Source organism: Nyctereutes procyonoides, unplaced genomic scaffold (genome assembly GCF_905146905.1).
Source record: "Nyctereutes procyonoides isolate TBG_1078 unplaced genomic scaffold, NYPRO_anot_genome, whole genome shotgun sequence".
NCBI lineage: Eukaryota > Metazoa > Chordata > Mammalia > Carnivora > Canidae > Nyctereutes > Nyctereutes procyonoides.
Window position 1 is genome coordinate 73219129 of NW_026575125.1, and position 61390 is coordinate 73280518.

At 42.0% G+C, this 61390-nt stretch overlaps 2 protein-coding genes and 1 pseudogene across 5 annotated transcripts; all 3 read left to right on the forward strand.

Moving 5' to 3' along the window:
* The first annotated feature begins 22639 nt into the window (after positions 1–22639).
* ARMCX4 (armadillo repeat containing X-linked 4) lies at positions 22640–34556 on the forward strand. The gene is given in 7 exon segments (XM_055338949.1): positions 22640–22728; positions 23232–23302; positions 24875–24992; positions 25313–25396; positions 25683–25774; positions 26122–30968; positions 30971–34556. Coding segments are annotated over 2 exon segments (8001 nt in total). The 5' UTR covers positions 22640–22728; positions 23232–23302; positions 24875–24992; positions 25313–25396; positions 25683–25774; positions 26122–26263; the 3' UTR covers positions 34267–34556.
* On the forward strand, positions 26438–55507 carry ARMCX1 (armadillo repeat containing X-linked 1). 4 transcript variants are annotated; one of them, XM_055338956.1, is made up of 4 exons: positions 26438–26516; positions 36637–36817; positions 53176–53289; positions 53538–55506. In XM_055338956.1, the coding sequence occupies exon 4, from the start codon at positions 53678–53680 to the stop codon at positions 55055–55057; it is 1380 nt and encodes a 459-aa protein (XP_055194931.1). In that variant the 5' UTR covers positions 26438–26516; positions 36637–36817; positions 53176–53289; positions 53538–53677; the 3' UTR covers positions 55058–55506. The 4 variants fall into 4 exon arrangements, with proteins under 4 accessions (XP_055194931.1, XP_055194932.1, XP_055194929.1 ...); XM_055338957.1 differs by lacking the exons at positions 26438–26516; positions 36637–36817 and adding exons at positions 51309–51451; positions 52236–52391 and having other exon boundaries at positions 53556–55507; XM_055338954.1 differs by lacking the exons at positions 26438–26516; positions 36637–36817 and adding exons at positions 51309–51451; positions 52236–52391.
* Positions 55508–58095: 2588 nt separating this feature from the next.
* Positions 58096–58254, forward strand: LOC129519015 (U4 spliceosomal RNA; annotated as a pseudogene).
* The last annotated feature ends 3136 nt before the right edge of the window (positions 58255–61390 follow it).

The window sequence follows — 61390 nt, forward strand, 5'->3', positions numbered from 1 at the left end:
TGCTGACATCTAGTGGTGTAGTCCAGAATATCAAATCTCACCTATGAATGAAGGTGGGTCAAGATAGGATAAAAACATTTCCAGGTTACATCCAGCCTGGGTTCTTGCCCTGGCTTCAATACGCATAACTTCCCAATTTTATCACATTGCTTCCCCTTTTGGATGATGTATTTCTAGGGATCAGGATTTGGCTGTTGCTACTGCTGGAATGGTGCACATATATCAATAAATGATGCATATATAGGAGTACCAGTTCATCAATTTTTCTTGATGAGATAGACGAAATAAAAAAGGGATATAAAAGCCCTTTCCATGTGATAAAAGGCCGAGGTATAGAATCAATATCACTTGGCTTCCAAAGCAGTGATGTATAGAGTGAAAAGCACAGGCTTTGGATTCACAGTTGGGAGTGAGGGATACAGCCAAGGGATCTAAAATTTATTTAGGAGTGCTCTGTACCATTAGGAGGAAAATGGAATTCTAAAAAAAAATCAAGCAATCCAAAAAAGAGCAAGAGAAAAAAGTAATATAGTGTAGGCAGAACAAATCGAAAGCAAATAGTAAATGGTAGATTTATGCCCAAATATGCCAGTAATTGCATCATGGGTAAACAGCCTAAACATTTCAATTAAAAGACAAAACTTGTCAGACTGGATTAATCAAATAAATACATGGTGCTTAAAAAAGATACATTTTCGGTATAAAGCCACTATCTATTTCTCTCCCTCTACACAAATACCGAGACTTATAATTCTGGTGAGAAAATAGAATATTTCACTGTTATTTGAACTTGCAGATTATTGATCAAAAGAAAGATTAATTTTTTAAAGATTTTACTTATTTATTCATTCAAAAGAGAGAGAGAAAGAGAGAGAATGAGTGGTGAGGAGAGGCAGAGGGAGAGAGAGAGAGAAAGAGAGAGAAGCAGACTTCCCACTGGGCAGGAAGCCCAACGTGGGGCTCTATCCTAGGAGCCAGAGATCATGACCCAAGTTGATAGCAGACACTTAACCAACTGAGCCACCCATGCGCCGCAAGGTTAACTTTTTTTGAAAAGAGCCTTTGGAAGTATAATAGAAAAGTGCACAAACCATAAGTGTACACCTTGATAAAATGGGCATATCCATGTGATCAGAACCCAAATCAGGAAAGAGAAAATTAGCAGCACCCCAAAAGCCCCACTGGTGTCACCCTCCAGTCACAAAACTCTCTCCTCCTACCAAGAGTGAACCATTGTTCAGACTTCTAAAAACAGATTATTCCTCTTGTTTTTAAATTTTATCTAAATGGAGTTATCCATTACATGCTATTTTGTGTCTGCCTTCTCTCATTCAATCTGACATTTGTGAGATTCATCCATGGGGTTGCATGCAGTTGCAGTTTGTTCATATTATTGTTGTATAATATTTCATGGTAAAAATGTAGTGAGAGATTTTTAGCAGATCCCTCTCAGGATTGGTAAAATTATATATATGTATATATATAATTATAATAAAGACAAATGTCAGTAAGAATATTGAGTAGCACAATTAAAAACATGATCAACAAATGTAGAATCCTGCACTCTAAAATTGCAGAATACACCTTCTTTTTAGGTACAAATGGGACATCTACAAAATTTGACTATTTGAAGGGCATAAAGCAAGCCTTGACAAATGGTGAAGCTCAAAATCAGACAGAATATATTCTCTGGCCATTGTGAATTTAAAGTAGAAATTCATAAAACATAAATTGGGAATTGCTATGTATTTTGAAATTAAGAAGTACATTTTAAAAAAAGATTTTATTTATTTATTCATTAGAGGCACAGAAAGAGAGAGAGGCAGAGACACAGGCAGAGGGAGAAGCAGGCTCCATGCAGGGAACCTGACATGGGACTTGATCCCGGGTCTCCAGAATCAGGCCCTGGGCTGAAGGTGGTGCTAAACCGCTGAGCCACCCAGGCTGCCCAAGAAGTACATTTTTAAATAACCTATAGGTCAAAGAAGAAATAAAACGGAGATTAGAAAATATTTTGAGGTGTACCTGGATGGCTCAGAGGTTGAGCCTTTGGCTCAGTGGGTGATCCTGGGGTTCTGGAATCGAGTCCTGCATCAGTCTTCCCGTGGGGAGCCTGCTTCTCCCTCTGCATAGGTCTCTGCCTCTCTCTGTGTGTCTCTCGTGAATAAATACATTTACAATTTTTAAAAAAAATAAAAAGAAAATATTTTGAACTAAGCGGTAATGAAATGATAACATATTAGAATTTGTGTGGTGCAAAATCCCAGCAGGCCTTTTCTTGGATTAGAAGTTGACAAGCTGATTTTAAAATTTATATGGAGGGGCATCTGGGTGGCTCAGTCAGTTAAACACCTGCCTTCAGCTCAGGTCATGATCTTGGAGTCCTGCGATCGAGCCCTGAGTCTCCCTGCTTAGTGGAGAGTCTGCTTCTCCCTCTCCCTCTGCCTCTCCCCTCTGCACATGTACTCTTCTGTCTCTCTAATAAATAAATAAAATCTTTAAGAAATTTTGTATGGAAAGCAAAGGACCTTGAATAATCAAAACAACATTGGAAAAGTACAAGAGTGGGGGGCTCACACTACCGGATTCTGAGACTATATAGAATGTAGTCACCACAAGAGTATGGTTTTGGTGAAAGGATAGACAGTGAGGTAGAATAAAGAGTCCAAAACCATAATGACACAAATGGCCAATTGGTTTTCTGTGAAGGTGCCAAGGTAATTTTGTGGAAAAAGAATAGTTCTTCCAACAAAGAATGTTGGAACTACTGGGCACCCACAGGAAAAAAAATAAGTCTCACACCTTACACAAAAATGAGCCCAAAGTGTATCATCTACCTAAATGTAAGGGCTAAATCTATAAACTGTCTAGAAGAAAATGTAATAGAAAATCTCTGTAATCTTGTGTCAAGCAATTTTTTTTACCTTTAAAATACTTTTTATCAAAGCATAATAAATGCAGAGAAGTGTGAACCTCTTGAGCACACAGCTCAATTGACTTTCTCAATTTGCAAATACTCATATAAGTACATAGATCAAGACACAAGAATAGCAGGATCCCAGAGGATCTCCTGTGCCCTTCTTTTTTTTTTTTAAAGATAGACCTTTTTTTAATTTTTATTTATTTATGATAGTCACACACACACACACACACAGAGAGAGAGAGAGAGAGAGAGAGAGAGAGAGGCAGAGACACAGGCAAGGCTCCATGCACCGGCAGCCCGACGTGGGTTTTGATCCTGGGTCTCCAGGATCGCGCCCTGGGCCAAAGGCAGGCGCCAAACGCCTGCGCCACCCAGGGATCCCTCCTGTGCCCTTCTTAATCTCATCCTGTATCTCCTTCCCAAAGACAATCACTGCCTAACACCAAAGATGAATTTTCTACTCCTTAAAAATTAAGACTTTATATACAAATTTTATATGAATGGAATTATATGATGTGTATCCTTTTGGGTCTAGCTTTGATCTACTTGTGAAGTATGAGATTCATCCATGTTATTGCATATGGATGCAATTTGTTTTCACTGCTTTATGGTAGTCTCTTGTATGAAGAGACCACAGTTTATTTATCCTTTCTACTGTTGATGGACAGGTGGGTTGCTCCCAGGCTGAGGTTTTCATGGATATTCTTGTACATGGTTTTTAGTACACAGATATACCCCTTGTTGGGTCATAAGGTATGTGTATGTTCGAATTTAGCAGATATTACCAAAACATTTCCAAAGTGGGCATTTAGTATTTTGTGTCTTTTTCTTTGAAATCATGGTATTATCATGTCATTGTGGTTCTCTAAAATTATTGAAGTATAATTGACATACAGTGATATAGTAGTTTGAAGTGTACAATACATTGATTCAACAATTCTATATATTACTCAATGCTTACCATGGTAAGTGTAGTCACCATCTGTCACTGTACAATGTTATTACAAAATTATAGACAATATTTCATATGCTGTACTGTTGATTCCTGAGACTTATTTTATAGCTGGAAATTTATAGTTTTTGATGCCCCTCATCTACTTCACTCATTCCTCACCTCCCTCATTTTCCCTCTGGCAACCACCAGTTATTCTCTGTCTTTAAGAGTCTGTTTTGTTTGATTGTTTGCTTGCTTTGCTTTTTAGATTCCACATGTTAGTGAAATCATATGGTATTTATCTGTATCTGTCTGACTTATTTCATATAGCATAATACCCTCTAGATCCATCCAGGTTGCAAATGGCAAGATTTCATGCTTTTTATGGTTGAGTAATATTCCATTGTGTTTTTGTGTGTGTGCATGTGTGTGCATACATTTTCTTTACTCATTCATCTATCAATGGACACTTGGGTTTTTTCCATATCTTGGCTATTGTAAATAATACCGTCATAAACATAGGGGTGCATATATGTTTTCTAATTAGTGTTTTCATTTTCTTTGGGTAAATATCCAGTAGTGGAATTACTGGATAATACGGTATTTTTAAAAAAGATTTTATTTATTTATTTGACACAAAGAGAGCACAAGCAGGGGGAGCAGCAGGCAGTGGGAGAGGGAGAAGTAGACTCCCCGCTGAGCAGGGAGCCCGGCATGGGCCTCTATCCCAGGACTCTGGGATCACAGCCTGAGCTGAAGGCAGGCTCTTAACCATCTGAGCCACCTAGGTGTCCCTCATATGGTATTTTTATTTTTAATTCTTTGAGGAACCTCCATACCATTTTCCACAGTGATTGCACCAATTTACATTCCCACCAAAAGTGCACAGGGTAACCTTTTTTTCTACATCCTTGTCAACACTTGTTATTTTTGTTTTTGATTCTAGCCATTCTGATTGGTATGAGGTAATATCTCATTGTGGGTTTGATTTGCGTATCAGGGGCACCTGGGTGGCTCAGGCGATTAAGTACCTGCCTTTGGCTCAGGTCATAATCCCAGGTCCTGGGATTGAGCCCCACGTTGGGCTCCCTGCTTAGTGGGGAGTCAGCTTCTGTCTCTACTCCTCCCTTCCACTTGTGCTCCTTTTCTGACTCTCTCTCTCTCTCAAATAGATTTTATTTATTCATGAGAGACACACAGAGAGGCAGAGACATAGGCAGAGGGAGAAGCAGGCTTCCTGCCAGGAGCCCAATGCCACACTCAATCCTGGAGCCCAGGGATCACACCCTGAGCCAAAGGTAAACACTCAACCATTGAGCCATCCAGGTGTCCCGTGATTTGCATTTCTGTGGTGATTAGTAACGTTGAGCATTTTTCCATGTGTTTGTTGGCCATCTGTATGTCTTCTTTGGAAAATATTCAGATTGTCTGTTCATTTTTAAATTGCATTTTTTGGGGGATCCCTGGGTGGCTCAGCGGTTTGGCACTTGCCTTTGGCCCAGGGCGTGATCCTGGAGTCCCAGGATCGAGTCCCAGGATCGAGTCCCAGGATCGAGTTCCAGGATCGAGTCCCACGTCGGGCTCCTTGCATGGAGCCTGCTTCTCCCTCTTCCTGTGTCTCTGCCTCTCTCTCTCTCATGAATAAATAAATAAAAACTTTAAAAAAATAAATTGCATTTTTTTTAGTGTTAGCCTGTGTAAGTTTTTTTTTTGTTTGTTTTTGTTTTTTGTTTTTTTGAAGTAGGCTCCATGACCAAAGTGGGGCTTGAACTCATGACCTTGAGATTGAGAGTTGCATGCTTTGCAACTGAGCCAGCCAGTCACCCTGAGTTGTATAAGTTCTGTATATATTTTTGGTTATTAACTCTGAATATATCATTTGCAAATACCTTTTCCCTTTCACTAGGTTACGTTTTATTTTGATGGTGGTTTCCTTTGTTGTGTAAAAGGAACACACCTTTTTTTTATTGGTGTAGTCCAAAATGAAATAGTTTAATTTTGCTTTTGTTTTTCTTGCCTCAGGAGACATATCCATAAATATGTTAAGAGCGTGATGTCCAAGAGATTACTACTTATATTTTCTTTTTGGAATTTTATGGTATTTCTTTTTGGAATTTTATGGCATTAGGTCTTACATTTAGGTCTTTATTCCATTTTGAGGTGTTTTTTTTTTTTTTTTTGGTGTATGGTATATGAAAGTGGTCCACTTTCATTCTTTGGCAAGTAGATGTCCAGTTTTCCCAACACCATTTATTGAAGCAAAAATTTTTGATAGGACATAAAAAGCACAAACCATAACCAATAAATAGGTATATTGGATTTATCAAAATTAAAACTACTGTTTATAAGATGCTGGCAATTAAACAAAAAGCCAAACATCAGGTTGGGATAAAATATTTGTAAATCAGCGTAGCTAATATAATTCTGGACTTGTATTCAGAATATATCAAAAAAACCTCTTACACTTCAATAATAAGATAACAAACAACTCAACCGAAAAATCTAGGCAAAAGGTTAGAGTAGCCATACCTATTAAGGTGGTTTTTAAAAAAATGACAAAACCAAGTGCAGGTGAGGATTGAAGCTACTGGAAATTTCATATAATTCTGGTGGGAATGTAAAATAGTGCAATTATTTTGGAAAATAGTTTTTATAGAGTTAAACGTATCCTTACCATATGACCCAACAATCCCACTCCTAAGTATTTACCCAAGAAGTAAAAACATAACTTCACATAAAGACTTGTATGAAAATATTTATAGCAGCTTCATTGGTTAATGGCTCAACCTGGAAACAACCCAAATGTCCATAAACTGGCAAATGGATAAACAAATCATGCTACATACATACGGTGGAATACTGTTCAGTAGCAGAAAGGATCAAGTTATTAATACAAGTAATAACATGGACAAGCTCAAAAGCACTATGTTAAATGAAACTCAGAAACTAAAAGTCTGATTCCATTTATATGGCATTCTGAAAAAAGCAAAACTAGAGGAATAGAAATCAAAGAAGTAGTTTCTAGAGGCTGACGTTGAGGCTAGAGGATTGATTATGAAGGGCACAAAGAAACATTTTTGGGATGATGAAAATATTCTATATCTTGAGTGTGGTGGTAGTTACATGAATGCACACATTTGTCAAAACTCACAAAACTTTACATATAAAAAACTGAATTTTCCTGCAATCAACCTGACCAAAATAAACCCATGAAACTAAGAAAGGTTGGAAATAAACCATCAAAGCATCTACTTAAAAAAGCTAAGGAAAAAACCCAATCAAACAAATTAAACTGGGTTAAGCTGGTGATGACATAATTCCTCTTTTGTAAAGTTATACTTTTCCCCTCATGACTAGCATCTGATGATTTAAACATCTATAGATGATCCTTGCCTGAATCAATTATTTCATTGGGAATCACAAAATGATAATTCTTGAATTCTAACATTCTTCTCTGCTTATTAGCTAACATTCTTCTAATCTATAAGGAAGTGGGCTGTTTTGTTACTTGAAATATGGTTCCTACTAGAGAGATAGGCAAATGCTCAATTCTTTTCCTTTAATGAAACAGATTGCTCCTAAAGCTTTTCTGCCTTAGTTTTGCTCAGTCTTAGTTCTGTTCAATCTAATAATTTTAGAAAATATGAAAAATTTCCTTCCAGTTCAAACTGTTGCTTTGAGTGTCGTTTAAAAAAAGAATTAGTTTTGGGATGCCTGGGTGGCTCAGTGGTTGAGCGTCTGCCCTTGACTCCGGGCATGATCCCGGGGTCCTGGGATTGAGTCTCCGCACTGGGCTCCTTGCAAGGAGCCTGCTTCTCCCTCTGCCTGTGTCTCTGCCTCTCTCTCTGGGTCTCTCATGAATGAATAAATAAAATCTTTTTTAAAAACTCTCAAAATTCTTTAAAAAAAGAATTAGTTTGATTGCATAGTGCTAAATTTATAAATTAATTCTAAGAAAAACATAGTACAGAAAAGTATGTATAAGATGACTTTTGTGTTTAACCTACATATATTTTCATAGAGACCCAAATATTTGTGGGGATTAAGTATACAGTAAAGGTTATACTTCAAGTCACTGGAAGTTGACAAATATATGATTTCACTTATATGTAGAATCTAAAAAACAAAACAAATGAATAAACAAACAAAGGCAAAGCAGAAACAGACCCATAAATGTAGAGAACAAACTGATGGTTGCCAGATGGGAGGCGGTGGGGAGATGGGCAAAGTGGGTGAAGGGTGTAGAATATACAGGCTTCCTGTATGTTTTGGAATGAATAAGTCACAGGGATGAAAGGTACAGCATAGGGAATATAGCCACTGATATTGTAATAGTGTTGTATGGCAATAGATGGTAGCTACACGTGTATTGAGCATAGCATAAAATACAGACTTGTTGAATCACTATGTTGTACATCTGAAACTAATGTAACACTGTATGTAGACTATATTTTGCTAAAAATATCAGTGGGAGAAAGGATAAACTCTTCAATACATACTTTTGGGAAGCTGGATATCTATTTGGAAAAAAATGACATGAGAGACTATCTCATGTCACTTGTTAAATTCCTAATTGATATTTAAAATTTATTATAGTATCATAACAATAGATAAGAGTATTCTTCATGGGCTTCAGTTGGGGAAGAAAACAAATCTATCAACGAAAAGATGCTTTTGGCGACACCTGGGTGGTTCACTGGTTGAGCGTCTGCCTTTGGCTCAGGTCGTGATCCTGGGGTCCTGGGATCCAGTCCTGCATCAGGCTCCCCCGCAGGAAGCCTGCTTCTCCCTCTGCCTATGTCTCTCTCTCTCTGTATGTCTCTCATGAATAATTAAATGGAATCTTTAAAAAAAGAAAAGATGCATTTGATTACATCAATATTGAGAAATTTCAGTATATGGAAAAACAACATAATATCAAGACAAGATACAGGCTGGAAGAAAATATTTGCAACATACAAAACAGAGAAATAAGCGCTATCCACACTAAATGCAGCTCTTCTGAAAAAAGAATAAGATAAAGATAAAAAGGGAAATATGAAAAAGATGTGAGCAGGCAATTTCTGAAACTACAAATGACCAATAAACATGTGAATTGATGTGGAATCTCACAGCTTAATAGAAAAATGTAGTCTAGGGACACCTGGGTGGCTTAGCAGTTGAGTGTCTGCCTTTGGCTCAGGGTGTGATCCTGGGGTCCTGGGATCGAGTCCTGCATTAGGCTCCCCACAAGGAGCCTGCTTCTCCCTTTGCCTGTGTCTCTGCCTCTCTCTCTGGGTCTCTCATGAATAAATAAATGAAATCTTAAAAAAAGAAAAATGTAGTCTACAACATTGGCATATCACTTCTCAGTTTTCTGATCGGCAAGATTTTCAAAGATAATTTCTGTAATGTTTGTTATCGTTAAAAATCAAAGAAAATCTAAATGTCTATCAGTAAAGGAATGGCTAGATAAACCATATTATAGCCACACTATGGGATACAATCTAAGAGTTAAAAAAATCTACATTTACTGACATGGGAAGCACTCCAAGATATGTTGAGTGAAAACCATTGAGTTGTGAACCATAAGTACAGTATGAAGCCCTGTAACAATATTTCTATAGGTATGTGCATGTGTATGAAATTCATAGAAAAACATTTGGTGTGTTATACCCAAACTAATAAAACAACTCTGGGGAGGAAATTGGGATATATTGAAATATAATATACATGTAGTATATTACACATCTTAAATGTTCATTTTGAAGAGTTTTAACAATTTCATATAACCATGTAAACACCACACAATATAAGATATAGAACATGTCCATCATTCCAGAAAGGTAACTTATACATCTTTCCAGTTAATTCTCCTCTATTTTCCAGACAACCACTTTCTGATCTTTATCATCACAGATTATTTTTGTTCTTAGGTTTCATTTTAAATAGAATGGTATAATACTCATTTGTGTCTTCTTTCATTCAGCATACCACTTTTGAGATTTATCCATGTTGTTGCACATATTACTATTTTATTACTTGTTATTGCTGAGTAGTATTTTAGTGTATGCATGTCTAACAATTTTTTATCCTTTCTCCTGTTGTTTTCCTGTTTAGGGTGATTATGAATTAAGCTGATATAAATATTTATGTATAAGTTTTTGAGTAGGCATATATTTTCATTTTTATTTTTTTAAAGATTTTATTTTTTTATTTATTCATGAGAGACACAGAGAAAGAGAGACATAAGCAGAGGGGGAAGCAGGCTCCCTGCGGGGAGCCTGATGCGGAACCACTGGGCCACCCAGGTGCCCTTGGTTTCATTTTCTTGATGAAATACCCAGAAATGAAGGCGCATGGGTGGCTTAGTTGGTTAGGCGTCTGCCTTTGGCTCAGGTCGTGATCCCAGGGTCCTGGGATCGAACCCCAATTCAGCTCACTGCTGGGGTAGAGAAACTGCTTCTCCCTCTTCCTCTGCCCCTCTCCACAGCTCATGCTTGCTCGTGCATGCTCTCAGTCTCAAATAAATAAATAAAATCTTAATGAAAAAGAAAACCCAGAAATGAAACTGGGTATTTCACTGGGTCATATGGTAAGTTAATGTTAAACTTTATAAGAAGCTGTGAAAAAGTTCTCCAGAGTGGTTGTACCATTTTATGTCCCTAATGGCAATATGCTAGAGTTCTGGTTTCTCCATCCTCACCAACACTTGGTGTTGTTAGACTTTGGTTTTAGCCGTTCTAGTGAGTGTGTGGTGGTCTCACATTGAGATTTCAATTTGCATTTCTCTGATTACTAAAGATGTTCAGGATTGGATATCTTCCTTTGTGAAGTGTCCATTCAAATTTGTGCCTCATTTTACATTGGATTTTCTTTTGTTTTGATTTTCTTTTGATTGTTGATTTGTATGCCTTTAAATATGCAGGATACAAGTCCTTTGTCAGATATATGTACTGCATATATATTTTTTCTAAGTCTATGTATGGCATGCCTATTCAATTTGTTAATAATGTCTATAAATGAACAGAAAATTTAAATTTTGATAAAGTCTGATTTTCTCTTTTATTTTATTTTTTTAAAACTTTATTTATTTATTCATGAGAGACACGCACACACAGAGAGGCAGAGACACAGGCAGAGGGAGAAGCAGGCCCCATGCAGGAAGCTGGACTTGGGACCTGATCCCAGGTCTCCAGGATCACGCCCTGGGCTGAAGGAGGCGCTAAACCCCTGAGCCACTCAGGCTGCCCTGATTTTCTCTTTTATGATTAATATTTTTGTATCCTGTCCAGGATACCTACCTGGATCACCTACCTCAAGGTCATGAAGATATTCCCCTATGTTTTATTCTAGAAACCTTATGAGTTTGGCCATGTCTCTAGACATTGCCAAATGTCCCCTGGTGTGTAAAATTGTCCTTGGTTAAGAAACATTGATCTAAAAACTGATATGTGCTGGATTTCCTACTACTAAGGAAATAAACAAAAATAAATTAAAAAAAGAAAACTCTGAGAGGCTAATACAAAGATGCTAACAATGATGGCCTCAAGAGTGATTTTTATTCTTTTCTTTTGTGTATCTATATGTTTTAAATTTCCACAATAAACACATTACTTTTCCAAAAAAATGAAGCTAATTTTATACAGCAACAAAAAAAGAAACCCTGATCTAAAACTGATATGTGCTAGATTTTCTATTAGTATAAAATTGAAAATTATAAATAAAATAAATAAAAAATTTAAAATAAAAGATTAAAAGTATCTCTAATAAAATAATCTGCAAAAGAAAAAATTTTCATGGCTGACAAAAAGGGTGAATAAAAATAGAATGTGATAACCTCCAGATCACTATAGATAAAATAAATGGACTCAACAAAAAGTGGTATGGGGAAGAGCAACAAATGTGATGAATAGAGAATGTAAAAATAGGCAACAGAAGTGAATTCAAATACATCATCATAAATCAATTAAACTCACTTAAAAATAGAGCCTCTCAGATTGTGTTGAACAGGAAAATAAAAATCCATTTCTATATTGTATTAAATAAAAAGATAAATGTGGCAAAAACAAATAAAAAGAAAGCAAATGTAACATAATCTAAGGTAGAGCAAAACCTCAGAGAGAAAGGACTAAAAAGATCAAAGTGGGATATTTAATACTAACAAGTATGTTTATATTACCTAGAAAACATAGCAGTTATAATCTTTTGTGTAAATAGCCATATAGCTTCAAAATATGTAATGCAAAATATTATTTAAATAGAAGGAAAAATTGTTACATCTACAGCTATAATGAAATGCTTACCATACCTCTTTCAGTAATCCAAAGATTAGCAAGAATATAAAGGGTTTGGATTACACAATCAATAAGCTTTAACTAATCTTTCAGATATAAACAACTTTGCACATATTAGAAAATAACATTCTTCTCAAGTGCACATAATTCACAAAATTTGTCCATGTGTTAGAACATGCTCAATGAACAGTTAAAACCCACCAATTTCTTTTAAAAAATTAGAAATAATAACCATAGGGTTCATATTTATTGACCATAACTTATTTATTCAGCATATACTTACTGAGTGTCTATTGCATTCTAGGCCCCATTTTAGGTACTGAAAATGTGGTGGTGAATAAAAGACAATGTTCTTGTTTCCAAAGAGTTTATATCTTAACGAAAGGAATAAAATAATACCTAAACATAGGAAAAGGTGATAAATCCTTCACTGGAAATCCAACTGGATGATGTTATTATAGAAGCATAATTAGGGAAAGCTTGGAAGAGAAGATGGCATGATGTGATGAATAAAATTGAACATGAATAAAAAAATTCTCACCCAACACAAAATGAAAAATGACTTTTCTAAGTGGCTCTTGGGTTCAAGAGGAAATAAAAAATTAACACTTCATATTATGTAGAGCAGAATGAAAATGAGAACACCAGTTGCAATACCTGTGGGATGTGGATAGAGCAATATTAAGAGGGTAATTTATAGATTCAAATACATATTTGAAAACAAGAAAGATTTAAGATAAATGAACAAAGTGCTCAAGAATATAGAAAAGGGAGGGATGCCTGGGTGGCTCAGTGATTGAACGTCTTTGGCGCAGGGCCTGATACTGGATTCCTGGGATCGAGTCCCACAACAGGATCCTTGCATGGAGCCTGCTTCTCCTCCCTCTGCCTGTGTCTCTGCCTCTCTTTCCGTGTCTCTCATGAATAAATAAATAAAACATTTAAAAAAAGAATATAGAAAAGGGACAATAAGCTGAATCCAAAAAACAAAAAAATAGAAGGAGGAAAAATAAACATTGAAAACAAGATAAGAAACAAAACAAAAAGCACAGTACAATTGGTAATAAAATCTGATCTTGTTCTTAGAGAAACTAATCTGGCAAATCTGATTAAGAAGGGAAAAGAAGGGATCCCTGGGTGGCGCAGCGGTTTAGCGCCTGCCTTTGGCCCAGGGCGCGATCCTGGAGACCTGGGATCGAGTCCCACGTCAGGCTCTTGGTGCATGGAGCCTGCTTCTCCCTCTGCCTGTGTCTCTGCCTCTCTCTCTCTGTGACTATCATAAGTAAATAAAAATAAAAAAGACACTGTTTTAAAAAAATAAAAAAGAAGGGAAAAGAAATATTAGGAATCATAGTTGCAAATATAGGAGATATTTGGAAAAAATATAAGAAAATGTCATAATTTTTACCATTGAATTTAAAATTTCAGACAAAATGGATATTTTAAGAAAACATAAATTATCAACATTGGTTCAAGAAATAAAAAAAGTTAATAGACCAACAACCAATTAAAATGTTAAAAAAATAATTAAAGGGGCACCTGGGTGGCTCAGTGGTTGAGCATCTGCCTTTGGCTCAGGTGGTGATCCTGGGGTCCTGGGATCGACTCCTGCATTGGGCTCCCCTCAGAGAGTCTGCTTTTCTCTCTGCCTACATCTCTGCCTCTCTTTGTGTGTCTCTCATGAATGAATAAATAAAATCTTTAAAAAATAATAATTAAAGATCTACTACCTTAAAAACAAACAAAAAGAAAAAAATAGAATTATCATCCTCAGACTGCTTTCTAGCAAAATTCTTCCAACCTTCAAGGAGTAGAAAATTTTCTGGTTATATAAACTACTTCCAGAACATGGACAACTTTCCAATCCGTTTTACAAGGCTAGTATAATCTTAGTAGCAAAAACTGGAAAAGGATGGTGCACAAAAAAGAAAACTGTAAACTGATCTCATCAAAAACATGTACCAAAAATAGAAAATCAAATATTTGTAAATTGAAATCCAGCAGTGTGTTAAAAAATAGTTGCTACCATGTGAGATTTACCCCAAAAATTGAAGTGCAATTTATTATTTGAACAGTTTTATTACAGTCTACTGTAGTAATTTTAAAATCATGTAAAAATACCAAATAGTAAAGTGATATTAAAATAGTAAAATATGATTATCCCAATGGGTACCATAAGATCATTTATTGAAATTAAACATCGATTGATGATAACAACTCTTAATATTTTAGGAACAGATGATGTTTGCTTAATTTGGGAAAGGGTTTGTGCCAGAGATGTACAGAAACATTGTATTTAATGGTAAAAGACTAAGCATTCTCATTATAGTTAGGAGCTTGACTGACTATAAGGATGTCTGTTATCATGTTTACTTTAAAAATTATTTTTTAAAGATTTTATTTAGTTTTTCATGAGAGATACAGAGAGAGAGGCAGAGACATAGGCAGAGGGAGAAGCAGGCTTTCTGTGGGGAGCCTGAAGTGGACTTGATCCTAGGATCCTGGGATCACCACCTGAGGTGAAGGCAGATGCTCAAACACTGAGCCACCCAGGTGCCCCTGTTATCATGTTTACTATTCAGTATTGTTCTTAAGTTCTTGTTCTGTGCATAAACTAAAAAAAGGAAATGAGTGATATAAAGTATTGGAAAGGAAAAATACTAAATTGTCATTTACAGACAATACAATTGGCTCTTTAAAAAATCAGAGAGAAGCAGGAATCCCTGGGTGGCTCAGCGGTTTAGCACCTGCCTTTGGCCCAGGGTGTGATCCTGGAGTCCAGGGATCGAGTCCCTTTTTAGAGCCTGCTTCTCCCTCTGCCTGTGTCTCTGCCTCTCTCTCTGTGTCTTTCATGAATAAATAAATAAAATCCTTTAAAAAATAATAGCAGAAAAGAAGGGAGAAATGTAAAATTTTAAAAAATCAGAGAGAAGCAACTGACAAACTTTTAGAACTAATAATAGAGATTCATTAGGGTGGCTTGGTATAAGAGCGACATACAAAAATTGTAGCTTCATCTTGCATCAGTGATGAACAGCTAGACTATGAGGAGAAACTTTTGTATTAGAATAGAGGAAAGACATTGCCTCACAGAATCTTACACAATACTTGAAAAAAATGCAAAACAAAAAAGGTAAAAAATCAATAGGGGATGGAATGGGAGTCATCAACAGCAACCAAAGAAAGAAAGGGTCACATCCTAATTACAGAAACTTCAGAAAGTCACAGGCAAGTAAAGAAAAAGGAGGAAAATATACCCTAAAGTACAGAAGGAAATTTCCAACAAGTACTTTAAGCTATAGAACAACTTAAGAATATAGACAATAAAAAAACTCCAAACCTCAAAGATGAGAAGACAGCAGAATTAGATAAAAAGGGAGATTGCAAACTAAGGAACCAATTAGGCTGAAAAAACATTATCATAGAAGTAATAAATTATAAACAGCTGAACTGGAAAAATGTGGCTACAAATTGAATTATAGACAGAAGAAGAGCTTGAAATAATTACCTTGACTAGAGATGAGAAAGAATAAATTAATGGAAATAAGGAGATATAAAATATGTACACAGATATTTAGAATATATTCTTTTTTAAGATTTACTTATTTTATTTGAGAGAGTGCAAGTGGGAGGAGGGGCAGAAGGAGAGGGATAGAATTGCAAGCCGACTGTGCTGAGTTCAGAGTCCAAGGCTCCATCCCAGGACCCTGAGATCATGACTTGAGCTGAAATCAGGAGTTGGACCCTTAATTGACTGAACCATCCAGGTGCCTCAAGAATATATTCTTAAAAATGAAATGTTCAGACCTAAGGAACATATAATCTTCCAGGAAGTTTGATTGTTCTTTATAAGTTTAATGGTTATTTCATGGTGTTGGAATCTGCGTGATAGTTCACCTTTCTTTGTATTTTACTGCACCGAGTCACTTAGTTATAATTAGGATGGGTGATCTTCATAAAAACTGAAATTTTGGGACACCTGGGTGGCTCAGTGGTTGAGCGTGTGCCTTTGGCTTGGGGTGTGATCCCAGAGTCCCGGGATTGAGTCCCACAACAGGGTCCCTGTATGGAGCCTGCTTCTCCTTCTGCCTATGTCTCTGCCTCTCTCTCAGTGTCTCTCATGGATAAATAAATAAAATCTTTTAAAAAATGGAATTTTTTTTCCTTAAGAACAAAAAAGAATATCATATGCAAAAATCCACCATTCACAATGCTAACAAAAACTATGAAATATTTGAGAATACAGCAAATAAGAAATATGTAAAATCTACATGAAGCAAACTGTACAATTTTACTGAAGTGCACAAAATATATAAATAAAATTAAAAAATATGGGGTGCCTGGGTGGCTTAGTCAGTTAAGTGTCCAACTCTTGATTTGGGCTCAGGTCATGATTCTCAGAGTCTTGAGATTAAGCCCCATGTGGGACTCCTTCCTGAGTGTGGAGCCTGTTTGGGATTCTCTCTTTCCTGCTCTTTCTGCACACCCACCCTACTCATATGCAATTTCTTTCTCTAAAAAAAGAAAAAATAATATAAATAAATAAATAAAAATACTACATGACCCTGGATAAAAATAATAATTTATTACTATGATTTTAATTATTCCCCAAGTTAATCTATAAATTCAATGTAATTATAGTAGAATCCCAACAGGATTTTTTGACAATGAAACTTGGAACTTTACTTGAAATGCCCAAGCATTTCCAAAAACAGTTTGAAAAAGCAGAGCAATGAAGGATTTATACTCCCAGACATCTAAACTTGCTACAAAGCTATACCAATTCAAAGTGTGCTATTAAGGTAGTTATACAAATGTGTGTGTGTATGTGTGTGTATGTGTGTAACAGAACAGAAAAGTCAATCCATGAAACATGTCTGAGTATAAATGAGAATTAAGCATTAGTCATTTTTTATTTTTAAAGATTTATTTATTTATTTTAGAGACAGAGAGAGAGAGAGTGGGGGGAGGGGCAGAGGGAGAGAATCCTCAAGCAGACTCCCCCGATCCCCCACCTAACTAAGTGTGGAGCCTGAAGTAGGGTGTGAGCCCAGGACCCTGAGATCATGACCTGATCTGAAATCAAGAGTTGGGCCATAAACCGACTGAGCCATCCAGGCACCCCTTAGCATAAGTCATTTTAAATTAGTTGAGAAGTAATGGACTGTTACATGAATCGTATTAGAATTTGGCTATATATTTGAATATATATATATGTATATATATATATATACACACACACACATATATCACATATATACGTATAAACACATGTATATGATATACATATATGTATATGTGTGTATATATTTAAATGTACATGGCTTACATTACCCAGAAGCCATGCAGAAAAAAGTCAATGTATTTGACATTAAAATATGAAAATTCTGATGCCAAAAAATACCATAAATTTAAGATGTCAGTGGCAGGTTGGTAGAACATATGTGTAACTTTTTTTTAAAGATTTAATTAATTAATTTTTTAAAGAGATTATTTATTTATTTATTCATGAGAGACACAGAGCACAAGAGAGAGAGAGGCAGAGACACAGGGAGAGGGAGAAGCAGGCTTCATGCAGGGAGCCCGATGTGGGACTCGATCCCGTGTCTCCAGGATCACAACCCAGGCTGAAGGCAGCGCTAAACCGCTGAGCCACCAGGCTTCCCTAAAGATTTAATTTATTTTTTCATTAGAGACACAGTGAGAGAGAGGGGCAAAAACACAGGCAGAGGGAGAAGCAGGCTCCATGCAGGGAGCCTAACATGGGACTTGATCCCGGGCTTCCAGGTTCACACCTTGGGCTGAAGGCGGCGCTAAACCACTGAGCCACCCGGGCTGCCCAATGTGTAACTTATATAACAAAAATAACTACTATATAGGTATGCACAAGGAACTAAAAATCAGTGAGAAAAATACTGCTGAATGGAAAAAAATTCAGAGGATATTAAGAATCCATTCTCAGTGAGGAAATGCAAATGACAAATATGCATATACAATGATGCTAAAGCTTATAGATATATAGGAAAATGTGAATTAAAAAGACAACCTCAGGGGCGCCTGGGTGGCTCAGTTGGTTAAGCATCTGCCTTTGGCTCACGTCATGATCCCAGGGTTGTGAGATTGAGCCCTGCATCAGGCTCCCTGACTGCTTTTCCCTCTCCCTCTGCCCCTCACTCAGTTTCTGTTCTCACTCTCTCTCTCAAATAAATGAAAATCTTTACTTTTAAAAGATTTTATTTATTTATTCATGAGAGATACAGAGAGAACGCGGAGACAGAGGCAGAGGGAGAATCAGGCTCCTTGCAGGGAGCCCGATGTGGGACTTGATCCTGGAACCCTGGGATTACGCCTTGAGCTGAAGGCAAATGCTCAACCACTGAGCCATCCACGAGTCCCAATAAAAATCTTAAAAAAGAGAGGACAACCTCATATCTTTTTTTTTGCCTCTTATATTGGCACTAATTAGTAATTTACAATGTGCATGAGAGCCTGAGAAAAGGGGTCCTGACATGTGCTTGACAGGAATATAAATGACCTGGTGTCTTTGGAGGGCAGTTTGGTGGTATACCTGTTAAATATATAACATTTCATATCCTTCCTTGGGCAGTATAGAGTCATAATATCTCATACCCTTAACTGAACAACTTTATTAATATCAGAATATCCTAAAAGATATCCTTTCACCTGTGGGTAACAGATTTTTCATTATAGCCTTGTTTTTATTAGACCCAGACCCAGAATAATTTTATGTTCATCAGTGAGGTGTGGTGAAATGAAATTAGACAAGTAATAGTGTCACCAAGCTATGGAATAGTATGTAGCAGTTAAAATTAATAAAACATATTTAAATGTAATTGTTTGTGGGTGTGCCTGGGTGGTGCAGTCAGTTAAAGGTCCGACTCTTGGTTTTGGCTCAGGTCCTGATCTCAGGGTTGTGAGATTGAGGCCCCGTGTCAGGCTCTGCACTAAGGGCAGAGTCTGCTTAAGACTCTTGCTTCCTCTCCTTTGCCCCTTTGCCTTATGCATACTCATGCTCTCTCTCTCAAATAAGTAAATAAAAATCTTTAAAAAATAAAGGTACTGGCATGTAGAGCTCTCTGATATATAATTTTAAATGGAAAAAAGTGAGTTGCAAAACAGTATATTTTTTAAAAGATTTTATTCATTTATTTGAGAGAGAGAGAGAGAGCACAAGCAGAGGGAGAACAGAAGCAGACTCCCCCCTGAACAGGGAGCCTGATGAGGAGCCGATCCCAGGATCCTGGGATCATGATCTGAGCCAAAGGTAGACACGTAACTGACTGAGCCACCCAGGTGCCACGCAAAACATTATGTTAACTATAGTCCCATTTGTATATTTTAGTAAGGTATGCATGTATATATGATGTATAGAAAAGCATTTAACACAGCAAATTTATAACAATGGGGAGGTAGAACTGTGCTTTGGATGAGAGTAGTGGAGTTAAAGTGATACTAGTGTTTTTCTGGGTTTGACTTATACTAGAATTATTCTTGTAGAATTTCCATGTAATTACAAAAAATAAACAGCAAATAATAAAATACCCTAAGTGTATTTCCATCAGGATACATAGAATTAAAATTTTCTTTTTATGAACCATACTATAAATCTAAGATAATGTATTTAATCTTTTCTTTTATGTTTCTTCAGTTTTTTTTTTAACCTTTACAGGTACTGCAATAGATAGCCAATAGATATCCTTTGTGAAATATACACATATCTTTGAGAAACTGTGTAGGTATATACACTGGTTAAATTCCTACTAATAGCATTGCTGGGTCACAGAATATGTGTAATATTATATTTACCATTTAATAGATTTTTGCAAACCAAAAAAGGTTGCATCAGAGTGTCGGCCTCCAGCAGAGTACGGGAGTGCCCATTTCCCTGCAAGCCAATCAAAATATTATCAAAATTATATATATATATATTTTTTAATTTATTTATTTTAGAGAGACAGTGTGTGGGAGGGCAGAAGGAGAAGGAAAGGGAGAGAATCTCAAGCAGACACCCCGCTATCATGACCTGAGCCTAAACCAAGAGACAGATGCTCAAGCAACTGAGCCACCCAGGCATCCCTCAAATTTCTATAATTGACAAACTCTTAGCTGAAACAAGGTAAGACATAGTTATTTGGATTTGCATTTCTTTGAAGTTGGTTATCTTTTCATATGTTTATCAGTCATTTGTATTTCATTTCCATGAACAAATCCATTCATGTCTTTGGCACAGTTTTCTTTCTTTTTTTATATATAAATTTATTTTTTATTGGTGTTCAATTTGCCAACATATAGAATAACACCCAGTGCTCATGCCATCAAGTTTGGCACAGTTTTCTATTGGGTTATCACTTTACTGATGATTTGTAAGTTTTTAGATTATTACAAATTAACCACTCTTTATCCTTTGCTTATAGGTTTTGTATTTTACTTTACTAAAGTTTTTAATGTTTATGCAATCAATTTCGGAATCTTTCCCTTTGATGGAGAATATAAATTGGTTATGGGTGATTGAGTTCTGAAAAGTCATTAGTAAGGTTCTTTGGCACTCTGGGCTCCCTGGCTCACTTCCTAGAGGGGCCTCCCCCACACAGGGGCCCCTCACGTGGAGAGCTTCCTGCTAGAGTGTCAGATTTCAGCATTCAAAGGCAGAGGCTGCCTGAAAGATCTATATTTAAATTATGATTCCCTAGCAGGGACAACTGAGTATCTGGGAACTGATTTCTGCATACTTTGTCCCTGAGTTCTGGGATTATTCTGAGGGGCTTGTATGGGTGGTGTAGTGAAATTGTAACAAGGCAGGGAGTGAAAATGAAAAGGCCTCTTTTTCCTGGTGACTGGGAGCCTGTAAACCATGCTTTTTGTGAAGGACATATGACATAAATCTCAGGGGTGTTGCAGTGACTCACAGTCACCCATAGACCCTCACCACTATCTCCACTGGAAGATGCCAAGTGCTAGCTGCTGCTACGGTGACATGTAGTACATGCACAACAGATCCCAGAGATATCTTACCAGTGCGATGATTAAATGAAAATTCCACCTGCTATTCCTCATTTCCACCAGTGGGATAGCAGATGGTCTGTTAAAATTGTGATGAGACCGATTTGATCACATGCCTTTGTAAAATAAATATAAATCCCCTTGAATGGAAAGGAGGCTAGTCTGGGAAGTCACCAATTTTCAGGCCCTGGATTCATCAGCTATTGGGTTTTCATTCAGTCATCCAGGAGTCTTCTGTGAGGAAGTTCTCAGACACCTGACACAAGATCATAGTAATGTTTAGCCAGAACTTCAAAAGGTTGTAAATCACTTGTGAGAAATTGCCAATTTTAGAAAACTGAATGTCTTTCCACAGATTTAGAGATCATATCGAAAAGGTGCTGGTTTTGTTTAGGAAAATTTTGTATATAAATGTCAATAATTACTAGTATGTTTTGAAAACCGAAATAATTTATAGCACCTAATGTGGCACAAAATACTGTGAGCAAATGAGTCTTCTGTTATTTTTATGACCTAGTTTTTAAATGTCGACTGAAAATGACTTCTCTCCATTTTCCGATTACAAAAGCAATGAATGTGGGAACTTGGGGGGCTCAGTAATTGAGCGTCTGCCTTTGGCTCAGGTCTTGATCATGGGGTCCTCGGATTGAGTCCCGCATCAGGGTCCCCACAGGGAGTCTGCTTCTCTCTCTCTCTCTGCCTATGTCTCTGCCTCGCTCTCTCTGTGTCTCTCATGAAGAAATAAATAAAATCTTACAAAACCCCCCACAAAAACAATGAATGGGATGTTAAAAGGGAAAAAAAGAACATTAAGAAAAGAAAGTTAAGCATCTACTTGCCCTTTCTGCTTCCTTTCCTAACAACCCTTCCCTAGCCCATTTTGGTGCAGCAATGTACTTCATGGGGAGTCTTATCACCTAAGAGAGAAAGAGAGGATTCTTCTAAGAAACAGCAGGTAAGGGCAGGTGGCTCGGCAGTTTAGCGCCTGCCTTCAGCCCAGGGCGTAATCCTGGAGACCCGAGATCGAGTCCCACATCGGGCTCCCTGCATGGAGCCTGCTTCTCCCCCTGCCTGTGTCTCTGCCTCTCTCTCTCTCTCTCTCTCTCTCTGAAAAATAAATAAATAAAATATAAAAAAAAGAAAAGAAAAAAGAAAAGAAACAGGAGATAAGACCAGAGCCAAGGCTTGGAGGAGGGTGATATGCAGACCCTCCCTGGGTAACCAGAGAAGGGCAAACCCCAACTGCAAAGCGGTGAGGCCAACTAGTGGGTCCTCAGATTGGAGAGGACGGGAGCTGAGCGACAGGGCGGTGCGCGGAGGGCTCCGGCTCGCAGACCAGAGGGTTGGCGGGGTAGTTGGTGCGTGCGCACGTGGGGGGCAGGGTCCTGTAGAACTCCCCGCAGGCCAGGGTGGGGTGGGAGGGGAGCGAGCGCGTTGGTGACGCGGGGCGCTCACGTGACGTGGAGCTGCAGAGCGACGCAGCCTTCGGTGCAGTCGTCACTCCCGTCTGGGTACCTGCTCCCCGGTGTCCTGCGCCCGGCGGGCTGGCGTCAGGCCCGAGGAAAGCGGAGCAGGTAAGGGCTCCGGGGCCGGTGCGCGAGGCCAGGGCGGCAGCGGTCGGCCAACCCTGGTAGCTGGTTCGGGGATATGGGACGAAGCGGGCTTAAGTTACAGAAGCCTTTGCTGTGATTTTCCTGAGCCTCCTCCCCTTGCCTACGTCTGTGGTGGGGAACCTTGGGCTCCGACGGGGCGGATGGTGGGGGAGGGGGTAGTGTCTCAAGAGAGAAAGGCCGAGATTGAGATGTCCCATCCTCTCTGACTCTAATCGCGCTGACCGCACACGTCCGCCCAGTTTCCTGTTCGTTTCAGTAGAAGGGACCCGCCACCGTGGCGTTTACAGAGAAAATGGTGGGCTTTGGCGACTGGACCATGGAGTTGATGGGGGTGGCGTCTTGGAAGGCAGGGAGGGACGTTTGATAACCGGGATCCTTGGTCCAGAAACGTGAGTATTGGGATCTGTGTCATGGGTGCTGGTCCAAGCACTCAGTGCCTTTCCTCTCTCCTGTCTAATGGACAGTAGTTCCGTGTGGCACTGTTTGGCAAGGCAAGGGAAGAAGGAGAGAAGAAAACTGCACGGGATCTGTGGAGGTTAGTGTGAGCCCAGCTCGGCCTAAGAACAGTTGAAGTTCTGGATGAATTCTCTAGGACAGGAACTTAGGCGCAGCTGTCTGGTTGGGATACGGGATGGGGCTTTAACTAGGGGACTTTCCTTAAACTGCATTTCCTTGCTAAGCTTAGGACTTTTTTCCCACATTTTATTTTATTTTATTTTATTTATTTATTCATGAGAGACACAGAGAGGCAGAGACATAGGCAGAGGGAGAAGCAGGCTCCCTGCAGGGACCAAATGCAGGACTCAATCCCTAGACCCCAGGATCACACCAGGATCACGACCTGAGCCAAAGGCAGAAGCTCAACCACTGAGCCACCCAAGCATCCCTAAGCTTAGGATTTTTTTCTTTTTCTTTTTTTTTTTAATAGTCACACACACAGAGAGAGAGAGAGGCAGAGACATAGGCAGAGGGAGAAGCAAGCTCCATGCACCGGGAGCCCGACGTGGGACTCAATCCCGGGTCTCCAGGATCGCGCCCTGGGCCAAAGGCAGGTGCCAAACCGCTGCGCCACCCAGGGATCCCCTAAGCTTAGGATTTTTAACATAAATTGTAGGTTGAAGACCAATAAAGACAGCACACTTTCCTTTGGATGATTTCCTTTCTCCCTTCAGATACTATTAAGAAAAATACAAATTGTTGTATTCAAGATTATTATTATTATTATTATTATTAATTAGAGATAGCCTTTGCCAGAGGGATAGCGATTTTGCAGAAGAAAAAGCCTTCCCTCACTCCTTGTCTCTTCTTCCAGAGACTCCTAGAGATGGGTTTGAGGGGAAGTAGATGGCAGTAGGCTATGTATGATTCTAGAGTAGGGGATGGAGGCCTCCATCTCTCTCTCCATTTTCCAGTTTTCCAGATTCTCTCACCTGTCTGAGTACCTTGGTGAAGGAATGATGGACTTTTGGGAGAAACCTTAGAATCCTACAGGTGGCTTTAAAATAATTTGCCCCTGTCCCTTCCCTTTTATTTCTCTTGCCTTCCTTTTGCACGCTGCCCATTTCAGTGCTGGGGAAGCCCCAGATTCTGCTTGCCAGAGAATGGGTTTCTAGATCTTGTAAGGCAGGCACTGGGTCCCCGGTTTTATTTTATTTTTAAGAATTTTTAAAAAGATTTTATTTATTTATTCATGAGAGAGAGAGAGAGAGAGGCAGAGACACAGGCAGAGAGAGAAGCAGGCTCCATGCAGGGAGCCTGATGTGGGACTCGACGCCGGAACCCCAAGATCATGCCCTGGGACAAAGGCAGACAGTCACTGAGCCACCCAGGCATTCCTATTTTTTTTTTTAATTTTTAAGGAGATTTTATGTATTTATTCATAAGAGATACAGAGAAAGAGGCAGAGACATAAGCAAAGGGAGAAGAAGTAGGTTCCTCGCAAGGAGCCTGATGCGGACTCCATCCCAGGACTCCAGGATCATGTCCTGAGCCAAAGGCAGACACTAAACCACTGAGCCACCCAGGCGTCCTGGGACCCCGGTTTTAAATGCTGGGATGCCACAAGCACTCAACAGTTATCTTCCCACTTGTCTCTGTTTATTCCTAGGTCTTCTCGTAGGCCTACAGTAGGGCTGTTTACCACTGGAAGCCAGGGAAAGGGGAAGACTGGCTTGGAACCATGAAGGTTGGTTTGAAGGTGGGCAGCACTTGAGGATAACAAGAGGGTGAGCACAGAAGGTGGCTGAGACTTGAGAGGGTCTCAGTGGAGGGTATTTCTGCCCCTCCTGCACTCTACCAGATTTCCACTGTGTTGTTACATCTCCTGCTGATTTCAGGGCAGGAAACAGGAGGAATATTGGGGTACGGGTGGGCCAGAGTGTGAGTGAGAGAAGACTTGAGAGGAGACATCTCAAGATGGGACACATTAGCAAACTGGACATGGGCTCTGGCAAGGCAGGTTTTGGGATCAAGGATCAGGGTGCTTGTCTGTTCTTGGTCTTTAGACTTGGTCTCTGTTACTTCCTGTTTGTTTGCTTGTCCTTAGATCTGCCTGCAGGTCTGCTCTAGGGCTTGAGATTACTGGAAGCAAAGAAACAAGGACGAAATTGCCCCTGATCAGTATAGACTGGTAAGAGGATGGGAACTGCCTGGGTAGAGCCGTAGGGTGGGTTGGTCGTGATCAGTGTGCATCCAGTAGGGTCAGTGTCCAGTCTGGAGTATCCTCAACCTCTCCCTTTCCCGGCCACCTTTCCCACCATCCCTGTCACTTACCCCACACTCTCACTTATATTTTGGTACAGAGAATAGGGTGAACTGAGAGAGATAGAAAGGTAGTTTGATAATATGCCTGTTACATCAAGAACAAAATCTCCACTCCCATCTGTCCCTCTGTCTGTCTGTCTCTCTGTCTCTAGGTCCACAGATCTCATGAGTTAATAAGATCTACTTTAGGGTATATCACCAATCAAGAGAAAGAAAGAGGAGGGAACTGCCTTGATCATTACAGGTTGGTATGAGGCTGGGGACCTTTGGGAGTGGTGACAAGAGTAGGTCCAGTAAAAATCAAGGTCTGAGGGCTTCTCTGTCTTTCCCATTCATAATCAGTCCCCCCACTCATGTTTTCCATTATTCATTTGGTGTAAGGAAATGTGTATGAATGCACCCTAGGGGATAGTTGCTGGGCACTGGGGGAAAATGGGAGGGGAGAAGATAAAAGGGAAGGAGAGAGAGAGAGAGTTTGTTCATCATCCTCTTCTCCCACCATGCACATCATTTCTAAACTTTCCTGTCCTATCTGTATGAGGCACAAAATTAGAAGAGAAATTTTAGTCCATTTCCTTCCTCCACTTCTAGGTCCACCTCCAGTGGCAGCTGTAGTGGCCTTTAAGTGGCTGAAGACCAGCGCCCTCACAGGCCTACACCCAGACCTACACCCTCTTTCCCCATCCTGACTGAGCCCTCATACCTTGTTTGTGCCTTCAGTAGGGGTGATTACATGGGTCGCATTCAGGAAGTGGGCTGGGTGACTGCAGGACTGGTTTTCTGGGCTGGCACCTGCTACTACATTTACAGATTAACCAAAGGAAGAGCCCAGAGCGTGAGGAGACTTGGCAGAAATGGGTCCAGAGTCAAGATGGAGGCTGTGGCTGGGGTGCAGAACCAGACCTTGGCCACGAGTGAAGCCATGGTTGGGATGAAGACTGAGACTAGCCCCAAGGCCAAGACTGGAACAAAAACTGAAGCAGGAGGTAGGGCTGGGGCTGAAGTAGAGATTACCACCACTGTTAAAGCCAGACCCAAAGCCATCTCTCAGGCCAAGACAATGGCTGAGGCAGAGGCAGAGGCAGAGACCCAATCTGAGGCCAAAGCAGTGGTCAGAACAGTGGACATGACAGAGGCAATGGCTCTGGCTGAGGACCAGGTCAAAGCCGGGGAAGTGGCTATGAAAGAGGCCGTAACCCAAACTGACTCTGAGGCTGGGAGAGTAGTCAAAAAAGAGGCTGTGACTCAGACCAAGGATAAAGCTTGGGCACCAGTTGCCAGGGCAGAGACCAAGAAAGAAGTAACGACCCAGACCAAAGTGGAGGCTCGTATACTGGCTGAAAAAGAGACGAACAGAGTAATGGTGACACAGAGTGAGGCCTTAGGATTGATCAGGGAAGTGGCCAAGATGGGTGCCATAAATAAGACTGGAATTGTGGCTGAGACCAAGGAAAGAGCCCTGGAAGGGACTGTGAGTGTGGTCAAGTCTCAGTCTGAAGCCAGGCCTGGTAACATAGTTGATGCTAAGGGAAATCCTAATACCGTGTCCAGGGCAGAAGTTGGAGTGGACATGAGGTCCTGTGCACCATCTCAGGCTGTGACCAAGATCCAGGTCACCAACATGCTTGGTTCTGGGGTTGAGGTCAAGGGGAATCACAAAACCGGGTCTTGGGCAGAGTCTAGGGCAGACACAAGGGTTTCAGTCCAGCCTCAGATTATAGCTAAGACTGAGGCTGAGGCTATGCTTGGGGCAAAGGTTGATTCTGGGGGTAATACCAATGCCATGTGTAAGGCAGGGGCAGGAGCAGATATGAGAATTTCTACACAACCTCAGACTGTGGCCAAGAAACAGGCTGAGGTAGTGTTTGGTGCCAGGGTTGATGACAAGGGAAATACCAATGTCACATCTAAGGCAATGACTGGGGCTAACATGAGGGCTACTGCTCAGACTCAAGCTATAGCCAGTGCTCAGGCTAAGGCTATGCCTGATGCCAGGGTTAAAGGTAGAGGCAATTGCAATGCTATGTCGATAACAGGGGCCAGGGCAAACTTGAAGGCCAATTCCCAGGCTGAGGCCTTGCCTGATGCCAGGATTAAGACCAGAGACAATGCCAATGCCATGTCTAAGATCGGGGCTGGGACAGATGTTGAGCTCTGCACACAGCCTCAGACTCTGGCCGCCATCCAGGTTGATGCATTACCTGATGGCGTGATTAAGGCTAAAGGTAGTGCCAATACCATGTCTAAGGAAGGGCTTGGAACAGACACAAATGCACAGTCTCAGGCTGCCACCAAGAGCCAGGTTGAGACCTTACCTGGTACTAGAGGTAAGGCTAGGAGAAAAGCCAAAAGCAAGTGTAAAGCAGGAGTTGGGATAGAAATGAAAATGTGTGTGCAACCTCAGGTTGGGACCAAGACCCAAGATGATGCTTTACCTGATTCCAGGGTTGATGGCGAGAGTGATCCTAATGCCATTTCTAGGTCAGGGGCTAAGGCAGAACCAAAGACCTGTGGTCAGCCTCAGACTATGGCCAATTCCCAGGGTGAGGCCTTGCCTGGTGTCAAGAATAAGGTCAGGAGCAATCCTAATGCTATGTCTAAGTCAGGAACTGGGCCAGATGCAATGGGCTCTGCCCAGCTCCATGCTGTGACCAATTTCCAGGTTGAAGCCTCACCTAATACTAAGAAAAATGTCAGGGTCAGTCCCAATGCTATGTCTAAGATAGGGACTGGGCCAGATTCAGTATGTTCTTCCCAGCCTAAAACCGATACAACAAGCTTTGCTCAGCCCCAGACTGAGGCCAGTTTCCAGGATGAAGCCTTGTCGGGTACTAAGAATAAGGTCAAGGACAATTCTAGTGTTTTGTCTAAGACAGGGGTTGGGCCAGATACAGTGGGCTCTGCCCAGCTCCAGGTTATGGCCAATGTTCAGGGTGAAGTCTTATCTGATACTAAGGTCAAGGACAATCCCAATGCTGTGTCTAAGGCAGGGACTGGGCCAGATGCTATGTGTTCTGTCCAGGGTGAAACAGATACAACAAGCTCTGCTCAGCCCCAGGCTGTGGCCAATTCCCAAGGTGAAGTCTTTCCTGGTACTAAGAAGAAGGTCAGGGGCAAGTCCAATGCTGTGTCTAAGGCAGGGGCTGGGCCAGGTACAGTGAACTCTGCCCAGCTCCAGGCTGTGGCAAATTCCCAGGGTGAAGTCGTGTCTGGTACTAAGAATAAGGCCAGGGGCAATCCCAGTGCTGTGTCTAAGGCAGAGGCCAGGGCAGATTCAATGGGCTCTGCCCAGCCTCAAACAGATACAACAGACTCTGCCCAGTCCCTGGCCGTGGCCAATTCCCAGGGTAAAACCTTGCCTAGAATCAAGAATAAGGTTAAGGGCAGGTCCAATGCTGTATCTAAGACAGGGGATAGGCCAGATACAGTGGGTTCTGCCCAGCTCCAGGCTGTGGCCAATTCCCAGGGTGAGGCCTTGTCTGGTAATAAGACCAAGGTCAGGGGCAATCCCAATGTTGCGTCTAAGGCAGGGACTGGGTCAGATGCGATGTGTTCTGCCCAAGATGAAACAAATATAATAGGGTTTGCCCCGCCCCAGGCTGTGGCCGGTGCCCAGGGTGAAGTCTCATCTGGTACTAAGAACAAGGTCAGGGGCAATCCCAGTGCTGTGTCTAAGGCAGAAACCAGAGCAGATGCATTGGGCTCTTCTCAGCCTCAAGCAGATACAACAGACTCTGCCCAGTCCCTGGCCATGGCCAATTCCCAGGGTGAAGCATTGAGCAGTATCAAGAATAAGGTTAGGTGCAATCCTAATGCTCTGTCTAAAGCAGGGACTGGGCCAGATACTGTGGGCTCTGCCCAACTCCACGCTGTGGCCACTTCCCAGTGTGAAGCCTTGCCTGGTATGAAGAATAAGGTCAGCAGCAATTCCAATGCTGTGTCTACAGTAGAGGCCAGGACAGATACAATAAGCTTTGCCCAGCTTCAGGTTGAGTCTAATTCCCAGGGTGAAGCCTTGCTTGGTACCAAGAGTAGGGTCCGATGCAATCTTAGTACTTTGTCTAAAGCAGATACTGGGCCAGATACAGTGGGCTCTGCCCAGCCACACACTGTGACCAATTTCCAGGGTGAAGCCTCGTCTGGTACTAAGAGTAAGGTCAGGGGTAATTCCAATGTCATATCTAAGGCAGAGGCCAGGGGAGATATAACAGGCTCTGCCTGGCCCAAGGCTTTGGCCACTTTCCAGGGTGAAGTTTTGCCTTGTACTAAGAATGTCAGGGGCAATCCCAGTACTGTGTCAAAGGCAGAGATTCGGACAGATACAATGGGCTCTGCCCAGCCTCAAACAGATACAACAGGCTCTGTGCAACCCCTGGCTGTGGCTAATTCCCAGCATGAAGTCCTAGCTGATACTAAGAGCAAGGTCAAGGGCAACCCCAGCGATGTGTCTAAAGCAGGGATTGGGCCAGATACAGTGGACTCTGCCCAGCCCCAGGCTGTGGCCAATTCCCAGGGTGAAGCCTTGCCTGGTGTCAAGAATAAGGTCAGAGGCAATCCCAATGCTATGTCTAAGGTAGAGGCCAGAGCAAATACAACAAGCTTTGCCCAGGCTCAGGCTGTGTCTGATTCTCAAGGTGAAACCTTGTCTGGTGCCAGGAATAAGGTCCAGGGTAATGCCAGTGCTGTGTTTAAGGCAGGCACTGGGCCAGATATAATGTGTTCCACTCAGCCTCAAACAGATAAAACAGGAACTGCCCAACCCCAAGCCATGTCTAATTCCCAAGGTGAAGTCTTGCTTGGTGCCAGAAATAAGGTCAGGGACAATCTCAATGCGGTATTTAAGGTGGGGGCTGGGCAAGATACAGTAGGCTCTTTTTCACCCCAGGCTGTGGCCGTTTCTCAGAGTGAGGCCCTCCTTGGTGCCAGAAGTAAGATCAGGGGAAATGCCAATGCTGAGTCTAAAGTAGAGGCTGGGGCACATATGACAGCCTCTGGCCAGCCTCAATCTGTGGCCCATTCCCAGAGTAAGATCATGTCTGAGAAAAAGGACAAGGCTGTCCCCAAGTCTGAAGCAGAAGCCACAGGAGATGAGGCCTATGCAAAGCCCAAGGCTGAGATCATGGCCACTCCTGAGAGTGGGGGTGGGACAGGCACTCAGGCCTGCAGAAAGACTCAGCCTAGGGTTCATGACTATTACTGGAGTGAGATTGGTATTGAGGATTGGATTGCTTCTGAGCGATGGATCAAATTTAGGTTTCAGGCCAGGGATGGATATTGGGAGAATAGCATGTCCTGGGCTGATGATGAGAATGAAGCCAGTATTGAGTCCTGGAGTGGGGCTGGTGATAACTCTGATATGAGGTCCTGGGCTGGGGCTAAGGCTGTGAATGAAGTTGGTTTTCCATCCTGGGCTGCAGCTGGGAACCAGGCCTGTGGGGGCTTTGGTTTGGGAGTCAGGCCACTGAAGAGTCCTGGGCTAGGAGCAAGGCCATTGGGGGTTCTTTGTTAGAGGCTGAGGACATGGCCATTGGAGGATCTTGGGCTAGCACTGGGAACGAGACTATTGGGGAGCCCTGGGCTGGAGGTCAGGCCAGTGGGGTGTCCTGGACTGGGGAACATACCATTGGAGGGTCCTGGACTGGAGCTGAGGAACAGGCCAGTGGAAGGTCTCAGGATGGGGCTGGGATTCAGGCTAATGGAGGGTCCTGGGCTGAAGCTAGAGCTGGGAGTGTGGCTAGTATTGGGTACTGGCCTGGAGATATGGACCAGGCTAGTGCAGGGTACTGGGTTGGGACTGGTGATCTGTATGGTGAATCCAAGCCTAGATTTGAGGATCAGGCCAGTGAAAATGTGTCCTGGGCTGGGGCTGATGGCCAGTCCAGAGGAGGGTCTAGGCTGGGGCCTGAGGACCAGTCTGGTAAAAAGTCCTGGTCTGACACTGCAGACCAAGTCACTGGAGGTTCCAGGCTGAGGCCTGTGGACCAGTCTAGTGGTGGGTCCTGGGCTAGGGCTGGGGAACAGGCCAACAAAGGTTCTAGGCCAGGGTTAGTGGACCAGTCCAGTGTTGGGTCCTGGGCTAGCACCGGGAATCAGGCCAGTGGAGGAGTCTGGGTTGGGACTATGGAACAGTCCAGTAGGGGGTCCTGGGCTGGGACTGGTGATCAGTCTGGTGGTGAGTCCAAGCCTAGATTTGAGGATCTGGCAAACGTAGAAGCATCTTTGGCTAGGGCTGGTGGCCAGGCTGGTGGAGGGCCTATGTTGGGGCCTGAGGACCAGTCCAGTGGAAGATCCTGGGCTGACTCTAGGGACCAAGCCAATGGAGGGATCTGGGCTGTACCTGGGGATCAGGCTGATGGTGGGACAAAGCCTAGATTTGAAGAGCAGGCAAGTGGAAGAGGGTCTTGGACTGATAATGAGGGCCAGGCTGGTGGAGGGCCTAAGCTAGGTCCCAAGGACCAGTCCATTGGAGAATCCCATCCTGGCACTAGGGACCAGGCCAGTGAAGAATGTAGGCTAGGGCCTGAGGATCAGTCCAATGGATGGTACTGTGCTTGCAGTGAGAGTCAGGCCAATGCAAGAGGATCCTGGGGTGGGGCTGGTGGCCAGGCTGTTGGAGGATCTAGACTAGGGCACATGAACCCATCCGGTGATGGGTCCTGGGCTGATAGTGGGAGTCAGGTCAGTGGAAGTTCTTGGGCTGGGGCTGGAGATCAGGCTAGTAGCTGTCCCAAACCTGGAACTGAGGATCAAGCCAGTGGTGGAGGGTTCTGGTTTGGTGCTGAGGACCAGGCTGTTGGAGGGTCTAATCCAGGGCCTGCAAACCAGTCTAGTGGTGGGTCCTGGTCTGGCACTGGGAGTCAGGCCAGTGGAAGGTCCTGGGCTAGGGCTGGGGATCAGGCTGATAGCTGTTCTAAATCTGGATTTCAAGATGCAGCCAGTGGAGAAGGCTCCCAGGCTGGCACTGGGGGTCAGGCTAGTGGAAAAACTTGGGCTGGGTCTAAGACTGGTAGCGAGGCCAGTAGAGGGTCTAGGCTGGGGCCTGAGAACCAGGCAAGTGGAGGGCCCTGGGCTAGGACTGGTGATCACCAGGCCAGGGTAAGACCCCAGATCAGTGCTGACATGGAGGCCAATGAAAGATCCTGGTTTGGGACTGGGAGTGAGACTAGTACAGAGTCCTGGTTCAGGAGAGGGGAAGAGGCTGGGATTGTGTCCAAACCTGGAGGTAAAAATGAGGCCAGTATTGAATCCAGATCAGGGGCTGAAGAAAAGGTCATCATTAGTTCCAGATTTGGGGCTGAGAATAAGGTCAATATTGGGTCCTGGATCAGATCTGAAGAGGCGGCCTGTATGGATTCCTGTGTGGGGGCTGGGGCTGAGGCTGGGGCTGGGACAGAGGTCAGGAAGGAGTCTTGGCTCTGGGATGGAGATGCAGCCACTACAGGGTCTAGGCTTGGGGCTGAGGAAGAGCCTTGCATGGGGTCCTGGACTGTGGATGAGGATGTAGATGAGGATGAGCTAAGTAGAGCATCCAGCCCTGATATTGAGGAAATCAGTTTAAGGTCCTTGTTTTGGGCTGAGAGTGAGAAGAGTAATGAGTACAGATCCAAGAGGGAGAGGAATGTCAGTTTTGAGTGTGGAGCTGGAGATAAGGTCAGCACCAAGAATAAGCTTGAGGCACCAACTACTGGTGGAGTTGATGAAAGGTCTTGGTTCTGGAATGGTAATGAAAACAGAAGTGAGGGCAAATCTGCACCTAAGACTAAAGCCAAAAAGTCAGCCGAGTCAAGAGGCACATACCCATCCATGGTCCCTGGGGCGGGAATGGGGTCATGGGCAGGAGCCATGATCTGGACAGAAATGAAATTTCCACACCCAGATGAGCCCTGCTTCCCACCTGAAGATGAGCTCAGAAAGCAGATGAGGTGTGAGGAGAAAACTCAGCCCTGTACTTGTCGCTGTAAACGTGAAGCTAATATGGATCCACGAGAGCTTGAAAAACTCATTTGCATGATTGAGATGACTGAAGATCCTTCTATTCATGAAATAGCCAATAATGCACTTTATAACAGTCCCGAATATCCATTTTCCCATGAAGTTATTCGTAATGCAGGTAGAATCTCAATTATTGAAAGCTTGCTCAATAATCCCTATCCCAGTGTCAGGCAGAAGGCTTTAAATGCACTGAATAACATCTCAGTGGCTGCAGAAAATCATAGGAAGGTAAAGACATACTTAAACCAAGTATGTGAAGACACGGTCACCTATCCCTTGAATTCAAATGTACAGCTAGCTGGACTAAGACTGATAAAACATTTGACTATTATTAGTGAGTATCAGCATATGGTTACAAATTATATTTCAGAATTTCTTCGTTTGTTAACTGTGGGAAGTGGAGAAACTAAAGACCATATTTTGGGAATGCTTTTGAATTTCTCTAAAAATCCATCCATGACAAAAGATTTGCTCATTGCCAATGCACCCACATCACTGATTAATATCTTTAACAAGAAAGAAACAAAAGAGAATATTCTTAATGCTCTTTCACTATTTGAAAATATAAATTACCACTTTAAAAGAAGAGCAAAAGTATTTACCCAGGACAAGTTCAGTAAAAATTCCCTTTATTTCATATTCCAAAGACCTAAAGCATGTGCCAAGAAACTTCGAGTCCTAGCAGCAGAATACAGTGACCCTGAGGTGAGAGAAAGAGTTGAGCTATTATTAAGTAAACTCTGATTAGTTGTATGTTCCCAAACAAATCTGAGTAATATTTCGGTTTTCCAGTCTGGAAGTAATGCACATCCTAAATTGCATTATAACTTCGAAACTGATGTTACTTGTGATGGTCTATAGCTGGATCACTTTATGAACAACAAACTAATTCAAACTTGTTCTGAAAATACATGTGTTGATTATTACCTTGTCTGAAATGAGATATTTTTAGTATGCTTCATGAGCAGAAACTGACCTGATTCTTCATTAGTAAGGTAATTTTTGGTCCTTTGTGTGGACTTATGTTTATACATTTGAGACTATTTTTATGTTACAAATAAAATTGTGTGTTTGAAGCAGAAAAAAAGAGACACATCTTTGTCCTTGTTTATGATCTATTTCGAAAGGCAAGATGTATGGAAACAAAACTATACTAACAAAACCATGAGCCTCTGATCATGGCCTTCTGAGCAGTGCAGAAGCTTCTGTAGGCCACCATGCTCAGACAAAGTTTTATGGAGGAGGGGGATACTTAGATACACTGGGCTTGAAGGATAGGATAAAAATGGGGTGGGAGGGCATTGGAGGAGGTAAGAGAGGTGGAAAGAAAGGCAAGGAGGTGGGAATCCTGTTCCAGAGAGGAGGCTGGCCCGCCTGCAGTTCCAAGTGTGGGGAGGGAAATGATGGAAAGTAAATCCCTCAGTTTGGGTGAGCCCCTTCATCAAGATCCCTGATTACTAAACCGAGGTCTGAATATTACTCCATTCACCCCTGGGAGACCCCAAAGCCTTCTGTGACCAAAGGAATGAAAATGAAAGGAAGAGGATGTAGCTGATTTGTGTGCAGGATGGATCAGAGTTGGGGTGGGGACAGGAGTGGCCACTGGAGATTGAAACACAAGTTAGGAAGTTACTGCCATGGTCCAGGCACAAGATGATAAAATCATGAGACTTCACTACTGGCCACAAGAAATGGCAAGGGGAAAAAGGAGGTGAGAGATATCTTAGAACAAAGAAGGGATAGAACATATCTTGAGGGCATATGGAGAGGGGTGATTTTATTTTAGGGTCCTGGTGGCATTTAAGAGGAAAACATTCTCTTTCTTGGCCAACTCTGGTGTCTATGTAAGTAAATACATTAGTTATTATTTTGAAATAAGAAAATATAATAGAAGAAAGAACAACATTTAGTGCTTCTATGAAATTGTTTTTAGAAGATTGATTAAGACAGGGCCACTATGGAATCCTTGAGAGTGGTGTTGGCATCAATACTGTAGAAGATCCACCTCTCTCCCACCCCCGAGTAGGATGAGGAGGTGGTGAGCAGGGCACTCTCAAGCTGGGCTGGTGGGAGCATACATTGGTACAGGTCCATTTGGATACATGTTTCAGAAGCCTTTAAGATGTGCGTGCTCTTTGAGCCAGTAATTCCACTTGTAGAAATTCATTTACAGAAAATGATCAAATAACTGGCTTGTATAAAGCTGTACGTCTTCATACTGTTTTGAAGAGAAAAATTGTGAATGACCCAAGTGTTTCAAAATAGGCACTTGGCTGAACAAATTAGGGTGCGTCTACACATTGAAACATCTTGCAGAGACTGAAAATGAGGATGGGCATCTACACTTGTTTACTTAGGAAAAATTCAACATATAATCTTGAGTGAGGAAAATAGGCTGCAAGAGCGCATGCTATACTTTTAAAGTATATATTTAAATTATGGATAAGCTTTGTTATATACTCTGAGAATGTTAATAGTGTCCTCTGGGTGTTAGATTAATGGGTAATTTTGCCTGTTTTTTTACTTATCTGTAGTTTTTGAGTTTTATATAATACACAACAGGAGTTTTTGCATAATTTGCCAAGAGGAAATGGATGGATTTGGGCTAAGAAGGCCTGTCTGTAGTGTTTCAGGGAACTAGAGCAAAAGTATAAATAGAGGCTTCCCTATTGATGTCCAGATATTTCGAAGATATAAATTAGAATTTTAAACATATTTAACTAAAGCTATAAATGTAAATGTTTGAAAATTTAAATCTTATTCACCATTTTAAAAGTAAAACTGCTCTCAATTCTATTATTCAATGGCCACTAAATTTCTAGTGGAAAAAAAATGATGTCACACTTGTGGTAGATTGTGCAATCTGCTGCCTTAATCCTCCTTCAGGAATAAAGATGTTATTATTTAGTTGCTAGGAGTACTGCCAGAAGACAGCCCTCAGCTGTCATCCCTTTTCAGGAATTGCCTCAGCTGGGAAGTCACCTCCCCCAAGGTCATACTCTCTTCCTGGGGTACTTTCTTCCCGTGGCTGATTGACATGGCCTTCTTGCCCCAAAAGGGACAGCTTAACTTCTCCCTCTGTCCAATCGTGATTCCTTCTTTTCCCTTCTACAGATTTTGATCTCAAGAGCATTCCCTAATAAAAGCCCTTCATGTTGAACTCTGAGTCTGCTCTCCAGGAAGCCAATTTACAACAGTTGGTATGAGGAGTAGTTCAGGAAAGCATGCACTGTGGTGAAATTTTGGAAATGAATTACCTTCTACCCAGCTGGCAATGTGGACCCCATCACTGATGGTAGGTGGAGTAGTTTAGCACCTGGAACAGGTGACAGAGGAATTGTTAGAGCTTTCACTGATGGTGAACTGGGATGGCACTGGTGAAAGGGAATGCATTGGCTGGTTCTTTGTAGCAGAATTTTGAGAAATATGTGGGAAATGCTGAGTATAAGGAAGGCCAGTAAATTAGGTAGCTACTTCTATGCTTGATTGACTTTGAGAAAAAAAAATAATGAGATAATGAGAAGCCAAATTATTTTTTTTTTAAATTTTTATTTATTTATGATAGTCACACACAGAGAGAGAGGGAGAGAGAGGCAGAGACACAGGCAGAGGGAGAAGCAGGCTCCATGCACCGGGAGCCCGACGTGGGACTCGATCCCGGGTCTCCAGGATCGCGCCCTGGGCCAAAGGCAGGCGCCAAACCGCTGCGCCACCCAGGGATCCCTGAGAAGCCAAATTAATCAACAAATGCTATATGTGAAACCTGGAGGGTTTCATTTGTAGCATATAAAGAGGCCCTTATTTTTTCCACAGAGAGGGTAGAGAAATTTGAGGCCCAGGCCCAGGATTTATTGAAAGCAAGCCTCAAAGAAAGTTAAAATCCCATCTAAGACAAGACTGCTATGCCAAGATCAGGGCCCTGGTTAGGAAGGAATGGGACCCTGGCACATGGGATGGGGAGTTCTGGATTGACATTCCTAGAAATCTTATATCCTCAGATTTTCCTGGACACCTTGAGCATTCAGAAGTGTCCCACTACTTCCTATTAAGGGCTAGTGCTTTACCTTGCTTGATCATGCAGAGCCCTTTCTGCTGTGAGGTAATGTGTATTTTCCTCAGAATCTGCCCCACTTCCCATCCTGGCCACTGGGCCTTAAAATATAGGGTTAAGTCACAGCATACCTTCACTGGGGATGTGCTGGGCCTAAGAAAGAAGGAAAGGGACTACCCCAAGTAGACACTACAGGACCTAGCCAGCATGTACTAGACTAGCAAGTGCTGAGGGGGAAGGTTGGTGTTGAATTCTGAGGGTCTTGATCAGCGGAGCTGGAATATAAAATCGAATAAGGGAAAATTGTCTTGAGAGTTCTCTCCCAAAATACCTGGGAAAGATCCCAGGAGATCATGTAAACTCACTACTAGTATGGCTTCTTCAAGTATGGGGGAAAAAAAGAATTAAGTGAAGTATAAATGCCAGAGTTGTCATAGCAGATGGGGGAGAAAAGATTAAAGACTCAGGGAAGTAGGAATGATAGAATAAATACACTTGTGTATGTCCAGAAGACTCTCTGGATGATTATGTTCTGCAAGAGGACCCAAAGGGCACAGTATTTGCTAAAACTATAAGGAATGCACTGGTGAGAGGAATGGCAGCATTGCTAAGAAGTTCAGCGGTGGCTTGCCTCTACAGGCCAGGGCTCACAGTAGAAGAGGATGTTAAAGGATGGGAATCACAGATGGAAATGGTGATGGCCTGAAACAAAGAGGCAGGATGATGGCACATAAGCATTAGAATTTGGATGGATGCAAATACCATAATGCACTGCAGGGTCAGAGTGATAGGCAGGGGGGCTTGGTCTGCAGAGAGCTGTGGGGATGCTTAATAGAACACAGTGCTTCTGGTGAATAGGTTAGGAGGTAGTTAGCAGACCATGTGGTCAATATAACACAGTGCCCTGGGGAAAATAAATAGCCAACAATCTGTACTCAAAGTGAACAACCGAAAGAAATCAAAGATGCCCAGGAGTCTGAGGGACAGTGCCTCAATAAAAAAGTCACAATTCCTTGCCCAGTTCTGATCCTAAGTCATGTTTTGAACCAGAGCGCACTGTTTAAAGAAGTTGGAGTGCCCAGGCAGAAGAACCGTACATGTGTGTAGTAATGATTTCTCTAGTCTTTCATTTATGCATGTGACTGTTTGCAGGAAAAAGAGGTATACCCAAACATTTTGAGGATTAATGGACACTGATTATGAGTTGATATACCCAGACCTAAAATGTCTTCATGTCCCCCCTTCTTAGAATAAGGGCAGGATAGTAGCCTGGTTTTAAATGGACTCCTGGCCTGTGTTGGGTTTACAGTGGCTCCACTGGTTCCACAAACCTACCTGCTGCCTATGTTCCTGGTCTCTGAATGTATAAATGGAATAGACGTTTTGGTAGTTGGTACAAACCCTACATTGGTTTCTTGGCCTGTGGAGTCAGAGCTTTGTAGATGAAAAGAAGTTTCTGAAACCGCCCTCACCATCCTTGGCCAAGATAACAAATGAAAATATATAGCATCTTGGGGGAGGATGACAGAAGTTAGTGCCACCTTTGAAGACCTAAAGAATGCTGGGATGTGGTCCCCATCATATCTACTTTCAATGCATCAGTTTGAGCCCCTGCAAAATGTGGACAGAGCCTGGTAGATGACAGACTATTGCAAACTCAACCAAGCAGCCACCGTGTCAGATACAATATCTTACAAAAGCAGAATAACATGACCTTAGGTACCTAGTAATTAGCTATTGATTCAGAAAATGTGGTTTTCTATCCCCATCAGAATAAAATATCAGGAAATATTCATATTCATATGGGACAGACAACAGTATTTATAGTTTTTCCTCAAAGGTCTACTAACTTTCCCATCCTCTATCATATAGTTTGGGAATATCTAGACCATCTGAATACACTTGTCCACTATGTTGATGATATCATGCTAATTGGATCAAAATGAGTAAGAAGTGGTTAGCACGTTGGAAGCCTTGTTAAGACACATGTATTCCAAATGATGGGAGATAAGCCCTACAAAAATCCATGGGCTGGCTACATTGCAGGTTTTAGAGGTTGAATGAGCTGGGAGGCATGCCAGGAGATCCCCTCCAAATTAAAGGACAAGTTATTGCATTTTTCACTTTCTCTATGAAGTAGGAAACTTCAATACCTGGTAGGCTTCTTTGGGTTATGGAAACAACAGATTTCACACCTGGAATTACTGTTCCTACCCATAGACTAGGTGGCACAAAAAGCTGCTAGCTTCAGGTGGAGCCTAGAGCAAGAGAAGGTCTTGTAGCAGGTCCAGCCTGTGGTTTCAAGTAGTCCTCCCACTTGCTGCATATAACAGACAGACCCTATGGCATTAGAGGTGTCTATGTTGCCAAAAGATGCCACAAGGAATTTTTGATAAGCCCTAGTGGGAGAGTCAGAGCTTAGTCCAGAATATAGGTTCTGGGGCAAACCATGCCATATGCAGTGGAAAATTATATATCTTTTTTAAAAAAGACTTTATTTATTTTTGAGACACACACACACACACACACACAGAGGCAGAGACATAGGCAGAGGGAGAAGCAGGCTCCCTGTGGGGAACCCAATGCGGGACTCGATCCTAGGACCCCAGGATCATGCCCTGAGCCAAAGGCAGATGCTCAACCACTGAGCCACCCAGGTGCCTCGAATTATATATCTTTGAAAAACAGCTTCTCACATGCTATTGCATCCTGATAGAGATGGAATGCCTAGCCACAAGACATCAAGTGACCGTGCAGCTGGAACTGCCCAACATGAACAGAATTCTGTCAGATCAACCAAGGTATAAGAGTGGGCAGGCCCAGCAACCAGATAGAAGTTTTGTACACAGGATCAAGCACAAGCAGGACAGGAGGATACAAGCACCTGCACAATCAGCTAGAGCAGATCCTCCATGATAGCGGATCCTATCCGCTATCCTATCCTCCGGATAGTGGATCCTCCAGTGATGCACTAGCATCATTCATTCACCTTACACCTGTGGCTCCTTGGGAGATCTCTTTTGACAAGCTAAGGAGGAAAAACCCAAGCATTGTTATTAGAATGGCGGGCATGGTATGTGGGTATCCACAAGCATAGCAACACCATTCTGAGAAAACCATGATGACCAGGAATGAGGGTCTGGGTCATACTACCAGGCAAACCACAAAGACCTTAAGACTGATGGAGATCTATAATTGTTAGTGGAAGGAGAATAAGATTATTTGCAGCTTTGAGACCAGCTGCAGTATTGAGGGCTGTAGTTTGTCCTAAGTTTCTCTTAGCAAGAGAGGCCCACCAGACTCCTGGAAGAGCTGATCCCAGAATTTATGTGAAGTAGATCTGGGGGGGGAAAGGGGTGGACTGTCGTGGACACTGCAATTCCTTGCCCAGAGCTTCCTTTAGCAATAGAAGCCTTTTTACTTTGGTTGTTAGGAATGCTGCCATCAGAGAGTCCTTGGCTGCCAGCCCTCTTCCAGGAATGTGTCAGCTGAGAGTTATCTTGTTTCAGATCATATCCCATTCTCAAGGAGGCCCACATCCAGTGATTATTGATGCTGTATATAAAAGCCTAGCCCTCTTGCCCCTACCTGAGATAGTTTTGGAGTTTCAGTCTGTCTTCATAATTCACTCTAAAGTATGCTGAGGCATTCCATTGATAGTGCCCTAAAATTTGATTTCTCCCCTTTTTCATTCTTGCTTCATTCTTACACACACACACACACACACATAGAGATAGAGAGAGAGAGAGAGAGAGAGAGAGAGAGAGAGAGAGAGAGAGAGAGAGATACACAGAGGGAGAAGCAGGCTTCCAGCGGTGAGCCCAATGCGGGACTCATCCGATTCTGGGATCACGCCCTGAGCTGAAGGCAGAAGCTCAACCACTGAGCCACCCAAGTGTCCCTGCAATCTCTGCTTTTAAATTGGAGTGTTTAAGAGATGCCTGGCTGGCTCAGTCAGTGGAGCGTGACTCTTGATCTTGGGGGTGTTAAGTTTGAGCCCCACATTGGGTGTAGACATTGATTAAAAATAAAATCTAAATAAATAAATAAGAGTTGTTTAATACATTTATATTTAATGCAATCACTGATAAGGTATAATTTATATCTGCTGTTTTGCTATTTCTTTTCTTTTTTCACATTAATGTTTTATTTTTTCATTTTATTTATTTGTTTAATTTAAATTCAATTAATTAACATATAGTGTATTATTAGTTTCAGAGGTAGAGGTCAGTGATTCATTAGTCTTATATAATACCCAGTGCTCATTGCGTCACATGCTCTCCTTAATGTCCATCACCCAGTTACCCTATTCGCCCAACTCCCTCCCCTCTAGCGACCCCCAGTTTGTTTCCTATGATTAAGAGTCTGTTATGGTTTGTCTCCCTCTATGATTTAGCCTTGTTTTATTTTTCCTTCCCTTCCTCTATGATCCTCTGTTTTGTTTCTTAAATTCCACATATGAGTGAGATCATATGATAATTGTCTTTCTCTGAGTGACATATTTTGCTTTGTTATTTGTTTTCTATATGACTTATGTCTTTTTTCTTCTATCCCTCTATTGTTCTCTTCTTTTATGCCAAATAGATATTTTCTAGTGTACCATTTTCATTTCCTTGTCATTTCTTTTACTATATTTTAAAATATATTCTCTTAGTAATTGTCCTGGGAATTACAGTGAACAACTTAACTTATAAAAATCGAGTTCAGATCAATACCAACTTAATTTCAAAACTTTGCTCTTAATAGCTCCATTCCCTACCCACTCCTTTGCATTGTAATTATTATACAAATCATATCTTCATACAGTGTATGTACATCAACATAGATTTATTCATATTGCTTTATGAAGTTGTCTTTTAAATCAAATAGAAAACATAGAGTTACAACAAAGTATATTTATACCGTCTTTTATGTTTAATATACAGTTGTTGTATGTATTTTAATCTTTTGTTGAAAGCTGGGTATTTAAGTAGTATAGCAACCCTGGATACCGATACTCCTCTCAGTGATCACTATTATTGTTTTATTGGTCATTTGTTTATTTGTTTGTTGACTTGGTGGGACTAATTCTGTGAATTTTATTTCTACCCCCTCCACACACACATACACATAGTGTGCATCTCTGATGTCCCAGCACAGATCTTTCTCCCTTGTTTTTATCTTTTAGTTTGGCTACTTAGGTTTCACTTGTGGGTTAGTTTAAGTCACCTATTGGTCAAAGGCTGTGCTTAAGTTCCCTCAGCCTGGGGATCCCTGGGTGGCGCAGCAGTTTGGCGCCTGCCTTTGGCCCAGGGCGCGATCCTGGAGACCCGGGATCGAATCCCACATCGGGCTCCTGGTGCATGAAGCCTGCTTCTCCCTCTGCCTGTGTCTCTGCCTCTCTCTCTCTCTGTATGACTATGATAAATAAATAAATAAATAAAATAAAATCCATCTCTTTAAAAAAAAAAAAAAAAAAGTTCCCTCAGCCAATTAGATTTTTACCCTTTATCACTATATATGTGTGTAGCTGCTCTCACATTTCAGTGAGTTTACATATTTTGCCTCTCTTCCATTCAGCTAGAGAGGTTTCTTTTCTGATTGCTTCCTAAAAGGTATATAGCCTTGGGCATTCACACATTCTTTCAGACTGCCAAGGATGACTGTGATTTTATTTTTAATCTTGGCTTTCTAGGAATTGTTCCTGGGTCAAAGTAGCTTATGATTTAGTCAGTGCTTGGTCAAAGGTTGTGTGTAAGTAATTTGTACTAGTGAGGCTTTTGCCCTGTGTTTGTGGGTCTCTGTGTGGCTTGGGGAATCCCTTCAAGTCTGTTCCATGTCTTTAATTTTCCTAAGAGGATGCAGCCTGGCATATACACACAGTCTTCCTTATCTCCACAATTTTATATGATCTCAAGAGGGCTTTTATTGGTTGTCTCTTTCCCTGGTTCTCTCTAGGAAACTTGTGACTATTCTGACATTTTTCTCATATTAGTGATACTAGCCTCTCCACCAAGATCTCCATTGTTATTTGACAGTGCTTGTCAAAATGCATGGAATTTTCTACTACCTTTTCCAAATCAATTCAGTCCCTTCAGGCAGAGCTGCAGCATTCCTCATCCTTGTGGATGTGAAAATCTACCCAATTAATTATATAAGGTTTCATAGGACTTATACCAAAACAAGGAGGAATTCAGAGGTCAATATAAATTATAAATATAAATGCAAAAGTAGAAAAAATATGATCAAATTCAATATAGCATTTTAGTGATAATGGTCCCTATTTTTTTGTGCTAGCTGTATTAGATTAACATCAATGTTATGGAGGCTATGCATGGACTTCCACTCACCAAGGTTGACCTTGTACTAACACTGCTAAGTGCCCAAACTGACAACAAAATAAGATGATGAGGACAGTATTTCCTGGGAGTACAGTCAGCCCCGTGGTGGTAGTATTATTATATGGGACATCTTTCATCATGGTGAGAAAATAAATTTTTCCTTAAGAAAATAAATTTATAGGGATCCCTGGGTGGCGCAGCGGTTTGGCGCCTGCCTTTGGCCCAGGGCGCGATCCTGGAGACCCGGGATCGAATCCCACGTCGGGCTCCCGGTGCATGGAGCCTGCTTCTCCCTCTGCCTGTGTCTCTGCCTCTCTCTCTCTAGCTCTGTCTCTGTGTGACTATTGTAAATAAATAAAAAAAAAAAGAAAATAAATTTATATTCCAGACACACATTTACCTTCTTTGTTCACAATGATTCAGTGCCATCATTCATTGACTTCCGGAATGGCTTAATCATCATCAGGCTATCCTATACAACATTGTTTCTGACCAAGGAACTCATTTAATGGTAGATGAAGTACAAAACAATGGAATCATATCAAAAGATTCACTAGTCGGCATTACTTACTTCATCATGCAGAAGCAGATTGCCTGATAGAAAAGTAAATGAATTACTGAAGGCTTACTTCTAGGATCAGATTTTCCAGGTTGAGAGTGCTATACTACAAGAATACAATGGCCGCTTTAAAACCAGTGACTGATATATGGTAGTATGTCCCTCATAGTGAGGATACACAAGTCTGGGAATGAAAGGGTGGAGGAGGGAGTGGCCTCTCTCACTATCACACCAATTAACCCCCAAAAGATATATATATATATATATATATTTTTTTTTTTTTTTCTCCACAACCTTGAGCTCATCAGGTTTGGAGGTTCTGTTTTCCAAGGGATGAATGTTTCCAACATGGAATAAGGCCATGGTTCCATTAAATTCAAAGTTGAACCTGCAACCTGACCATTTTTATCTCCTTATGCAATTGAACTGAGAGGCAGAGAAAGAGGTTACTGTACTGGCTGGAGTGACTGAATCCCATTGTCAAGGGGGAATAGAATTGCTGCTATATGATGAGAACAGGAGAAGTATGCTTGGATCCCAGGTATGTCATTAAGGCACCTCTTATTATTCATTTGCCCAATAGTCCTGGTCAATGGGAAAATGCAGAAACTCAATAAAGATAAGATTGAAGGTTAGGGTCACTACATCAGGGAAAGAACTGTGAAAAGCCAAGGGAGATGTGAAATGTATTATTGGCTTTGGCCTCATGACCAACTACTGAGGGGAGCTGTGGTAGCTAGGTGTATTTTTGTCGATAATTAGTTTTTCCTTCCTTTCTCTTACATGTGAAAAATATTGGAGATGGTTGTTATACATTAGGCTTCAGGTGGAGATATGAATTAACATTCCTCAGTGACAGTACAGAGGCTGTTGGGTCTTCTTGTCCCTTTCTCTCTGTAGGAGATGAGAGTTTCTTTATTGGAGTAAAGAGCAAAATGCATGCTGAGTGGCTAAAGGGATGGTTATCCCGTATTTTACCTCACCTTCTGATCAATTTCTTGCCCCTGGGTCCTGTTCTGTGCCCTGGGAGGCTGACTCCCATGGATTGTATTCCCTGGGCATCATTCCCAGGTGAAGTCTCTTTGAATTTGGTGAATGGAATACACTTTCAGGACTTTGGAGGAAGAGTGAAGACAATTTTTTTCTTCCCTGTTCCCTCACTGATTTTGCCTGTGTTTTATTGGTAGTGACTGCTGATAAGTATACTGGCAGTAACAGGCTAAGACTTCAGCTCCTGCAGCAAGTCCTTCTTCCACGGCCCTAGTTCTCACTAAGAAGTCCTTCAGGCTTGAGGACCAAACACCAGAAGCATTTTCATAAAACTCCAGAAAAAGACAAGGATGCCAGTTTTTCCACACTTTTTTAACATTGTTCTGGAAGTTACTACTTAATGCAATTATCAGAGAAGGGAATGTGATATTAATATTGGAAAGGAGGAGACAAGATCATTACTGCAAATGGAACAAATCTAAGAGAATCAACTACAAACTATTTGAAACTTTAGGAATTCAAGATGCCTGGGTGGCTCATTGGTTGAGCATCCGCCTTTGGCTCAGGGTGTGATCCCAGAATCCCGGGATCGGGTGACACATCGGGCTTCCTGCATGGAGCCTGCTTCTCCTCCCTCTGCCTATGTTTCTGCCTCTCTCTGTGTGTCTTTTGTGAATAAATAAATGAAATCTTTAAAAAAGAAAAAAAAGAAGCTTTAGGAATTCCATAAAAAGGCTGGCTATAAAATCAACTGCAAAAGCCAATCACTTTTTTCCCCCATTCATCTGTTGGAGGACATTGTGGCTCCTTCCACAGTTTGAAAAGCCAACCACTTTTTTTTAAATTTTTATTTATTTATGATAGTCACAGAGAGAGAGAGAGAGGCAGAGACACAGGCAGAGGGAGAAGCAGGCTCCATGCACCGGGAGCCCGACGTGGGATTCGATCCCGGGTCTCCAGGATCGCGCCCCGGGCCAAAGGCAGGCGCCAAACCGCTGCGCCACCCAGAGATTGTAATTATTCATGGAGACACAGAGAGAAGCAGTGACATAGGCAGAGGAGGAAGCAGTCTCCCTGCAGGGAGTCTGATGCAGGACCCGATTCCAGGACCCTGAGATCATGACCTGAACCAAAGGCAGATGCTCAACCACTGAGCCATCTAGGTGCCCCATAAAGGTGGCATTTTAAATCAGTGAGCTAGAGAAAGATGATTTGATAATTGGCACTGGACAATTTGCTATTTGGAAAAAATAATTTCATGTGTTTGATAAAGCTGGAGAAAATGCATTCACAATAGCATTAGGATATTACTTGCTTTATTCACCATGTTGACATTTATACAAATGGTCCAAAAGTAATGGCGAGTAAAATAGCTGGTGCCTTATGGTAACAAAAGCAATGCCAACAAAAAATTCCATATGAGTCAAAAATTTAAAAACTAAAAAAAGTATATAAAAATTAGAAAACACAGGCCTTCCTAAGTAGGACACACAATCCCAAAAATGTAAAGAAGTAATCGATAAATTTTGTATCATAAAGATTTAAAAATTCCCTATTGCAGAAGTCCAAAGAAAATTATAAACTGGGAATATATTTATATAACACTTATAATAGTCAAAGAGCTCATTTCAATAGTTTACAGAAAGTTCTTATGTATTAATAAGAAAAAGATGAGGAGCACCTGAGTAGCTCAGATGGTTTAGCATCTGCCTTCAGGTCAGGTCATGATCCAAGGATTCTGGGATGGAGCCTGCTCAGCAAGGAGTCTACTTCTCTTTCTCCCTCTGTACTCCCCCCATTTGTGCTCTCTCTATCTCTTTCAAATAAATAAATAAATAAAATCTTTTTTTTAAAAAAGAAAAAGATGAAAAGTGTAATGGGGAAATGGGGAAAGCCAACTCATAAAGGGATACAAATGGTTAACAAACCTATGAGAAGATGCTTAATCTCATAATTAAAGAAACTGAAAATTTTGGAGTAGAACATGGAATATATATGTCACAATTTACGAGGTGAAAGTTGGCAGCATGGATATAATTTAAGATGAACATCTAATTTGACCCGGTGATTTCACTTCTAGGAAATTATTGTAAAGAAGTAATGTCACAATTGTCAAAATATATGTGTACAAAGGTCTCCAGCTTATCATTTTTATAATAGATCAAGTGTGGGAAGAGGCTAAATATCAATCAGTAATACATTGGTAAAATTTTGGTAAATCCACACTAAAGGATATTATTCTGATAAAATAATGTACACAATATATTAGGTGAACAAACAGTTTGCATTCTATGACCCAAAATTATCTTTAAAAGTTATATGTGTATATACACTCACATACAATGTACCTACATATATATATATGTGTGTATACACACACACACACACACATATAGTTGTTGTTGTTGATATATATAAAAAGTTAACAGTGATTTTCACAGGATTTATCCTAGGATTCAGGTGTGTGGGTTATCATGGTGGTTATCAGAAAGGTGGAGAATTTAAACATTCTTATTTTCTACTTTCCTCCTTTCCTAGTTAATACTTGCTTTCCTTCATCTCATCTCAAACTCCCCCCCTCCCCCGTAGCAAGGAAGTCTTCTTTGATCCCCAGACTCTGCAACTTCTTTTACTATATTAATAATGTTCCTTTCATTGACAATACTTTTTTGGTTTGTATGTGTGATTATTTCGTTAAGGCTTGTTTCCACTACGAGAGCAGAATCAGTGTCTGTTTTTGCTTACTAACATATTCACAATAAGCACAGGGTTTATGGCAATTCTCCTTGGTTCTTTCTCCCTCCTAATATTATGATGTGGACAACTGAATTTTTCTCAGTCTTATATAAAGGGTTATGAAAGTACAGCTTTTATTTATTTATTTTTAAAGATTTATTTATTTGAGGGGGGATGAAGAGAGCATGAGTAGGGGGAGGGGCAGAGGGACAAGCAGACTCCTCACTGAGCAGGGATCCCAATGGGGGAGGGTGGGGAGGCAGCTCAATCCCAGGACCCTGAGATCATGACCTGAGCTGAAGTCAGATGCTCTGAAAAACTATCAGAAATATTAAGAAAGGTCACTAAAAATAAATATATCATAATTATTTCTCTTTAGGCAATAATCTGGTAGAAAATAGAAGCATAAAAGGAATGTCATCCCCCCAAACAACAAAACAACAAAATACCTAAGAATAAACTTTACAAGTAATGGGTATAACCTACCTGAAGGAACAACATTTGTTGGAGATCATAAAAATCAACATACGTAGGCTCAATTTTTAAAGATGTTGGTTCTCAAATTAAAGTGCAGATTCGCATCCCTGGGTGGCGCAGCGGTTTGGCGCCTGCCTTTGGCCCAGGGCACGATCCTGGAGACCCGGGATCGAATCCCACGTCGGGCTCCCGGTGCATGGAGCCTGCTTCTCCCTCTGCCTGTGTCTCTGCCTCTCTCTCTCTCTCTCTTTGTGTGACTATCATAAATAAAAAAAAAGTGCAGATTCATTGCACACTATGCCACTAAATGCCAGCCATTTCATTGTGTGTATTGTTGTTTAACTTGGAACTTGACACATACATACATATACTTTTTGTATTTTTGTATTTGTATGAAGAAAGGTGGAAACTGTTAATAGTGGTTGGTGGTGGAACACGAATTGCAGGGCACTTTCACATTCTACCTTATACATTTCTGCATTGTTTGCACATTAAAAAAAAGAAATGTGTATAATGAGAAAGACAGAGGCAGAGAGGGAAGAAGACAGAGAGAGAGAGAGAGAGATTTTTATTTTTATTCAGGGGATAGAACTTTTTTCCTGGCAAGTAGTTCTTTTTTTTTTATGATAGTCAGAGAGAGAGAGAGAGAGAGTCAGAGACACAGGCAGAGGGAGAAGCAGGCTCCATGCACTCCATCGGAGCCCGATGTGGGATTCGATCCCGGGTCTCCAGGATCGCGCCCTGGGCCAAAGGCAGGCGCCAAACCGCTGCGCCACCCAGGGATCCCTGGCAAGTAGTTCTTAATAATTTTTTTAAGTCATAGATGCCTGTGAGAATCTGATGAAAGCTATGACCTAGGTAAAATGAACATAGGTATGTGCATAAAATGAACATAGGTATGTGCATAGCTTTTTTTTTAAGATTTTATTTATTCATGAGAGAGAGGGGTGGGTGGGAAGAGAGACAGGCAGAGGTAGAAGCAAGCTCCATGCAGGGAGCCTGATGTGGGACCCGATCCCAGGACCCCAGGATCTGACCTGAGCCAAAGGCAGATGCTCAACCTATGAGCCACCCAGGCTGCCCCTGTGCATAACTTTAATACAATTTCAGGTACACCACAGAGGCGGCTCATTGAGAAAACCTACTCGAGGTTAATCAGTATAGTCAGGGGGAGACCCCCTGGGGCCTGGGCACACATCTGGCCAGGGGGCAGCAAAGTGGGTGTGGGCTGCAGGCAGTGACCCTACAGCAAGGCTAGGTTCTCCCTGGGTGCCCTGTGGCAAGGAGGCCAGAGGTAAGAGGCCCAGCTGGCTGCGCCTCTCAAGCCAGGTGGTAGCAGCAGACGGTGTTAGGAGCAATGTTAATAAGGCACCAAGATCGAGGGCAGAACAGGCAGACCTGAGTGCTTCCTCCAGCCAGCAATCACTTCTTCTTCATGGAAACCCACAGCTGCAGGGATATGTGGGAACAGCAGTCCCTTCTACATCCCTGAGGGAATTTGGGAGGGGGGAGGAAGAAAGGGAAGAAGCCAAAGACAGTTCCTCAAGTTGGTCCCCTGAGTAAGGGTGGCATTTACCTTCTTGGTCACCTGTCCATGTGTACTTTTAGAGTGAGCAACAGAATCAAGAAGCTGAATGCAGGGAATAAGAGGCTTTGGAATACAGGAAAGGCAGGAGGGCAGCACCTTCCTCCCTCTCTTTTGACAAAGCCAAGAAACCAGACCATTTCTACCTTCCTCCCACCCTCAGCTGCCTCTGCCTTAGTGGACTGGAATCTAATCTAGGGGCAGGTGTTCAGCCATCAAATCACAAGGGGTTCCTGCAGCATTCAGCCAAGACTTTGGGACGTTAAATACATGTCTTTCTTTAATCAAACAAGACAGGATTGTGTTGCTTTTGTTTTATCAAATTCTAAGTTGATTCAAAAGTAGGAAAAGGAGTAGATCATTTACATTAAATGGCCCAAATTAAACGACTAAAGATTAGATCTCTTTGTGGACTAATTCATAGATCATATGAAAAATATTTTCAATTTTTAAACGGGTTAGTATGTTTGAAAGCTGCTAGTTGGTTGTAAGCAGTAGAAACATTTTTTCTTGTATTATATGTACGTGTAATGTAATTAACGAGGCCTTTCAGGTTTTCCCTCCCACTTAAATTCTTTACTCAATTAAAAATAGGATCATTTTATTTTCTCAGTATAAAAGTAATGCAATACTGATTTAAAAAAATGAGCAGGAAAGTTTAAGAAAGTAAGACACTCCCGCTACGTATATGCTTTTCTGAGATCTTTCCCCCCTTTTCATAAAGGAGTACAGGGAGAATGCTGGCCCTTCAGGGCGGGGGGTGGGGGAACGTGAGAGAAGGGGAGAGGCAATTGGATAGGGAGTAGAGAAAGGAGAGGAAAAAAAAACTATTCCTCAAAGAGGAAAGAAAGACCAATGGACAAGGGAACAGATGCAGTTTCTCCCTGTTAACCAGAGAAAAGCAAATTGCAGCCTCAAGCAGAAGCTCTCCTCGGTCCTTGGGATTGGCAGAAGGAAATGAGTGGCAGGACCTGATGTAGCTGGGACGGAAAGGGGTGGGCCTGCTCCTGCCGCACTGCTGGTGGGAGTGGTAATTGGGGTCTTGAACTCTTGGGTGACGTGGTCCTCACGTGAGCCGGAGCCGACGTTTGCTGACGCCCTTCTAATCCTGATCCTGGTTTGGTCCGGTTACTAGCTCCTTTTTGCCCCGAGGGCAGGCGGGCGGTGGCCAGGGAAGGAGGAGGAGGAGGTTACTGCCCGGATCCCAGCAGGTCTGTGTGTGGATGGGCACTGCCTTGGGGACCCCTGCGGTGCGGGTAGCGGAGGGTGGAGACCAAAGAGGGACAAGGCCTGCTTTCTCTATAATCTTGCACTATCCCAGACTCTTCCAAGAACAAAAAATGGTGGGCGTCGGGGTCTGGATTCCAGGGGAGACCCCAGACCAGAGGGAGTTTGTCGGAAACTTTGGCATCCTGTGCCTTGAACCGGGAAGGGCAGTTATTAAGATTCTTGCTCTGTGTGCTGGGGCATCTACCAAGCCAGAGTCTTGGGGCTGTGCGTCTGTCATTCCCCGTGTCTTGCAGTAGTAGGGCGCTGTACCACTCAGAGCAAACGAGTAAAGAATCTGTTCTTAATCCCTGCTGGTCTACGTAAAGGTGGGATGGCCCCGCAGTCCCCGGAGGGGTGGGGATGGTTGAGGTCCTTGTCTTCACTTGCCCTTTTCTGACTCCGGCTATCTTCCCCTTATTTTATGTAGGAAAAAGGATGTGACGGGGCCCACAGGGAAAATGGCTGTCGTTGGGGGTGGGAATGCATTGGGAGGGGGGGTTTCTTTGGCTCCCCAGGTTCTCCCTAGTCCCTCGGCCCGCCTCCTTTTCCATTTGTTCCAAAGGGGTAAAGGGGTGTGGTTTTTGCTGGGAAAATGGCCGACTGCTGAGGGTGGGGGCTGCGGGAGTGGGTTAAGGGACGGCGGGCAGAAGAGGGCTGATATCCTCGAGCCCTGCGAAGTAGGGGTAGGGTTGAGGGGCCCAAAGATGAAATCCATTTGTCAACCAGGATCCTGAATTTGGAAAAGCTGGTGTTGGGACTCTCTGAAGTGCTCTTCTGTCCGCCTAGCCGACTCTGTCCTGTCGCTTGTGCGTCTGTGGATCTTGCACTTCAGGGCCAGTTCAACCCTAGAAGCAGGAAGAAGGGGAAAATTGCTCAGAAAAAGTAGGTCAGAGTGAGGGTGGTGGCACTATTTGGGGATGCTTGGGGGTGGAGAATTGCAAAGACTGCAAACCCGAGCGGGCCCCTGAACCCCCCCCCCGTCCACTTCTTACCATTTCAGGGCTTTCAAAACCTAGTGCTCTGCAGGTACAGGACAGAGAAGGAAGTGGCTGGGGGATTGGGTGTCTCGAGAATCCCGAAGTGGGTGGGGGTGGGGATAATCTTGCTCCAGATGACTCTTTAGAGTACAGTGTCGGGGTGGGGGGGTGGGGGGGGCGTCACTCCGTCCCTCAGTCATTCAGTCCCAGAGTTGTCAGTCCTTAGGTTTTATTGGAGGAGGGGGAAACTGAGATTAATAAGGAGGAGGGAAATTGCCCCAGAGCAGTGGAGGTTGGTATACTGGATGGAGGGACGAGTGTCCTGGTAACTCTGAGATGGTGTGGGTGGCGGAGACAAGGACGAGTGCGAGACCTTTGTGCATTTTTCGTCTGTCTTCCACTCTCTCCGCCACCATCCATTTTGTTACAGGGAAGGGGCTGTGGTGTCACTTTTGAACGAAGTGACTGACTCCAATAGGGTGCGGTCGGGTGGAAGATTGAAAAACATAAAGGAGATGGGGAAGGGAGATAATGCATTTCAAAGACACACCTCTGTGCGGAGGAGTGGATGGTTGGGCTGCTTAGGACAGGGGCTAGAGATTCCAGAGAGGGAAGTGTGGCCCATCCAGGATGAGGTCCTTCTGTCCCTTGAAAATTCAGCATCCTCTTCCCCACCCCTTTGTATGCAGCTTTGCAGGACGCAGTGGATTTCCAGGCAAGGGAGAGAAGGAAGAAACTGCCTGGACCTGCACCGGTGTATGTCAGGATGCCGCTACCCCAGGACATCTGAAGGGGTAGGGGAGGTACGGAACTGATCAGAGACCTTAAATTTAACGTGCGGGAGTGGTGGGAACGGTTGAACAAAAGGTTGGGGAATCTGGAGGTGGGGAACATTTTCAAAATTCCCTTCCCAGGAGAAGAAAGGAATCAGTGATCCAGCTCTGAGTCCCTGTCCCGTCCTCATCCATTTGTTGGTCTGTAGTTCAGTTTGTGGGCATGTAAAGGCACAAAACAGGGAGACTGATGCCCTAAATCTTTCCTTCATTCCTAGCTTCTGTTGTATCAACAGCTACAACAAGGCCTGCCAGCTGTGGCTGAAGACTCTGTCCCCAACATAGGAGCAGTCCTCTGGGCCAGAGCAATCCTGCTCCTCCACCCTGTTAAGAATTTGGCTCAGACATTCACCCTGGCATGGGCCGTACTCGGGAAGCTGGCTGCGTGGCCGCTGGTGTGGTGATTGGGGCTGGAGCCTGCTACTGCGTGTACAGACTGACCTGGGGAAGAGACGAGAGTGAGAAAATCTGGGATGGCGATGATGAAGAAGACGAGGAGGAGGAGGAATCTATTGATATTGTAGAGACTGGGGTCAAGACTGGGAAAGGAGCTAAGGCTAATGCTGGGATGGGAACTGGAGCTAGACTTCAGGGTGAAGCAAAGGTCAAGGCTGAGGTGGGCATGGAACTCCAGAGTGGTTCAGATGTAAAGGCAGCAGCCCAGGTGGGGGCCCAGAGTGGAGGTGGTCTAGAGGCCAAGGCTAAAGCCCTTTTCAACACTCTGAAGGAACAGGCAAGCGCAAAAGCTGGGAGAGGTGCCAGGTTGAGCACTATCTCTGGGAACAGGACACTTGCACCCAGTTTACCCTGCCCAGGAGGCAGAGGTGGAGGCTGCCACCCCACCAGGAATTCAAGGGTTGGAAGTAGGGCAAGTGGAAAAACCAAGGGAAGAACTCGAGGTAAGAGCACCAGGACTCCAGCCACGGCATGGCCTGTTCGCAGGGGCAAGTTCAACTTTCCCTATAAGATTGACGATATTCTGGGTGCTCCTGACCTTCAAAAGGTTCTTAACATCCTGGAAAGATCAAATGATCCTTTTATTCAAGAAATAGCCTTGGTCACTCTGGGTAACAATGCCGCATATTCTTTTAACCAAAATGCTATTCGTGAATTGGGTGGTCTTCCAATTATTGCAAAACTGATAAAAACCAAAGATCCTATTATCAGGGAAAAAGCTTACAATGCCCTTAATAACTTGAGTGTGAATGCTGAAAATCAGGGAAAGATTAAGACCTACATCAGTCAAGTATGTGATGATACCATGATCTGTCGCTTGGACTCAGCTGTGCAGATGGCTGGACTACGACTGTTGACCAATATGACTGTGACTAATCATTACCAACATTTGCTTTCCTATTCTTTTCCAGACTTTTTCGCTTTGTTATTTCTGGGAAATTACTTCACCAAGATTCAGATTATGAAACTAATTATAAACTTTACTGAAAATCCAGCCATGACCAGGGAGCTGGTCAGTTGTAAAGTCCCATCAGAATTGATTTCCCTCTTTAATAAAGAATGGGACAGAGAGATTCTTCTTAACATCCTTACACTATTTGAGAATATAAATGACAACATAAAAAACGAAGGGCTCGCGTCATCTAAGAAAGAGTTCAGCAGAAGTTCACTTTTTTTCTTATTCAAAGAATCTGGAGTGTGTGTTAAGAAAATCAAGGCATTAGCAAATCACAATGATCTGGTGGTGAAAGTTAAAGTCCTAAAAGTATTGACCAAACTCTAATTAGGGGTATGTCCCAAACAATATCGAAAGCATTTTTTAGTGTGCACTGGGAACAATGCATTTTGTAAATTCTTTGTTTTCCACTGTGCTTACGTGGCAAAGAGATCCTTTCAGCTCTTATTTTGGGATAATGACTATCAAGGGTCATCAATAGTGATGTTACTTGGGGTGGCTGGTTTTAGGCTGGACCATTTTAACGAATTAATGAATACCAGAGCTTGTATAAAGAAAGCATTTACTGATTCCATCTTGCTACCTAGATTGAGATATTTTTTACTCTCTTCCTAAACTGACAGCAGATTAATCATAAACAAACTATACTTTTCTATTGGTTTACATTTGTTAATCTTCAACTTGTGTTTCATCAATAAAGTGTGTTTTAACCAGCAAAAAAAAAAATGTATCACATCCTTGAGTTTATGATCTATTTTGAGAGTTAAGATGTATGGAAACAAAGGCACACTAACAAAACCACGAGCCTCTAATCATGGCCAAACCCTTCCCGGCAATGAGGAAACTTCTATAGGCGACAGTGCTCAGGTGAAGTTTTACGAAGGGGGACAGTTAAGTAAGTTGGGCTTGAAAGGATAAAAATGGAGATGTTTGGAAAACAACTGGTGACTTGGGAGACAAATTTTGTGCTAGGTTAAATTGTTATGGCACAAAATAGCACCACTGTATTCACAGATCATAATATAGACTTCTTTCCCCCATAGTTTGGTATTGCTGAAGTTAGTATGCATCTGACAGTTGATGGCATCTTAACATTGTGCCATACTTTAATTAGAAGTATTGTTTTCCTTTTGTAGTGGCACGTAAAATAATGATGTATCTAAAAATCAAAGACAGGGGATCCCTGGGTGGCGCAGTGGTTTAGCGCCTGCCTTTGTCCCAGGGCGCGATCCTGGAGACCCGGGATCGAATCCCACGTCGGGCTCCCGGTGCATGGAGCCTGCTTCTCCCTCTGCCTTTGTCTCTGCCTCTCTCTCTCTCTCTGTGACTATCATAAATAAATAAAAATTAAAAAAAATCTTTAAAAATCAAAGACATCTTAGATCAGGGAAGTTATGTTTCTAGTCAGTGAGAAAAATGTAAAAGTATATTTAATACTTAAAGAATGCATTTGCTCCATAGCGAGTACATTATTTTGTACTGATATAGGTTTTGCAGTAGTTTGAGTTAAGGGAGCTGGCCAAAGGTTGAGGAGGAGTCAATCAAGCTCCCTCTACTGAAGGAATGTTTAAATCAAGGGAATCTATGCTGTTGTGTCGCTGTCATAATCATATTGCAGCTTGTGATTTAGAGACAACAAAGCAACATTTAATCAATCTCATTAAATTAATTTTTTTTAGTTTTATGGTTTGATTTTTAATTTCTGAGTTTTTTTGTTTTAAACTTTATATGAGAGTGAAAGTTGGTAGAACATGATGCCCCCAAATATGCTCCTTTGGCATAAAGATTGTTTTGAACTAAAAGCATTTGGAAAATAGGTATAAGAAAGGCGCTCTGACCTACCCTTTTCTTCCTGAAGGGAGGAGAAAAAAATCCCATATGAAAATTATCTTCCCTATACCCGGAGGAAAGATATATTTCTATCACCAGAGATAAGGAGCTGAGGCTGAGAGAACTCTGTACGAACAGATCTTGCTAAAATAAATTTTATCTTCCTTTAGTATCCTCGTATTTTGCTTTTACACAATTGCCTGTCTTCCTTCAACCTGCTATATAAGCGCTTAGATTTTGCCACTTGTTTGAATCTTCATTACCTTATGAGGACTCATGTTATACAAAACTTATGTTAAATAAATTCATATGCTTTTCTCTTGGTTATAGTGATAACGTCAGACAAAAGTAGAAGCCCTTGAGTTTTTTCTTTTTTAAAGAATATTACTCCAATTTGATAAGCAACGCATTTATGTACCAGATATGTATATTAATGAAGAAAAAGTGGGTGGTATCTACTGTTTGTCAGCACTGATTGGCATTTTATATACTTTCTACCCTCTCCACTTGATCTCCTCAATAATCCTGTCAAGTAAATACTATATTTTTATTACAGAAGAAATGAGACTTGGAGAAGTTAGGTAAGTTTCCCGAGACCCCTCCATTAGTAAGAGGTAGAACCACTAGCCTTCCAAACACGAACAATTCGTTGCTTTAAAATTGCTTTGTATGGAACCAAATGTCTGTATAATGCCTCTATTAGATATTTGACACAAAACTCTCCTTGATAGAAGACACAGATGGAGGGATCCCTGGGTGGCGCAGCGGTTTAGCGCCTGCCTTTGGCCCAGGGCGCGATCCTGGAGACTCGGGATCGAATCCCACGTCAGGCTCCCGGTGCATGGAGCCTGCTTCTCCCTCTGCCTGTGTCTCTGCCTCTCTCTCTCTCTCTCTCTCTCTCTCTGTCTGTGACTATCATAGATAAATAAAAATTAAACAAAAAAAAGAAGACACAGATGGAGATGATATTCTTTATGTCGAGTCTGTAACTTTATCTAGATACCCACATAGCAAGGTATAGAAGAAAGAGTAAAGTGTTGGGAGTTGCCAATAGGTGAGGTTTAGATGAGAAACAGAGGAAAGAATATTTATTATCATGGTGCTCCTATATGTCAGATAGGATGAGCATTTTGGGTATTGAGCACCTTTGTATTGATATGTTCAAGTTGGGGTGCTGAGGGACTTTTATAAAATTAGACGATACTGTAAATACATTTTCAGAGCCTGATTTAAAAATTTTCTAATTTTCCCCTTAAAAAGTATTTATTGGAGATGCTTGAGAAAGTAGAGACAATGAGACTTATTTTCCGACCAGATGTGTAGCTTGAACATCTAAAAAAATATTCACGGGGTACCTGGGTGGCTCAGTCAGTTAAACCTCTGCCTTGACTCAGGTTGTGATCTTGGGGTCCTGGGACTGAGCCCCATGTAGGGCTCCCTGCTTAGCGAGGAGTCTACTTCTCCCTCTGCCCCACTCTCCTGCTCATACTTTCTCTCAAATGCATAAAAAAAACCTTAAAAATATTCACATCATTAGCTTTGCGCAGTGGCAGTATCGTAGCCAACGAGGTTTATCCGAGGTGCGATTATTGCTAATTGAAAATATTTACATCAAGCCATGTTGAATTTGGGGTGCTGAATGACTATTATTACTTAACCTCATTTTATTTTATTTTTTAATTTAAATTCAATTTGCCAACATACAGTATAGCACCCAGTGCTCATCCCATCAAGTGCCCTCCTTAGTGCCCAACACCCAGTCACCCCATTACCCACTCCCCTTCCACAACCCTTTGTTCTTAACCTCATTTTAAAGGTGGGTAAAAATGAGGTTAAGTAATAAAAAGCCACCATATGGCAGGGGCATAGGCCTGACTAGCATCCATCTGCTCTTGGCAGATTTCTCCTCCTCTCCTTCCCTCCCATTCTTTCCCCCTCTCCCTCCTTCCCACTTCTATCTTTATTTCCTCCTTCTGGGAGATGACTGGCTGCAGGCTCTCTGTGCCTCTGTGACCATTTAATTCCCATGACACCAGGTCAAGCACCAGTGGGCATTTAATACAGAATAATAATTCTCATTGCTGTGGTAATGTGGTGGCCCAAGGTGTGACTGGATGCCAAAAATTTTCTGGAAGTCTTGTTGAACAGAGACTGGGAAGGAACTAGTCTTAGCGTGGCACAGCCCTATGTGCCCTGTGTGTACTTCTGATGTCCCACACCTGGTAGTATTTGGAACCTAATCACCTGGACTTTGGGAAGTGCTGCGTGAGACAGATGTGTGACAGCCTGGTTTAGCCAGGCTACATGGCTGGCCAAGCCACACACTGATGTCCTGATGTTTCCACATTGGAGCCTGCCATTCTCCAGCATTTTGGGAAGGGTACAGCTCTAGGATTGTGGCCAGGATTGTGGCAGATCATGGGGACAGAGAAGAGGCAGTGTTTTGTTTAGAGATGATGGCAGCTCCTGGGAAACTAGGGAAATTAGAAACTCAGAAGATATTCTGTTTTTTTTAAGTATTTATTTATTTATTTATTTATTTATTTATTTATTTGAGAGAGAGCAAGAGCACAAGCATGGGGAGCAACATGCAGAGGGAAAACCAACCTCCCCATTGAGCAGGGAGCCCTATGTGGGACTCAATCCCAGAACCTTGGGATGATGACCCCAAGGTGAAGGCAGCCACTTAACTGACTGAACCACCCAGGGACTCCAGATATTTTGGTTTTGTTCTCATCTAAAGGTTTTAGGGATTTAAGTGAGTCTATCCCAGTCAAATGTGCTCAGATGTAATTTTACAAAAATGGAGTATAGTTCTCTTTTAAATTGGCACCCAAAGCATAATATTTCAAGGTTTGGAAAACTGGCTTTCTTTTTTTAAAATTCATATTTTACTTTCCTTGTCTCAATAAACACCCCAAGTGTAGGTTTAGCAAATGGATGCAGTTCAGGCAAATTTTGTGTTTATACTTCTTTTTTGGTTAATTTTTCTGCCAAGTTCACCCTGTGGGGTGGACTTTGAGCAGTGGAGACTACTCAAGAGAGCTGACAGATAAGTTCTTTTCCATCTTTTCCACTTACATAGACTGCTCTTAGAAATGGTGATTTTATGTATCCTTATTGAAGACATCATACAATATAATCAGCTGTGTTTTTTTGAAAAGTTCTGTCCAGGTGGCTAACGTAGCCCTGTGTATTTGCTTTCTCTCTTTCCTGGCCTCACTTTCCTTTCCCCCTTGCACTTGTTTCCTTGTATTATACCTTTCAAGGTAAACTGGTGCCCCAGACCCTGTTTCCTAGTCTTGAGCTAAGAAACGACCCAAACTATTCTATATTTTTAAGGAAATGAGCTCTGTAATATGAGACATTACCAACAGTAGCTCAGTGTACCCTGCCTCAAGAGCAGCAAACATAAAAATAATGTTTCTACTTATGGAGAAAATTAATATTTGGAGATAACCCCAAACTAGTGATATAAAAAGTCCTTCCACAAGGTATGCTGTCAGGAAAAGGTAAGCTTTGAAAATGGACACCTGCTTTACAATACACACAACTGTACATAACAGAAAAATTAAAAAAAGGAAAACATTGAAATGTGTTTATAAAACGTTTGAAGGGAACAAAGAGTCTATTTTTGTAACCTAGAGAGAGGAAGGACCTTTCTCAGCATGATCAAATACCTAGAAGCCATAAAGGGAAAGTATGAAAGATTTACCTATAGTTGATCACCTACATAGGGGGAAAAACATGAGCAACACTAAATGAATTAGATGTCCACCTACTTTGACAACACCAACATCTAGCTGAATCAGCTTGCCCTGACTCCCTGAGTACTAAATAATCATCTGATGATAATTTTATTTCTGATATAGATTGTTGTTAGGGAGAGAACATACTGAGCATAAAACAATGAGAATCTGGTCTACTTGGTAATTATCTTTCTTTTTTTTGGTAATTATCTTTCTAATAGTAACATACATTATCACTGTTTTTTATTTTCAAGAAGAAACTCTACCCTACTTGATGATACATTCTTTTCTCTGCAAACTTAAGAATGTTCAATAAACAGGGGACTCTGTGCCCAAACAAAGACCTTGTATTATTATGCTTACTTTTTCACTTTTTGAAATATAAATGGTCAACAGGGCCAGAGAGTTACACTAAGTCCAATCTCAATTGTGGAGTGAATTATGTGTACATGAACCTGTAAGGATAATGTTACCCCTCCAATAGCACTTCCTGCTCTCCCCATCTCTCTTCTCCCTCCCCCCAGGCCTATCTCCAAACACGCCCGTTGTTCACACCTTAACCACAAGGCCTGAGGGAGACCTAATGGACAGGATCAAGTGTGGAAGTACACCATTCTGAAAAACAAATATCTGCTCTCCTGCCTAAGGAGAGACCGGGGGGGGCCATTATCCTAGTTTTCTATACCCCACGATGGTAGCAAGGTAGTTCTGTTTTAAAGGCAAGGGAAGAGCCATAGTTCAAATGTAGAAACTAGAAAAAACCTTTAGCTTGGGATGTGATGTAAAACGAGTATAAAAAGGTAGCATTGAAAATAGTCATAATCATTCTTAGAAAGGCCATTATCAAAGGAACTTAGCTAGTCTCCATTTGTCAACATCACCCCTTTCAAACATTAACTCCACTGTGTTTCCATGCGTGTAGTTTGGGTAGTTTGCAGTAGCAATAGTCTCTTCTTGTTAGGTGACACTATATTAGGTCATGCCTCAAGCTGTGGCTTGAAGAACAGTGGCAATGGCAGTGGCAAAAATAGAATGGATCACTGCTGTCTTTCCTCTGGATTTCAAGTAAGGCAATTGGCAG

What these genes read in the sequence shown, in the direction of transcription:
- ARMCX1 (XM_055338956.1), top strand. Translation starts at nt 53,678, where the DNA reads ATGGGCCGTACTCGGGAAGCTGGCTGCGTGGCCGCTGGTGTGGTGATT.